Source organism: Centroberyx gerrardi, chromosome 22, assembly GCF_048128805.1.
Source record: "Centroberyx gerrardi isolate f3 chromosome 22, fCenGer3.hap1.cur.20231027, whole genome shotgun sequence".
Taxonomy (NCBI): Eukaryota; Metazoa; Chordata; class Actinopteri; order Beryciformes; family Berycidae; genus Centroberyx; species Centroberyx gerrardi.
This window is the reverse complement of record NC_136018.1, coordinates 22,642,097-22,714,185: the sequence shown is the minus strand read 5'-3', so window position 1 is coordinate 22,714,185 and position 72,089 is coordinate 22,642,097.

The window sequence follows — 72,089 nt, the reverse complement described above, 5'->3', positions numbered from 1 at the left end:
TTTACATTGCTGTATTCTATTATTAGTTTGCTGCTTCAATAACCGACTTTCCCCACAGGGATCACTGAAGATTTATTTAATCTGATGTTATCATACTCGACTCACCGATACACATACATACACACACATACACACACACACACACACGCACACACACACACACACACTGGCAGCTCCCCTAGGGGGAGGCACAGACGACAGCAGTCCATCTACCACTGTGTCCCATTAGTTTCTTCTCCCTGACAGTTACAGCTGCCTTTATGTTGGCCACCTCTGTTTAATTCCCCCTGTCAGCTCCAGGATCTGCTGGTCTTCAATACAGACACTGTGGGGGGTCTCTACTTGTTTGTGCTCTACAGAATAGAGCAACGGCTTAGCCTGGAAGGATCGTATAAGGCCTCATCAGCCACACAATGGGAGGCTAATTGTAGCCTTCTGGTGCGAGTAGACTGAAGTCAATGGGTGTAAACACACACATAGCCTGTCAGCAGAGTTACAACAGAGAGAATGAAATCAATGCAAAGGATTTAAGGAAGCTGGGAGAAAGCTATACTCTGGTACAACTGTTTGCCAAAGCCATCAGCCACTAACTACCACAGGTGGAGAGAGAACCAATATCCTACTAAACCAATATCCTACTCAAGTCAAACTTTTTTACTTAAAACTACAACATTCAACTTTTCTCCTTGAGGCAGGAAGTGTATTGTTAGCATAGGTTACTGTACCTTTTAAACCTGCAATAAGCTATTTCAGACCCTGTAACCAATCCTGAAATTAACGTGTGCTACGTGGAGATTTCTGTGAGACGTAAACAAATAGCCACACAGCAGCTGTGTTGTTGTTTTCACCTCTCTCCTAAAGCTTGTTGCCTTTATGCACGGTTTGTCCTTAAGACCTGCCGTCGCCCAGTGGCTTTGCTGTGTTTACAAAATGTGTTGCGGTTGCTGTCACCCTCTAGTGAAGAAAAAATCGCTTAGTGTAGCTTTAAGTAGAAGTTAAATTACTGTTGTGATGAAAGTAGCTAATTTAAAATGTACTTTAAGAAGCTACTCCATTGATGTTTCTTTTACTACTAGCTATCCAACTAGCTAGCAAGGCTAGCAAAGTACCTAGCAACAACCAGGCAAACCTAGTTGGATGGGTGTTAACTAAGCTACTGTCATGTATACATTTTGTTAACTAATTAGTAAAAAAGAAGTTGTTACTGCAGAAATGTAACTTTAACTATAAAATCTCATGTTGAATGAAATCTAAAAGACCACACCTATCACTTTCCAACAATACTGATTTAATTTTCCACATACAGTAGGCCTACGTAACTACATCCAAATAAACTCTATGCTAGCTTAGGGTGTTTTCACCTATAGTTATTTTTAAAAGGAACAGAACTCAGTCCTTTTTAAGTGAACCAAAATGTGAACCAGCTGCATATGAGTCATAGGACTGAGTCCACTTGAGAGGCTGAAACGGACCAACTGGGTGCATAATGGGTCTGACTGTGTAGCTCACATGAAATAGCTCTGTGACATTTTGCACTACAATTGCAAATTTATCATTCATCATCGCTCATTTAATGTAATATTTTATCGTTAAATTCCTTAAGACTGTTTTGTATTATGGTTGAATAATGTATATTAGAGTGTTCAAATCAAGCGGCCAAAAACTAAGTGAATTTTGAAGCCAATAAGGAAGTGGCTAAAAGCTGCAATTCCTCTAATGTCCGCTAGAGGCCGGCTCCAAAAAGACTCCAAACCGCCCAACTCCATTCATGTCAATGGGACCACAACTCAACTTCTCACTCAAAATATAAAGTCAGTACATTTTTTCAACAAGAGATTATGGTGTCAGTAGCTAATTTTACTTCTGCTAATATGTGTCTGTATGGCGATTTTCAAAATAATTGGGTCATAACGGAATATAACGGTTATACCCCTGTCCAGTGATTGACAGGTCGCTGATCACAGACCAATAGCAGGCGGAGCTGCAGCGCTGTGGGAAACCCCCGGCTTCGCTCTGGCTGCTCCGGCTCCAAAAAATGTCAACATGGTGGCACTCATAAACCCAAACTTTTGGTGGCCCTTCAGAAACCTATGGGTGACGTCACACTCACTACGTCAATCTTTTTTTACAGTCTATGGTCAAGATGTGTATACCTTTGCACGTTTCTCATAACAAACGCGTTTGATAATGGCCAATCAAAACCATTTCAGCCTAGGACAGACAAATCACATTAGATTCTGTACATTTATTATTATACGCGTCCTACGCACATGATAAGTAACATTTCTTAAATTAGAATGATGTGTTATCATACGTGTAGTACATAAAATGGAACGTGTATGATAAGAGAGCCGATCTTGTTGTATAGCAACATTTCTGACCAATCAGTGTACACACAATTCACTCCTGTTGTCATCATATATGGCTTCCCGCCACCGTATTCAAGAGAGTTGTTGTATAGATTTATTTCTGACCAATCAGGCTTCGACACGTCACCTACAATACTTCGCTACTACTAAACGTTAGACAATATCTACTTTTCATAACTATGTTGCCTATTAATCATAAGTAATCTAATATCATGAATCAGTTAAAATTATAAGTGAGGTAGCTATATTTATAAGTCGTGGGTCATATAGGAGAAGATTACTGTGGGCACATATAGCACATTTCATACACCAGCAATTCAAAGCGCTTTACATAAATAACAGAATATACAGATTAAAATCACATTTAAAAAGACAGTGCAAAAAGATTTTTAAAAAAAAAGAGTATAAAAATTAAAAAAATTAAGATTACAATTTTTTAAAATAAAATTATAAATATTCCAGTGCAGATAAGCGTTGCCCTAAATTTCTTTAGGGTGAACTCTAAACCCTAACCCTGGTGAAAAGAGAAAAGTTTTAAGTCCTGATTTAAAAGATTCTAAAGTGGAGGCTGACCTCCTTCAGGTGCTGGTCTGCACAGTAAGCAGACCAGCACCTGAAGACCTGAGGGGTCTGGCGGGTTCGTAACACTGAAGGAGATCATAAATGTATTTTGGTCCTAAACCATTTAGTGCTTTATAAACATGCAACAGAATTTTAAACTGAATTCATTGGCACACAGGAAGCCAATGCAGTGATCTCAGCACTGGAGTGATGTGGTCCATTTTCTTAGTCCTGGTTAGGACCCTGGCAGCAGCATTCTGGATGAGCTGCAGTTCTCTAATAGCTTTTTTAGAGAGACCTGTAAAGACACTGTTACAGTAGTCAAGCCTACTAAAAATAAATGCATGAATATGTTTTTCGAGGTCCTGCTTGGACACAAATTCTTTAATTCTTGCTATATTTTTGAGGTGATAGTAGGCAGATTTTGTAATTGTCTTGATGTGGCTATTAAAGTTTAGGTCAGAGTCCATGAGTACACCAAGATTTCTGACTTGGTTTTTAGTCTTCAGTGAGAGGGATTCAAGGTGAGCACTAAGTCTTTCCTCTTTGGCACCTAAAACAATTATTTCAGTTTTATCATTATTTATTTAGTTAGAAAATTGTGGCACATCCAATCATTGATTTGTTCAATGCACTTGTTTAGTGAATCGACTGGACTATGTAGATTTGAGTGTTGTCTGCGTAATTGATAGGATGATAGGAGATACTGTTGTTTTGCATAATTTGTGTGAGGTTAGGGTTAGTGGGAGCATATAAAGATTGAACAGAAGAGGCCCAAGAATCGACCCCTGGGGAACTCCACACGTTATTTTTGTTTGCTCAGATACAGAGTTACCAATAGACACAAAGTAGTCTCTGTCTTTTAAGTAAGATTTAAGCCAGTTTAGGACTGTACCAGACAAGCCTACCCAATAAAACTAGAACTGAGATTTTTCCGCAGTCAGTATTAAAACAAAAAAACAAACATTTAAAACCTTTACTAGAGCGGTCTCAGTGCTGTGGTATGCTGGTGGAGTATTATTAGAGGTCAGGAAACTGTTAAGTTGTAAGAAGACAACCTTTTCAATTATTTTACTTAAAAACGGTAGATCTCGATATTGGCCTGTAATTGCTAATTATTGAGGCATCAAGATTATTCTTTTTCAGAAGAAGCTTAGTAACTGCAGTTTTCAAGGCCTTAGGGAAATCACCTGATAAGAGAGAACTGTTGACTATCTGCAGTAAATCTGATGCAATACAATCAAAAACATTCTTCAAAAGGCTTGTCGGTAGAGTATCAAGGCAGCAGGTAGAAGACTTTAGATGCAGCGCAACTTCTTCTAGTGTTTTGTAATCAACTGGATTAAAATGTGTCATGTTAACTAGATTTGTTTTGTGTAAATACAAAGGTGACAGAAATTTTACTTGAGATGGAAGTGCTGACTTCTTGTCTAATCTTCAGTGTAAAATGGAGGATGATTACTTTACTGACTTTTTGATTTTACTCTAAAGTAAATAAACGACATAGCCGAAGGATTTCGGTTCATGAATTGCTGCAAAAGAGAGAGGAGCTGGGAGAATCAAATGCGCTTTTACGTGAGCTGTCTTCCTTTGAAATTAAGTTTTTCCGTATTGCGAGTATTTCCGCATGACCCAATGGCAATTTGATGATGTGTCATGGTCTGCCCCTGTATGCCATGATCTGCCCCTCTTAGCCCTAGCCCTTGTGTCTGCCATTGTCCTGGGGCCTCATTTATAAAACTGTGCGTAGGATTCACGTCAAAAGGTTGCGTACGGACGAAACACAGAAAGTGCTTACGCACAAAAATATTCTGATTTATAACACAGTGCGCACGCACGTCCTACGCAGGTTTCCCTTTATAAATCACAATCAACTCGAAATGTGGCGCACCTTTGTGAGCTTCATGTAACGCCCATAGTTGCCTATAGTCAGTGAAACACCCCTAATTAACATTCATTCATACTGACTGCATGAAGACGATCATGGCAAACGCTGACAGAAAGGCTAAAAAAAGAAATTTCACACAGTGTGAAATCGAAGTTCTTGTTGGGGAGGTTGAGACAAGAAAAAATATGTTGTTTGGTGGACAGTGTGGGCATTACAAATGCCAAAAAGGCGTTAGAGTGGCAGCATGTGGTGGACGCTGTGAATGCTGCTGCCTCAGAAGGTCGGACCGTCGCTGAAATAAAAAAGAAGTGGTCCAACATAAAAGTGGACGCCAAAAAGCGCATAGCCTTACACAGGCAGAGTGTTTGTGCCACGGGCGGGGGAAAGGGGACACCGGAGCTCGGAGGCGGAGGGGGACACAGATGTACAAGACGCACTGGATGACTCAGGTAAACTCCAATTTGTATTCCCTTGTTTGAAATGAGAGTAAACCAAATGCATTCAAGTTGTGTTTACACATTTATTCACAAAAACAATTTCTGTTTCTTTGAGTCGCTGCGTGTTCCAGCGGGGTTGGTGGTGCTGCAGCTGAGCAGCTGTGTGCGCCCAGCGTCTCCACTGCACCTCGTGCGTCTCAACCCTCCAGCAGCGGCCGTGTCCTCACAGATTCAGTCCTACAGATGCAAAGGGACACAATCGACTCCATCAACGAGGTTGCCAAGGAGTTAAAGGAAATAAAAAATGTGTTGTGTGACATGAGCTGTACAATGAAACAATTACTGAATAAATAGTGTTATTTGTTTCCATACCTCTTGTGTTTTTACAAGCGACACATCACATCCACACGCTGGTGCACGGCAGCAGCGTTTGGCTCAAATGCCTGGGGATAGGGGTCGGGCTCGGGGCCAACACGACCATCAGCGTCAGGGGGTAAAGCCACATTCCTTAGCTGTGCCACATTATGTAGCACAGCACACGCTCTCACAATTTGGCACACCTTTTCGGGCTTGTATGACAGTTTTCCTCCTGTGGCATCGATCCACAACAGCACGTGCCTGGCTGTGGCGCACATTGCAGTTCCTCTCCTCTGCGCTCTGTGGGTTGGGGAAAGGGGTGAGCAGGGGATATCCACTGTCGCCTGCAAGGTTAGTGAATGGGTTAGACACTGCAGTAGAATTTTTTTTTTTTAATTTAGGATTTCTACATTAATCATCTGTAGCTAGAAGCCAGCCATCACGCACAGCTCCGGCCTCAAGTCTGCGCCCAACACTGCTGTGTCTCAATATGAATGAGTCATGGGTTGACCCAGGCCCCCGAGCCACTACATTCGTCAGTAACATGTCCACATCACACATGATTTGGACATTCATCGAATGAAAATGCTTTTGATTAATGAAAGCAAATTCATTCTCACTCGGTGCCCTTATAGCAACATGAGTGCAGTCAATAGCACTGATTACATTTGGGAATCCAGACATTGCTGCAAATTGCGCTTTTTTATTTGCCTGTTCACCCACCGTGTAAGGAAACTTTATGTACAGATGCGACAAACCAATTATACCTCCTAACACGTCTGGCATAACACGGCTAAAGGTTGGCTGAGATATCCCTGACCTGTCAGCCAATTCCCTCTGAAAAGTGCCGGTTGCCAGAAATCCCAGTGCTGTCAGGACTTGAAGTGGGACTGGCACGGCATGGTTTCTGCAGGTGCTTCTCTGTAAAGCTGGGCCCAATACAGCACAGAGATCCAAGAGAACAGCTCGTGGAAGTCGGAACCGGCTCATAAGCCACTCATCATCATTGGCCAGTAGATCTTGCTGGTCTCTGAAGATTCGGTCCCTCCGAAGTCTTCCATTCGCCACATCTTCCAACAGTGCCAAATCAGCCATTGTGCGTCATTACGCATTGTGATTGCATGCCTTTTTATACCCACCTATTTGATTGTATCTGAAAAGCTACAGGTGTGGGAATTACCCTGATTGTAAATGACAAACAGTTCTGTGCAACGAACATGTGATAATAATAATAATAATAACAATAATAATAATAATAAACTTTATTTGTATAGCACCTTTCAAAACAGTTACAAAGTGCTTTACAATAAAAACAAAACACATTTAAAACACAGAGATAAAACGAACTAAAAGCCATAAAAAATAAACACATTATAAAACAATATATGATATATGATAACAATATATGAAACAATGCACTCCTATCTGCCCGACTGAGGCATCGAAAACGGCATCAGTGTAAACGTAATTTGTCCTACTGTTCACCTTATTATTTATGAGAATACATTTCATAACATGCAAGTATTGTTTCATAATTACAGAACATATTTGAGGGGTTCTTTTGCAATAACAGATATCTCCGTTTGTATTTATTATCCTAAATCATGTTTTTTTTTGTGCACTCCAGGGAGTATCAATCAAACAGGTGTTTGTTTATTCATTGTAAGAATGGCTTTTATCCGTTTTTGCAAATGAACTCTTCATATATGATATGTGAGAGGTAAGATTAGGTTAGATTTATTTTACACAATGGTATCAATTTCACACCGTTTCTTGCGTTTCATCCTTCTGCCATCGGAGTCGCAGTTTCTCATTTCTCCAGTTTATGTGCGTACGCATGGGTCAGAGTTTCCGTGGAGGACCGCACATTCTCCCGTCAAGTTTGTTTTTTATAAATCCCAAAGTTTGCTTAGAAAGTGGCATACGCCTTCTTTTGTGCGTACGCAACGTTTATAAATGAGGCCCTACTATTCCCCGTCGGCCATCTCCACCGACGGCCACTGCAGGACTCCGGCCCTGCATTCCAGTCTCTGGTCAGCTCCAGTGCCTCTAGTGATTCCAGTGACTCCGATGACACCGTCGACTCCAGTGACACCGACAATTCCTACTTCTCCAGTGTCCCCAGTGACTCCTGTAACACCGGTCCCGATCCTGTACTCCTGTCTCCGGCCTCCGGTCCCGCATTCCTGTCGCCGGACTCCGGTCCTGAACTCCAGACGCTGGAAGCTGATCCTGCTACCTGCCCCGACCTGCAGCCAAATCTTCTGGTGCTTGCTGCATTTCCTGACCTCCAGCCTCATCGCCGTCCTCCTGAGCGGTCCCGCCTACGTCGTCGACCTCCTGAGTGGCCCAGCCATCGTCGTCGACCTCCTGTGCGGTCCCGCCTACGTCGTCGACCTCCTGTGCGGTCCCGCCTACGTCGTCGACCTCCTGTGCGGTCCCGCCTACGTCGCCAGCCTCCTGTGTGGTCCAGCCTACGTCTCCGGCCTCCTGCGCGGTCCCACCTGCGTCGCCGTTCTCCAGGTCTCCCTCCAGAGCGGCTCCGCCACTCTGGTCATCCTCCTGCCCGTCCTCCAGACCAGCTCCGCGGGTCTGGTCGTCCGCCTGCCCGTCCTCCGGAGCTGCTTCTCCTACGTCGCCAGCTTCCAGGTCGATCTCCGGAGCTGCTCCGTCTTCGTTGCCAGTATCCAGGCCATCATCCAGACCTGCACTGCCCTTCTGTCCGGCCCCCAGGCCGTCTGCCTGAGGTTTCCTGCTCCGCCCTTGTCCTGCCCCGGGCCACTTGCCTCCAATTGCATTTGGGTCCTTACCACTGCCCCTTGACATGGTGTCCTTTCTCTCCTGCAAGACGACCTAGCTAAGCAAAATACAAGATTCAGGAAGCTAATCTCTGCCAAGGAACGGCTGTTATGGCATAATAAATTCCTTTATATTAATATTGTTTCCTTGTGTTTTATAGTTACCTGGCCACCGGGGACAGCTACAGAACTATATCCCTGAACTACAGGTTTGGAAGGTCCACTGTGGCAGGCATTGTGCCTGAGGTGTGTGGTGCACTTTGGTCCTGACTGCAGCCCCTGTACATGCCTGCGCCCACTGAACAGTTTCCCAACTGCATAGGAGCGGTGGATGGAAAACACGTGGCCATCCAGGCACCATTCAACTCAGGATCCACCTTCTCAACTATTAAGTTCTGATGGCCTTGGTTGATCACTGGTACTGCTTCAGTGTCATAGGTAGGCTACGGATTTATTTCCCATACCTTGATCTACATGTAATACACATAACTTCATCTATTAGCAATAGGCTACATCTTGAATGAACTGCTGTAACTGTGAAAATTGAGTTATGTACAGCGGCGTTGTTAGGCCTGGGCGTCCGAGGCTACAGCCCCGAATGTTTTGGACTAGCCCCAGATCTAGTCATCTGTCATTCCGATCATGCATTAAAGCCCTCAAAAATAATATGATATGTTGATCAAAAACGCAAGTACGTTTTGGGTCCTCTGGAGAGAGAGAGAGAGACTCTTTAACTAGCTAGTCCAGCTCAGTGGTTCTCAAACGTTTTTGTCACAAGGCACACCATTTCAGGAGTCGCGGCCCAAATATTTTCCGTCATTGACAGAATTTTTTTAACAGTGACGGAAAAATCTGAAGGCCGTGCGTCATTTTGACAAATTACACTGAGGGCGATCCACCCTAACGTTAAGTAATTCACATGCAACACTATCAATAACCACATGTAGACCACCTGTAGTAGACCCCCCTGTCCAGTTGGTGGTGAGTGTGCATATTAATTGGCTATTGTTTACTCATCTTGTCTTTGATCTCACTCTCCTTGGAGCACGTCTGTGACCACTACGGGTCACAGAGGGGTGCAGCAGCCGTGCCCCTGGTGTAGAAGGAGCGCATGCTGCGGGATTTCCTCCCGGTGAGCAAGTGCTTGCAGGATCGGGAAATCCCACGTTCAGAGAGTCTTGCCGACTTCTGATCACTTCCCTGGGAGAAATGTTCCCCGACTTCAAAACTCTGGCTGAAGTGGCGCTGGTAATTCCAGTCTCCAGTGTGGCAGCAGAGCGCGGGTTCAGCCTTCAGAACAAAATTAAAACGGCCATGACAAGCCGTCTGTCCGAGGCAAAGACGCAAAACCTAATGACAACCGCCTCTGCAGCAATCTCCCTTGATGCGTTTGATTACGCTCAAGCAAGCACCCAGTTTAAGTCCATGCGGAACAGGAGGAAGGTTTGAGTTCAGGCTAGGCTACAGCAGGTCAATTGAGTTCAATTTAATTTCTTGTAAATGGTTTGTTCATATTTTAATTGTAATTGTCTAATTCTGTAAAATTGCATCGTTCATATTTGCCTGTTTAAGACGGTCGGTGTCTCCGTTTGTTCATCTTTTCTCTCTTACTAGTGCAGTGCCCGTTCGCGCCGCTGCTGCACAGAGCGCTGTTCGCTTGTTTATTCAAAGTTTATTAATATTGAAAGTGTCGCGTGTCCAAATTGCACCAGATCCGACACTGCACGTCCTTGGTCCCCAGCAATACACCCGCCAAGTGTGAAGTAGATCGGACGAACGGTTCTCGAGATATGCGAAGGACAGACAGACAGAGATTCCTTGCTTTATAGTAGCCTATGATAAATATCTAAATCTAAGTTTGTTCTTATGTATATTAAATGTTATTGTGATCGATTGTTTTTGAAAATTAAATGCTATTAAATGGGCTATGTCTCATTATCATTAAAAAAATGAAAATTAAAATGACGGGTAGTAATAGCCTAGATTATGACGTAATTTTTACGACCCTGTCCGTCAAAATGACGGACGAGAAAGTCTAACGCAACCACTGCACCATTTATGACGTATTTCCAAGGCACACCTTTACATATGATTATAGCTATGTAAATCATCATTTTAAGACTAATTCCAAGGCACACCTGGCCAGCTCCCAAGGCACACCAGTGTGCGACGGCATACAGTTTGAGAACCACTGGTCTAGCTAGCCTGCACTCACTGTGATATTAATGTGGAACATGGGCTAAGCATAGAAAGAAAGTGGGATGACCTTACTTTGCCTTTGTAGAATCCAACTGATAAGTCTTCAAGCCATAATTAGTTTCCCCTGAAGCATATGTATGAAGCATGCATCTCTGCAACTGATTTGGCGATTGAAACATGTATTCCACTCAGATGGGTAGCTAGCTAGGTAGCTACCAGGCTACCATAGTTCACTTTCAATAGCAAGCAGAAGCTAGCTGTCAAGCTAGCTATAGTCATTTTACTCTGAAATAACTTGAAAATGGTGCAATTATTGGGTGAAAATCTAAAGATTTCTGGGCTGGGCTAAGCCCCCCATGTTTCAAGATCCTAACAACGCCTCTGGTTATGTATATAGCCCACTGTAAACAGTATTGAAATTAAGTGATTTACAGTAGGCCGAGTGGTGGTAGAATATCGTGGAGATATGCACGCTATTGATGTTTATCTTTCCCCTTGCAATTTGCTTATTCAGCACCACAGAGAGCGGCATGAAAACAGATTCACATCCAGCATATGACATATCTAACTTCTTTCACAGCATGCAAAACACAGCAATTACATGCGGAGGGTTGTCTTTATTACTCTATTTCTATATATTGATTGTTAGCCTTTTTTTGTAAGCCATCATTGCTGCCTAATCAAAAAAAAAGACAAACAGTCCAATCCCAACTGTTGCCACACTGCTACCATTTTCTGAAATGGCGCTAGTGATTTTAATGTAGTTAAGTGTTTCATTTCTATTGACATTAATTTTATATCACTGGAGAGAGAGAGAGAGAGAGAGAGATTCAGTTTTTGAAATAACTGTCCATTGTTGGAGAAGACACGTCATGTAGTTTGGCAGTGGAGCTTTCCATCATTAGTATATCTAAATAATATAATTTCTATGTAGATTTTAAAAATCAATTTGAGCATCAAACCACGATTTCAAAATGGTCTTTTTGCAAGCAGTCAAGGCACAAATCTAATATCTCATAATTTCATTACATTATTGTTTAAAATGTGTCACCCGTCAGCAGTGTTGGGCAGTAACGCGTTACAGTAGTAATATTACTTTCCCCAGTAACGAGTAGTGTAACTAATTACTAATAAAATTTCAGTAATAATATTACAGTTACCCCCCCCCAAAAAAATAACTTGTTACAACCTTACTTTTGTTGATTCATTTTTGTAATCGTCACAAAAGGACCTGCCGCAAAACGACGTGCACGTGACCAAGCAGCAAGCTAGCTTGGAAGATGGAAAAGCTTACATTCAGCGGCTGGAAATATTCCCATTACTTTGACTTTGTCGGGACGAAAGATGACAAGAACATCATTGTCAAATGTAAATTGTGTGCAAGTACTAAGACTCTTTCCACTGCGAAAAACACAACCTCAAACCTCCTGAAACGCCTACTACGACAGCACAACAACGTGAAGCTTGTGGAAATATACCCCACCAAAGATGAGCCCTCTGCGGCCGCGGAGGATGGCTGTAGCCCTACAATGGCTAAACAACCGAAACTGGATTTTAATCGTGGACAGCAGGTTACAAGCGACAAAGAACTTATGAAGCTTGTGGCTGGATATGTGTAAACTTGTTATGCAAACGTGTACATTTGTGTACTGATAGAAATGCTTTGGCACTTGTTGGCCTCTTTTTCGTCTTGCCAACATTTTGTTTGGGTCTACCTGTTTGAGCCCTGTTGCAGATTTTACTTTGGTCTTAACTGCTTTATTAAATAACAGAAGTTGTTTAAAAGATTGTGTCTCGTCATCAGTTTGAGCCAGGTGTGCTTTTCATCTAGCCTGTAACTTTTATGGATTCATAGGCTGCAGAAAAAAACTGCTAGTTTGAAGCCTTAGCTGCGATTACCCTGACATTCACACAGACGCACATGCAAAGTCTGAATTTTGAGGAGAAAGGACGCAATTACCAATTTTGTGGAATGTAACGGAAAAGTAATATAACGAGTAGTGTAACGAATTACTGTTGGCAGGGAGTAGTAAGTAAAGTAATAGTATTACTTTTGAAAAGAGTAATGAGTAATAAATTACATTTCTGGAGTAACGAGCTCAACACTGCCCGTCAGAAAGGGGGCAGGGCACATAGGCAAGCTAAGGTCTAATAGATGCTTAAGAAAATGTTTTACATAAGACCAGAACCCAAAAATCATAGGGCAATCTCAAAACATATGTAGGTAAGTTCCAGCTAAGCCTAAGTGCATTGTTGCATAGATTGGAGACTGATCATTTAGCCTGGAAACCGCAACATGGAGTAAAATAAAACTAAAATAAAACTGTGGTATGAATCTAAAATGAACTGATATGAAAAATTCCAGGAGATCCAAACATAATTCCATATCGCCTTCTAGTATGGCTGTGTATTATCAGTTCTCTATTCCATACAACTGTTACTAGTGGATGTCATGCACATGCTGAGAGAAGTTTAGAGTATAAGTATATGAGGATTTGGAGGGAGTCAATAAAAGTAATGAGAAGAGAATAGATTTTAATTGGTGAGTCCCAAGGAATGCCATAGGTTTTCAGAGATGCACGGAATCTTAGATCTTCGAAAATATTAAGTCTCTTGGTGATTATGTGCATTCTTAAGGTCAGAAAAGGAACAGAGACCACTATCATCCAAAATGTCACTCATGGTATATGTATTTTTACATTTGTACATGTATTTGAACATGGAAGCATGACATCAGCTGTCCAGTCTGTGAGAACACACACACAAAACACACTCATACACACTCTGTTATACAGAAACTTCTAAAGAAACAACCAAAGATTTGGGATCACCTGCTTACGAACATGGATAACCGCCCTCGACAGCCTCCTCCACCAGGTGAGCACATATTTGAAACTTAAGTGTAAATTTTGAGGTTAGCCAGGTAAAATACATGAGTCCTATTTATGTGAACAGAATTGAACTGGTAATCTAACCATATGTTTGGTCCTGTTTTGAAGAGAGGATTGACCTGGCTCAAGGAGACAATCCCGACATTGGAGTTCCTCATGGTCAGAACTTAATTCCTATGCACCAATGCGGTTTTAAATCTCCCCAGGATGCCTTTTTATAAATGCAAAACATGTTCAGCAGGGGAGAAGGTAGAGGCGATTACGCTCCAGCACCTGCCCGCCTCCCTGACCAGCTGCCCAACCAAGAGGATAATACTGATGACGACGACGATGTCCGTGCTGCAGCTGCTGATGTTCATGAGGAAGATGCGGGTCCTTGGCCTGCGATCTTGTCCCGCAGCCCAAGCCCCAGCTTCCTCCCTGTCTCTCATGATCTGTCCAGGAAGAGAAGCAGAGAGGACGACAGACGCTGCGGCCTGGAAGCTGCTGCTGCCACAAAGAGGCTGAGAGCGACCACAGGACACAGCGACACTGAGTCCGAGAGCGAGGCTGAGGGGTCCAGAAAGAGAAAGAGAGAGGAGGACACGGACTCCTGCAAGAGGTTCAGGTGGTGGACATTAGTGAGGCCTCCGACTCTGACTGCGAATCTGATGCTGATGACAGCTAAACTGACTTTGCCAGCCTGTTATGGACACTCTGAGATTTGATTGAGTAAAAAAAAATAAAGCCTTGTTTAAATTTCAAGGAGCTGTGAAGTTGTACTTTAAATAGAAATCAAAACTTTAACTTTAAACCTAGATTAATTTTGATCCTGTTGCTCCAAAACTTTAAACTCCAATTTCAACTTTGATGAGGATTACCTTTCAGAAATGGCAGCATTTTTGAGGTGGGTGGAGAAATTTGCCTTTCATCCTGAGCAGGGCACAGTGTATATAATCTAGACTGTTTACCATATCAAAACCAATTGAGCTGTTGAGAAAAATCAATAATCACTCGACCTAACCCTAACTCCACCATCAGTTACTTTCTCTCAACCTTCCCTTCATTGAGCGAGAAGCCGCACCCATATGGGTCTGTGTACTTTTTAGTCATTCTATTTTCTTTAACAAAACTAAAAAATGAAAAACGAATGGTAATTTGATTTTCAATTCAAAATCCAAAAATGGAAAAAGTAAATACGTTGTCGACAAGGCTTTTGAGTGACAATTGACAAGGTGCTGATAATGCTACATTCTTCAGGTGTAGACTGGTATGAATATTTGGAAAGGTTTTATATAGGACCATTTCAGAGGGTTCTTTCTTGCTAAACAAAATGCTTCTATATAGTACCTTTTTAAAGGTTCTATCAATATCCCAAACCTTTTATTGCCTTCTATGATGGATGGCCCCATATTTAATAATTATGCAGAATTACCATGATATCAAGTTAATTTAACTGTTCAAAAAATCAATGTATTATTTCCAGTAACCTATAATATTGAAAACTTCAATAACATACAGTAAGCCCTTTGCCACTACCAACCTATTGTAGATGGAGGAAAAAGAAAAGAGAGGTGGTTTCAAATTGACTGTTGATCACAAAGACTAGTTACACCATATAAAAATATTAAATCATCTGTTTGGGGTACTCCACACTAAACAGGAATATTCAAACAGACACTGCAGAGCCTGTGGCACATCCATTTCTCCAGTCCTGATGGCGACTCCATCCATCTTCATGGTTGCTTTCACAGCAAGGAAGGGATTCACTGCATTGCGGAAGATGATGGTTGGGGATGAGTTTCTTGGTTCCTATAGAAGGGAAACATATGTAAGGAATCTCCTGATATAAGTCAAGCTATAGGTGATTGACAATACAAAAAATGTCAATGACTATGTAAAGATTCAACATACCTCATCTAAAAGGAACTTGTAGCTCTCCCTGAATAAGGCAGGGACAATCAGTATCGCGGCAGTCCTTTTCAGGTCTGAAATATCAGGTGAAATAAATTATCTCTGCATAAAACCATTACGTTTTATGAATACAATTTATAGAAGAACTCCAACCACAAACATAGATGTGTGTGAGAGTGCAAGTGCATGTGTGCATGTAACATATCATCTTTGTTACCCTCAGTTCCCAGCAGGCTTGACAGGAGGCCCCTCTGACTCCCACGACGAGCCACCCTTATGATGTTGGGTGTCATCACATTGAGAGCAGATTTAGCTCAAAGTCCTGGCCAAAATGCAACCTCATTTCACCATGCATCTGCAACAAACAAGAAGTAACGTAGACTAACCATGTTTCGTACACAACGATGTTCCGTACAGATGACCTTCTCCCGCCGATCGCTGAATAAATACTTCCAGGTCATGAATAAAATATATATCTGTGTCATCTAAATTTCTCCCTCTTTCATCCCCGACCAAGACAGAGACCCCCCGCCATTTGTTCCTGTGAGATTTCAGTAAGTTTGCTAGGTGCGCCCACTGCGCTTGAAAATGGGGAGTGGGCAAGCTCCAGTCCAGACTGCAGCTTGGATGGGGAGACAACTAGAGCAGCGAAAATGTACATTTCGATTTAATTTATGCTTCTCACATTACTACAGTCTGTATGAAATGATTATTATGTTATCACAAGTTGTTAAATATATTACCTTTTGTTGAATAAATGCTTTGAAATGGGCATTTTTTAACGTCAATTCCGGGCGATGACTGCTTGGCGCCACTCTCAGACTGAGGCAAGTCTGTCAACACAGACGCTGTTTGCACGTCATCCTGCGCGCAGTGATGAGGTTAACGTCACAGCAGAGCAGTGTTAATTATAAAGGGTCAATTAAGTTACATCAATTGAATATTTTAACATTTTAAATTTTCATTCTTTAACAGATGAAACATTAACTTATAAATAACTGTGAATTGATTGTGATGTTATTTCATAGCCAACTTTTCATAAAAAGTAACGTTATTTAATGTTAAACAATGTTAGGATATTCACACAGATTTAATAAGATTTCATACATCAAATGATTGTTTATAATGATTTATTTATATTCACACAGTTTTAAGTTAATACATTTCATACAAAAGGATTGTTTATAATGATTTTAGTTAAGTTAACTTACATGAAGCTGACAAACATTGTGATTTTATATAACTTACATGATTAACATATAAAAAATTATTCACATAACATTAACTGATTAAACATTAACATGATTACTAATGTTAACATGTTAATTTCAAAGCAAAGTCCAGAAAGCAAAACAAGGGAAAGCAAGGGAAGAAAGAGATGTCAGGAAAGAAAAAGCAGTACACAAAGGAGATGCTAGAGAAGGCAGTTGAGGAAGTGAAGGCAGGAGCAAGTTTGAGGGCAACTTCAAAAAAGTACAATATACCTCACACCACTCTGCAGGACTACAAAAAAAAAAAGTATGCCCACAACCCTCATCCCAATTCGGCCCTGACACCTGCGGAGGAAGGTCTCCTTTATATTCTGGATGGCAGACCATGGCTTCCCGGTGACTAGATCCCTAGTCAAAGTGCTAGATCATCAAGGAGAGTGGCAGAACTGAGAGCACGATGGTAAATTTGGAGAAGAGGCCAAGTGACGTCTGGTGGTCCAAGTTCAAGGCCCGCCATCCAGAACTGACCTCTCAGACGGCGGATTCCCTGGACAGAGCCAGAGTCCACGGCGCTGCACCAGAGGCCATTGAAGGCTTCTTCAAGATATATGAGGCCCTCTATATAAAACACAGTTTGGAGGACAAGCCACATCTCATCTTCAACTGTGATGAAACTGGCTTTGGGGACAAGCCTAGGTCCAGGGAGAAAGTCCTGTGCCAGACTGGGAGGAAACACATATACCAGCAGCAGCAGACGACCAGAGAGCACATCACGGTGCACTGCTGTGTGAATGCAGCCAGGAAAAGCATTCCACCCTTCATCATTTACCCTGGCTGCCTCCCAAGCAATGCCTATAGGCTGGATGGGCCCCCCAGTGCCCTCTATGGCGTCCAGGAGAAGGGGTACATGGACACAGCGCTCTTCCTCAAATGGCTCCGGCACTTTATAAAACACGCTCCTGAGGAGAGACCACTTATTTTAATCATGGATCAACACGAGACACGTGTCAAAAGATGTAATCATGTACTGCAGGGAAAACCAAATTGAAATACTGTGCTTACCTGCCCACACCATACACATCCTTCAGCCCCTGGACATCGCTGTCTTCAACCCGCTGAAGACTGCCTTCTCCACCATGGCTTCCAGGACGGGTCTGGTGCGAGGGGATCTTGTGGTGGGGAAGAAGCAGTTTTCACCTCTCCTCAAACATGTCTACCCCACTGCTGTCACCGCCCAAAATATCAAGGCTGGGTTCCGCAAGGCAGGCATCTTTCCTCTGTCCAGGGAGGCTGTGGACACAACCCAGGTAATGTTAACAGGATTAGGTAGGCTAGGTGGTGAGAGCGCTCCCATCTGCACATGGAACTGATGCCACTCCATCCATCGCTCCCGCCACCCCCTCAGCCACACCATCCAGCACTCCAGCCCCGCCATCCAGCACTCCATCCATCGCTCCCGCCAGCCCCCTCAGCCACACCATCCAGCACTCCACCTACTCACACCAACACATCAGCCACTCCCTCCGCCACTCCAACACCTTGCCCCACCTGTAAGAAGGTGAGTCCAAAAAACTACCTGGTGGCAGCAGGTGTAATTCCTGAGAGTCTGGCCAACATCCTCATGAGTCCAGCCTTGGAGAGGAAGGAGAAGGTGAGACGTCGAATTCCGCTGCCAGCCCGCGTCATCACCAGCGACCAATACTTTGACCTGCTGGTGCAGAAAGAAGCTGAGGAGAACGAGAAAGAAGAAAAGAAGAGAAAGCGCAAAGAGGAGATGGCAAAGAAGAAGGAGGAAAAAAGACAAGTGCAGGAGGCAAAAAGACAAAGGAAACAGGCACCTCCTCCGGCTGAAGAAGATGGGGAACACTGCGCTGTCTGCAATAGAGTGGTCCCACCTGGCTCAGGAGATGATGCCATAGATGAATGGGTCCAGTGTGACCTCTGCCATTTATGGTTTCATGTAGAGTGCGCAGGGGTGGAGGAAGTGCCAGAGACTGACTGGCTTTGCCATAAGTACTGTCTGTCTGCATAAAAACACACACACACACACACACACACACACACACACACACAATGTAAATAGTTGTAAATAGTGAACACACACACACACACACACACACACATACTTGTTTTTGCTACATCATGAGGACTCCTGACTAGGAGGTTACACATGGGGACACTACTTTCTAAATAAAGGCATGGTTTTAACTCCCAATTTTGGGGGGGGATCCTGGGATCCCAAAAATCAACTTCAATATCAAAATTTCTCAAATTTAGAAAGCTTACTTTTTGTCAGGTTTTTCTATCCTGGTGGGGTCGCTCCTATTGTGTCTTATCACAAACCACCACCAGGTGACACTGTTACACATTTGTCTGTAGAGGATTTATTTATATTCACTTACAAGCCTGTATAAGGTAAGCAATGGAAGGTAAGTTTTTAGAATCAATAAAGAGCTTTAAAAGAGAGAATGGTGTCTGTATTATATTTGTATTTTTATTAATTAATTTATTAATTTTTATATTGCATTTGTATATTCACCATTAACTCTTGTATTTGTATACTGACTAATGATCGGTGCATATTGGACTCCACACTCAATAAAAATGTTTAAACTAAAGAGCTTTATTTCACCAGTTACGCGCATAGCTTCCAACAGGGTTTCACGATATCTTTCAGATATATATTAAATTCATATTCAATACTTACTATTTCAATTGCAAAACCAGTATCAGCGTTTCCAACAAACTGTTATATACTTATTACAACCTCTAATATGACTGCACTGTAAATGTATAATTTCCAGTGTGATGTAACTGTTTAAAATACAAAAATGCACCAAAAATCACAGTGCATATATACAGTATATTCCAAAGTAATGCAACACAACTCTATTGCTGTTATGCAAATAAAAACATTCAACTATCAAACAAAGAATAAAAGAAATGCCAAACATAACTTACAGAGAACAGGCAAGATTTATAACTCCAGCAAAAAATTGTACCTGTTTAATCTTCCATCTCACAGCAATAGTGCACAAATGTCAAAGCTTACCTTTGTCTCGCAGAGTCTCGCTTTGAAGCGTCAATGCGGTTTTTTACATAAAATTTCACTCCCTGCCATGTCTTCCCTTTAAGTGCTACTGGTGAAGTCTCAATGCACTTGAGATGCTGGGCTTTCCCAGGAACCTTCCCAGAGCTGATGTAGTCCATGAGCGTTTTCTCCACAGCCTGGATTTCTTCTTCGACCCACTTCTTTCTTTTGGTTTGTGATGACCCTGAATAAAATGAGACAGTAACTTAATGTTCTTCAAAAAGAGGAACATAAAGTTTGCGTGCGGTGTGACATGACCAGCCCATAATGAGGCTATAATGACAACGGTTCCTGACCGTAGCAGCAGTACACACAATACTAAAAGCAATAGTAGAACAACCTGTAGTAGCACTAGCTACCAACACTTTTGGTTTACCAACACTTACACAAGTATCAGTATTAACAGTAATAGCAGTAGTAGTTGCAGCAGTTGTAGTACTACTAATAAAGCAATTAGTCAATCTTATTGCTAGGCTGTAAGAGGTAGTTGCTTGGAGGTTTCTATGTTTTTGCCATGATGTACTAGGTGGTTGCTTTAGTATATCTATATGGTTGCCTGGATGCACTAAGGGGTTGCTAGGACACACTAGGTGGTTGCTAGGGTGCATTACATGGTTGCTAGTGTTTTCTAGGTGGTTGATGGGGTGCAGTATGTGGTTGCTAAGGTGCAGTATGTGGTTGCTAATGTGCAGTAGGTGGTTGCTAGGGTGCATTACATGGTTGTAGTGTTTTCTATGTGGTTGCTAGGGTGCACTGGGTAGTTGCTAAGGTGCCCTTGGTGGCTGCTAGGGTGCATTACATAGTTGCTAGTGTTTTCTAGGTGGTTGATGGGGTGCAGTATGTGGTTGCTAAGGTGCACTATGTGGTTGCTAATGTGCAATAGGTGGTTGCTAGGATGCATTACATGGTTGTAGTGTTTTCTATGTGGTTGCTAGGGTGCACTGGGTAGTTGCTAAGGTGCCCTTGGTGGCTGCTAGGGTGCATTACATGGTTGCTAGTGTTTTCTAGGTGGTTGATAGGGTGCAGTATGTGGTTGCGAAGGTGCAGTATGTGGTTGCTAATGTGCAGTAGGTGGTTGCTAGGGTGCATTACATGGTTGTAGTGACCCATTCATAAGCCACTAGAGAAAACTTTGAACAGCTTACCTTTTGTTGTGTGTGATTCGTCAGAGATCTCCCCGATCAGTGGCATCTTTTCATCCGACCTACCTATTAAAACACATGAGCAAAACTGAGAAGAAAGGACTTTCAATATATGCAATATATGCAATCAAATAGTCTCTACTTTCTGCTGGTGCCCACAGAATAAACTTTCCTGTGGTATTTTAAGGAAACTGTATTAGGGAAAGTGATTGGAAATAAAAATGATAGAAGCAAAGTAAAAGGCATGCAAATAATAAAGGGTAGCAATGGCACTGGACAGTGTGTGCTCTCCTTACAAGTGAAACATTTTATCAGAAATTTCCATAATCCTCACATTTTCTTTCCAATTACTAGAAATATTATTACCTTTGGCTGGATGTGGATCATTGTTTCGTCTAACTTCAGTAGTGGATTTCTTTTTCACCCCTGATTTGTCTGTAAACATAATAGCTCTGTTTTAGTAAATGAGTATTCAACACAGTGAAAGCAGTCATTAGTGTGCTTGCTTCAGCGAAGCAATTGATAAAAATGTTGAAAAAAGTGCATTTGTGAATCGAGCCACGTCAGGGGAGTCTCAACAAACCCACACACAAATGCAGTGAAGTTCACACATAACAAGCAGTTTGTAAATGCAGGTTCAACAGTCTGTATATAAATGTAACAACATCCAAATATATTTTTGATGAAAATTGCAAATACTTTTAAATACATATATTTGTGGATTTCTACTACATTTATTTAAAACAAGAAATATTTGTGTGTGCCTCAGAAATACATTTGTGAACCTTATTTTTTTATATGTGGATTTGTTTTACATTTATATACAACAATAACTATTTTTGTGTGCATTGAAAAATATTTATGTGAAGAGAGTCATTTATATATAAATCAAGAAATACATTTGTGAATCCTTCTGTGTGCATTCATTAATATTGAGACTGATCTGACTCTATAGTTTTCCTGCACCTTTTGAAGATGAATGGCAGTGTGAATGGCTCTTAGTAAGGTAGGCTACTATCTACTAAAGTATGCACTGTGTTCCAGGTGCACTGTCTGAAGGATTCAGCACCACATCGGAGGTAGTGCCACCATAGCAGATGCAAATGACAGAAATCCAACTACTGCAATTATTGTAATGGTATTTTTCAACACCAGTTAGACTTTTGTCAAGGTTACAAAAATTTGGCTGTTACTTTGTATTCACTTTGTCCTCTATGCAGGAAAAATAGTGATAGCAGTCAACTGACAGATGCCATGGCACTTCTTATGTTAGCATCTGAAGTTTTGCAAATAAACTTACAATTACACTGTCGGTTCTTCTGAGCTCAGGTACACTTGTGTCCTTGTCAACATCAGCTGGAGTGGGGTCAAGGACAACGGTACTTTCACTGTCACTGGAGCACTGGTGTACTTTCTGAAAAATAAACATCAAAAAATCAGTTTTTTTAACAGTGAAAATATCTAAAGTCCACTCGAAATGAAAACGCCTATTTTTTACTGCATGTCATAACATAGCCAATGTACGGACCAACTGCTGACAGGCAGTGGCCTGCAAACTGGAAAAAACAAGCACATCACAGGCATCACAAGCCCCTCTCCTTCAGCTCAAACTACCGCAGTGTTTTGGGCCTCTGCAATGTTGAAAGATGCCACAAAGGTGACTTTGATGGAAGTCTGCAGAAATTTTTACAAAGCTAAGACTGAAACTGCAACTGAAGCCATACTTGCTACTAATTAACAGAATGTTTACTAATGAGACACAGACAAAAGTACATAATGAAAGGGAAACAGTTCTCTCTCCTGTCACTCTAATGTACATTATAAAAAGGTGTAGTACAACTAACCGTTGTATTCTGGCTACAATGTAAAAACAAGGTCCTCTCCCTCTCGTCGTTTAACCTCTTTGTGTACGCCTTCTTGTAGCGGTTCTCACACACATCATGATGTGTTTTGAGTTTCTGGAGGCGACGCAAGTGACGACTTTGAGCCTGCAAAACACACAAAACTAAGTTTAAAAATGTTCACCATTGTGCAGCCAAATCCCTGATTTTTTATTAAATTATTAGATTATTTATTATTATTTTTTTGGCATTTATGCTTTATTAGATAGGACAGTTTAGAGAGACATAAAGGACAGAGAGAGGGAACGACATGCAGCAAAGGGCCTGGGCCGGAATTGAACCCGGGCCGCTGTGACAAGGACTTAGGCTTATCGTACATGATACACGCTCTACCAGGTGAGCCACTGGGGTGCCCCATTAGCCACTGAACAACTTCAGTAAACTAAAGATAGGGGTGTCATGGTGTAACATTTTCAAAGTTGATAAACTTGTCCTCAAACAGTTTAATGTGGTCATTTGCACAAAAAAAATTTTAAATAAAGGTGAAGCATGCGGGGGAGGCCTCAATGGTATACTGTCACACATTATTGTTTTGATTTCTATTGTAGGTACACAGTCGTGCATGTACACAACTGGTTTAACTGTTGATTTTAAGAACCCAAAGAAGATGACATATCCTACCTCTTTCTTCTGTTCAGGGTCAAAGCCATCTGTCACATCAGCGCCTGCAAATAAATTACAGAAGATGAAAATGTTAATTCGGTTCAAGATGAACTAACAATGCCAGCTTGATGCTGTTCAATCTTTGAACAGTGTGTTTCATTTACGTTTGGTTTCCTCCTAAAATCACTGCATATTATTGAGGGGAATGAAACTGCTTCATTTCAATATTGAGGGGGACACGTCCCCAGATGCCTTAGATTACACCCTAGGCTGCAATTATTATTAAGGTAGAAGGGAAAACAAACTGATATGGACCATTCAGATGGGGTGATATTAAGCGACCTCCCTTGGAGAAGCTAATCCCGTCCAAATGGAGTTTAAGAGATGCACCTAAGTTTTTTTTTTTGTTTTGGGGGTTTTTCCCCCCATGCAATTACGAGCTTTGCCAGTTATGATGGGCAACTTCATGCACATGCATGAACTTGGCCTGGAGGAAGGGCATTACAAGAGAGAAAAAGGAAGCAGTGAGGGTGGCTACGTTGAATATTTCTTTTTCTCCTTTGGTTGTGCACTTAAGACAAACCTGGCTTACTCTGGCTCATTTCTCTAAAGTTACATATTTTAGCTTTAAGAATTCTTTTTCAGTATAATATTCTACACTACTACAAACTACTTACTACAAATCTAATTATACAACCTCATTATACTATCATCTCATTACGTCTCCCCTTTCTCACCTGTACATTCAGAGCTGCCACCAGTGGATGCAAAACTTGGGCCATCCTCCTGTCAGCACAAGTGACACAGTCAGTCAAACTTCAAGGTCCAACATATCACATTACACTGTATTTCAAGCTGCAGTGGTAGAATTTGGCAATATATTGATGTAATTAACATTGTGACATGCATCAAGACATCATCTAGATATCATCTGGGATGCTGGTTATCATAATATTTTGACTGAAACTAAATGCCATTTTCTGGTCTTAAAGGCTGCATTACAGTAAAGAGATCGATTTTTTCTGAATTTATTAGACTATCCTCAATATTAGATTATCCACAATAACGATGATCATTTCTCAATATTTTCTGGTGTGTGAATTACTTATGAAAGCACCAATAGTCATCCCCAACATACAATCACATTTCTGATAGAGATACTGACTCAAAAAAAATTATGATGTATGATTTTAGCAATAGAGTGATATAGAAAATATTCTACCACATGGCGGTTTATCATAATGATTTGAATTACAATATCTGCTTACATAAGAAAAAATACTATATTTTAAAAGTCAAACTTGGGCTTATCACATTGAACTGTTTGGTCATACAGCTTATATTTATTACATTACACACATATATTATATTATACTTATATACTTGTATTTATTACATTGTATTTCATTCACATTCATAGCATACAGCTAAGCCTAAACAGTTTAGATTTTCACAAATAGACAGAAATTCATATAACTTATTATTATTTGAAGGGGAAATGTGAAGGATTGATGGTCGTGGTTCACTGTTCATTGTTCATATGATAATGCTGTCAGTTGACTGCCGTTCACACTCTCCCTCCCTCAACTAACCTGTCGATCAGCTCCTCTTTCTTTCCTTTCATGGGAAGTCCCTGGCACAATCCATCTTTTTAATTGAACTACACTGTGACAATCAATTGTATTTACAAATTTAGCTCTTGGGACCTCGTCTTGTGTTAACTGGATTTTTTAATAGATCGCTCTTCATGGTTTGGAGTACGATACGCCGATGGTAGAAGCGTGACGTCACCGATGACGTCGCCACCGTGGTCCGCTATTCATAGTTCTGTTGACGTCACACAACTGTTGCGGCGCCATCTTGAGGACCAATTTGAAACAACAAGATGCCCTCTATTTGCTGCGCAATTGGCTGCAATAATGCCAAAGGGAGATCGGGGCTGACTTTTTACAACATCCCAAAAAATCCTGACCGACAGAACAAGTGGCTAGCTGCCATTAAACGAGACAAGTGGACACCAACTGAACACTCCAGACTGTGCAGTGAGCACTTCATCACCGGTAAGTTAGCAGCAGTTGAGTGTCAACTGCCAATAATGTCGCCACTTGTAGCAAACTGGTTAGGGGGTAATTGTAGCAATCAGATTGCTACAATTACCCCCTAACCAGTTTGCTACAAGTGGCGACATTATTGGCAGTAGTTAAGAGGTTAAGCCATATAAAACATTATTAAATAATTGCATTGTATCAAAATACGTACTTATTGTGGAAATGATTATTGTTCAGCTTTGAGTAGTACTGAGTTTGGCGATGAAAGTCACGGCAGTAACATTAACGTAACGGTGTCCGGACCCGGGACACCGTTAATTCATACCCATGATGTAGGCTACGTTTTTCATTACAGCTAAATCTGGAGAGAAACACCTGCATGTAACAGACCGTGGTCAGCACCAGTGAGCACCATGGACAGCGCCTATCGGCGTGGTGCTGTCCATGGCCTGTTACATGCAGGTGTTTCTCTCCAGATTTAAATGTAATGAAAAACGTAGCCTACATCATGGTGGCCTATGAATGCATTTCTTACAGTTAAGTGTAGCCTAAATATTACAAGTTACAACATAACATGGCTTGCCTAAATTGATTACTTTAGATAACCTACTGTATAATCTTGACAGGATTGTAGTGATATTTTTGTGTGTTTCAGGCAAAAAAAGCGAAAATCCTCTACACCCCGACTTCGTGCCATGTCTCTTCTCTTACCTGTCAGCTGAACACCACCAAAAGAGGATCAACAGCTATAAGAAGTTTGAGGTTACACAAGGAATAAAGAGAAAGAGATGTGCTGCCCAAGAAAGTGCCAGGGCTATAGCATCTTTAGACCCCACAACTAGTGCTGATCCACAGCACTCCACTGCAGAGGAGGTGGGTGGACATTCTGAGCACAGCTACAGCAAAACAACACCTGCCATTGGAGGTGAACCATGTTCCAATGAAGGCTGTCAGATCGTGGTGAGGAGGTTGACACAGGAGTGCAGCAGACTTGAAGGAGAAGTGAAACATCTCAGGGACAGGGTGGACAAGTTATCCTTCAATAAGGACGCCTTCAAGGACAACGATGAGATGGTGCAGGGTCTCACTGGCCTTCCATCATATGCCAAGATGATGGTTGTGTTCACCTTCCTTGCAGGATTCCTAAAAGCAGGACCTGGACTCTCTCCTTTTCACAGCTTTTTAATTACCCTCATGAGAATGAGGCTGAATTTGCCACTTCACTTTTTTGCCCATGTATTTCACATATCTAAGCCTACTGTGTCCCGAATTTTTAATAGTACTTTGAGTGTTATGTATGACAGACTGTCGACTGTTGTAGTTTGGCCAACTAGAGAACAAATTCAGATCAGTTTACCAATGTGTTTTGTCAATAGTAGTTACCGAAATTGCACTTCCATCATAGATTGTTTTGAAATTTTCATTGAGAAGCCCAGCAACATGAGAGCCCGTGCCCAGACATATTCCCAGTATAAGCATCACAACACTGTGAAATATTTGATATCAATTACACCTCAAGGAGTTGTATCGTATGTGTCTTGGGGGTGGGGAGGACGAACAAGTGATAAGTATCTCACTGAAAACTGTGGGTACTTAGAAAAACTGTCACCTGGAGATTTGGTTCTTGCAGATCGTGGGTTCAACCTGGAGGATGCTGTTGGTCTGTACAGTGCACACCTGAAAATACCTGCCTTTACCAAAGGAAAACAGCAACTACATCCAACTGAGCTTGAAACGACAAGGGGGCTGGCTGCTGTGAGAATACATGCTGAACGTGTCATTGGACTGGTGAGAAACAAATATACCATCTTACAAAGCACCATACCCATCTCTCTCTGCCAGGCAGCAATCCCAGCACAGCCTACACCTCTTGACAAGATGGTAAAAGTTTGCTGCGCTCTGTGCAACATTTGTCCATCTGTTGTACCATCACAGTAATCTGTGTCATACTCGTTGGTTTAAGGGACTTTAGACACAAACCCACAGAATGTACTTGATTTGAATTTCTGCACTAATTGTAATAAAACACTGGGTTGAGAACACTACATTTTCTTCCAAGTTTGTTGCTCTTTGCCCATACTTTTTGAAAGACATGCCAGAAAAACGTTTTATTTCATCCAATAAATAGTTAATAACTTAGACATTTGTAACATGCATACCTCTAAAATGACAAATGATCATTTATTCTAATAACACATAAAACAATCATTACCTTAAGGTGTACTATTTATAAATAGAAATACAAAATAGGCTAAAGTAAAAACGCAGTGACATCACATTACTAAGCAGTTTGATGTCAGATAACAATATTTGTTTACTATTAACCAAGTCAAAAGTGGTGAAGTAAAAACATGAATAGTCTTTACAGCTAGACCCAACATACTGTAGTTAACTAGCTATATTGCTATATTAGCAATGGTGAAATGGCATCTAAGTTTCCTTTGACTGCTGTCGGCACTCCATGCACTTCCATGTCTTTGGTACCCTGGTCAGCCGAAGGCAAGACTTGTGGAATTGCTTCCGCCTACACTGTCCCGATGTGCAGAAAACTGCATCTTCAGAGTCACCAGGTTTACCACAGTAACATCCAGCTTCTTGTGGCTGCTCTGGCTGTGGTTCCAGCTGTGAGTGTGTGCCGTGGTGCTGTGTACCATTTCCCTAGCAGCTCTGGTAGTACACTGGTCTTAATGAATTCTGCCACTTTGAGGTAAGAGTCATTGAAGAAGACAGGATCATACTGGATACTGGAAAAGAATTAAGTTGGACTTATGATTGAACCCGCTCAGTTAAATTAAACCAAGTGGTACACTGTAACTAAAATGTAGCGCAGGATTCAACTGAGTATATTACATCTAAAAAACCTGATTAATATGAATCACTGTCATACATTTAGAGTGTTTTTAATGTGCAATAATACATTTACAATGTCAGATTGTGTTGACAAGCATTAATTTATAGCACAGTGACTAAGAGACAAGAGAAATCATTCTCAGTGGGGCTCCATTCATTCAGCAATCAGAAATTTAACTACACTCTCTACACTTTACAACAGTTGCTTCTCTCTGGGTACAAGTCTGTCCATCTTTAATCTCCACAGCGGCCAATACAGCATACATTAGAGCTGCTGCATGAGAACATACTTCTCCCAAGCCTGCCATACAGGTGCAATGAGCCATAAGTACTGTCCCATCCTCCTGTACAGTTATCCAGGGGTGTGTTGGGGACACACTGAGGCTCTGTGAGTGATTCACCTGTAAAACACCAAGAAGATAATGAGATTAGTGGACCCTACATGGGGCCTACTGTGGTGTATTAATTAGATACAGAATAAACAAATCAGTATTACCTACAAATCTTGAGAAAGTGATACTAAAACCCATTTTATACTCAGTAAATTACCTTATGATTTAATTGTCACATTACCGATACTGATAATGATAGCTAACGTTAGCTGTCAAAGAAAGTAACTCGGGTAACAAGGTAACGTTAATGCTAACATAAATAAAGCAGTGAATAAAACAAGCTAACGCTAATGTTAGCTAACCTAATTCGCTGTGAATGTTACTGGCTACTGTAAAAGATTATCATTCACTCACCCTTTCCGTAATCAGGAACATATTTTTCATTTCGAGATGGTAAACTTTGGGGTTGTTAACCCATCCTGCTTTGAAATAACGATAGGCCTCGGTGCTCTTGAAAGCCTTGAGAGACTGCCCGGAGTAAGGAGAGGGATTCTCCACAAGGTAAATGTAAATGTCAGCAAAAGACAAGGCAGGGAGATTTTTAGCGTGTCTAACTGGTGTGAACAACTCAGGAGGAAGTAGATAAGGGTCACAACCAATAGTGTTGATTTTTGTGAGGTATCGCTGCCTCTCTTGTTCCGTGAGATGTGCGATCTTGCTAGCCATTTTCACGGGGAAAACGACAGCGGCGCTGTGCTGCGTCCGGTCCTCAAGATGGCAGCAACAACAAAAACGTCACGTGACTGAAACCCATGAATTGCGAGCTTTATGTCTAAAATAAATGATAATTTTGTATCAATAATGAAATGATAATTTTGTATCAATAATGAAATGATAATTTTGTATCAATAATGAAATGATAATTTTGTAGCCTGGCTTCAGACCTGGTTTACTTGACATTTGAGCATGTGCAGGCCGCTAATTAGCTGCAACTCGGTTAACATCCTTGCTAGCTAAGTGTAAGCTAACATTAGCTAACCATCTTGGTGAAGTTCCAGCGCATTGCAACAAGCTCTTTTTATGTTGCGATACATGTGCAAACAGTATGCAAGTAAACTTAACAGCGCAATATTATAACTCAAAACTTACCATTTCCTTCAAGCTTCCACAGCTAGCTCCTAGGTTGCACGTGTGTGGAGCATCTCGCCAGTCTGTCGCCGTTCGACGGGAGCAGGTGTGCCGTGCGAATCAAAAAAGGAGCGCTGGATTTATGACACAGCACACACCGGAGTAACTCCGTAGATAGTTAAAGAACACAACGAGACACTGACGGGCCAGTCGTGTATTAAAACAAATTGCAAATTCACTCGGCCAGCGTGCACAATTTAGTAGCTAGTGAAGGGGGGAATAATAACTTAGTTAAGATCTGTGTAATCTAACATTACTGCAATCACGTATTGTCTAGCAAGAATTAACAAGGTGGCAGACCAGCCCAAGCCAGTTTCCTCTTGCGGTGAGAGACAGTGGGGGTGGGGGAGGGGCATGGTCAGGGTGGGGACTGTAAAAGTCAGGATCTGTGTTATTATTGAGACTGGGTGGAAGGACTACATACTCCGTAGATACGAAATTACTCAATTGAAATTTAGTTAAAAAAGGTTAAAATAAATGAATAAATAAATGAACTGTGAATCCTGTTCTTAGTATTAACAATTTCTTATTTTTTTATTTCTACACCTACAGTATATCATAGTTTTTAACCCTTACATATTGTTCATAAAAAACATCTACTATCATACAATATCATGTCCTATTTTACTTAATACATGAAAACATAACAGCCATAATGATTTAAATATATTTTATTGAAACTGAAAATGGCATTTTCATGTTAAATATAATAAATAGATAAATAAATAAATGATGATCAATAAATGATGGTGCAGTTTTTCCACTCTGGGATGCCATTCTGGCTTAGCAAAATGGCTTGAAACTACAATAACACTTTAAACACAAATAAAACAAATTAACATATTTACAACATTACAGAAAAAAAACACCATTGCGTAGTATTTTTCCCCTGAGACAGTGATCTCCGAGATCATTGATCTGTGAGTCCCGAAGATCATTTCTGTTTCATTTGATATCCCCTGTTCGCTAACTGCGAACTAATCTTTCTCGGGGGTATGTGTGTTTGTGTACATATATACGTATACAGTATACTGTATATAGATACATACATGCTTGTACTGTATATGTATGTGTCAGACTTTAGTGATTTGGGTATGTTGTTCCTCGTTCTCAGGGTTCGAGTCCATCGTGTCAGAGTAACCGCAATGATCCGGCTTGTTGTCGCTAATGTCTGAGGTCAACGTGCTTCTAGCTTCAGAGTTAAAGCCCATCAGGCCTCAGGCAGCTGCTCTGGACTGGTCCATATTGGCCTTACATTCTGGCTTAGCCCAATTACCTTCAGGAGGCCCCGGTCCGTCTCATTCGGATGCTGTTAGCATTTCTGCTTCTTTACACGTTGGCTCTTCTAGCTGCTCTGCTAACAGGACTACCAGTGCTAACACTTCTATCCAGTGATGATCAGTCCTCTGCTATGGCCTCTTGCTCTTCCTGGTGTGACGCTGTTAACTGGAGAGCTAATGCTAGCACATGCTTGCATCAACAATCATAGGGGCATTAGCCGTGTTTCTAGCAACTGATCATTGCCCCGCTCCTACTTCCCTTACGGTACGTCTTGATGCTGGATCAATAGTTTTCTTGGCCTTTGATCCAGCATCTCCTTATCACACTCTTTGCACTGTTCACCTCCGTTAGCTGCATGAAGGGGAGATGCATCTGACCCCATTCTCCCATAATGAGCGACCTCCATCGGCTCTGTTTGTCTCAGAGACACACTGGGCCCTGCTGAAGGAATCTCTATCACTCTGCCATCTCACAGCGCCATGCCCTCCTCATGATGGAATGCTCAGAACCAGATCTCACCACCTCTCTCTCCTCTCCTCTTCCTAGCCTAGGTGGGTCAGGCGATAAAGCCATTTTAATTCAGTGGGCCACTATTTCCAGCCCATCCTCCCCCTCTGTCCTTTCTGCTAACCCCCTATGAGCCTGGGCACCCTCTTAGATCTGTTGATAGTGGCCCTCTGGTCGTTCCCAGAGCCCGGCTGGTGACTAAGGGTTATTGGGCTTTTGCAGTCTGGGTCCCCACACTCTGGAATAACTTAACTTAAAACATTCTTTTTTTAAGAAGGCTTTTATCTCTGTGTGGACTTTATTTCTTTTATTTATTTACTTTTTTTTTTTAATGTATTTTACTATATTTTATTATTATTATTATTATCATTATTATTATTATTATTATTATCATAGGTTTTTATTCTTTTTGTGAAGCACTTTGTAACGTTGTTAAGAAAAGTGCTATATAAATAAAGTTTATAATTATTATTATTTATTATTATTCGGGCCTGGTTCATCTGGCAATTGCACCCCTGAGGCAGATTCCGGACCAGCCATCAGTGCTGATGCAGGTGGAAGGAGGTGCAGGTTGATGGTTTGGCTGATATGAAGGACCTCCTGGGTGATATAGGCCTATCCTCGGGTGTCTGAATACAAGTCTTAGTACAGGTCCAACAGGGCTTTACCCAGGTTGTGTTCCTTGGATGTGGTGTTGGCCCTCCTCCAAGAGTCCGGCCACGCCGCCACCACACTTAGAGTGTTTGTGGCGGCCATTAACACTGGCCATTACTACAGGCTTCTGCTGTTTTAAAGCCAGGAGCCACCCCTAGTGAAACGGTTCCTCTGGTTATAACACCATCCTCTCAGTCTCGTGTCAGTAGGCTACATGTCTGCTCACCTCCACCTCATCAGGATGATGAGGCTGAGAGACTGCACTTTCTGTGCCCAGTGCGTGCACTGGCGTGTTACGTGAGGGGCATGGAGTGTTGGAGGACTACTGATTAACTGTGTGTTATGGGCTGAGGGCATATGGTGCAGCTCTGTTAGCCCAGCGGTTAGCACACTGCCTTCACAATACCATTGTGTTGGGATATGACAGCCTGGTCTTGGTCTTGGTGCTTAGTTCAGTAGCAGACAGAGCACATCTGAGATGGAGTAGCGGGCTTGCTTCTCCTCTCCTCAGAGGGTGCCCGCACCTTTGTTATTAGAGGTGGTGCAGAGGGTGGCTCTATCTGCTTCACTGGTGGGTTTGTGCCTTTGGCTTTCCATATATGCACATGGAAGGGCAGGGAAGTCCCAGAACAGAGCCATACCACCAAATTTATCTAACTGCTATAAATAATAAGCAATAAAGTTTTTACTTTGACTAAGGTGGTCCTCACTGAACTACTGTTACTACTACTGTAGCCGAGGGCTGTTTCTTGAGCCTATACTTATTGTGGACTAGAAAATAACAACATGGACACTCAATGTGCTGAACCAAGATGGCATAAACTTTACTTTATCAACAGCAAGCCACTACACTTTCACCACTTCCCATGCCCTTCAAAATAAAAACTCTGAACATATACAGCACGTAATTGCTTATTTCAGCTAGAAGGAACTTAAATTCACTCACAGCATTTCACCATAAGAGAAACTCAATGAAATACACTACTGTTGCTGCTTACCGCTACAGCTACAGCTTCAGAGCTACAGCTACAGCTGCTACTGCTAGTAGTACTTAAAATCTTTCACCTATTGTAGTTATTATTTCAATTACTTCAACTACTACTGCTACTGCCACTGTTTTTCAGCTATTTCAACTAATTTAGACACTTGAGCTACCACAAATGTTACTACTACTTCAACATCCTCAAGTACTTGAAAGGCTAATTTAAATATTTCTACTACTATTACTGCTACTGGTACTTGTAGTTCTACAACTACTACTACAAGCCCTACTGCTACTACTAGCAATACTACTACTTTAAGTGATTAGCAATACCCTAGCTATGATCTAGTACACCCTAGCAATCACCTAGAAACATGCTAGCAACCACCTAACACACCCTAGCAACCATCAACAAACATCCTGTCAACCACCCAGTACACCCTAGCAACCACTTAGAAGCACCCTAGCAACCACCAAGTAACACCCTAGCAACCACCTACAAGCACCCTTGCAAGCACACCCTAGCAACCACCAAATACACCCTAGCAACTGTATATCAGGAGAACATATGTAGATGATATTCAGTTTTGTATCACAGCTAGTGAGTCCTAGTAATTAGTAAAGACGACCCTTGACGACCCTAGTGAAATATTTTGGAACCAAATTTATAGAGTTTTATGATGATATTGCCTGATGTTTTCTCCTTAAATGTAGGGACAGGTGGGTGAGGTTGTTTGGATGGATAGGGCTTCTGTGTTGTGCGCAAGAGATTTAAACCTCAGATCCCATGCATTAGGTCAGAAGAAGGTCAGCAAGGTCAGCAAGGAAATGTTCAAAGTAAGAGTTCAAAAAAGAAACCTGTATCCACCATATAGTTAGCTGTTATAATAATGTCGCAATCAATGATCAGCTAGTAAAACAAACCACCAAATAATGAGCCGTGCTAGCCACAAGGGGTGTGGCTCTATATCTGCATTTGTCTGTCATTGTCATCATTGTCATCGTTGTCTGCGAGTACCTACCCCCCAAGTGAACAGCGAACACTGTCTAGTTGTAATGTGATAAGTTAGCTAAACTAAAGCAGTGAGGAAGACCTCAAGACCTTATTGATCTCCGTATTAATTCATGTTACACCACTGACATGGCATAAGAGATCAAATATAGACTATTATTATTATTATTATTAATTATTATTATTAATAATAATAATAATGAACCTTTTAACACCTTTCTTAAACAGTATTTACAAAGTGTTTAATGGAAAGAAATAAAACAACCAATAAAGATGGAAAAGTTAAAGTGAGATAAAATATCATTAAAGAAGTATAAAAGAAACTAAAAACAAAGGCAAGAATTTACATAAATGCTAGTCTAACATTTAACATTTCACCAAGGTGATTCATGGGTTGAAAGAATATGACACCCTTATATGTGTAAATATATAAATATGTGATAAAACATCAAAACTTTTTATTTTTATTTATTTATTTTTGTTTACTTTAACTAAATGATGCTGAGTAACAAATAGAAATTGGAGGTAACTTTGAGAGGTTAAGATGAATGGTTTAAAAAAGGACTCAGATGTCATGAAAGCCAATACCTTATATCTGTACATTTAAAAGCAATATAAAATATGGTTATTATTAATTAAAAATAATAATAATAATATTATTTTTTTAAATAAATTTATTAATTAATTGATGTCTTCTATCTTTTGTCAAAAAAGACACAAAGTTTAAAATATATTCCCAAACTTGAATACTACTTTTGACCAATAGAGACCGCTAGAGAGTGAACAAACAGCAATGCACACTTCCGGAACACCAAACCTCTTGGGGACTGCAATAATCTGTGTGACCACTAGGGGCGAATAGATACACACACACACACACATTTTTGTCTTGAAAATGGTCCTCTTGGGGACTTCATAGAAAACTGCATGGGCCATGTTCAAATACTGTTTTGTAGCTACTGGTGGGGCTCTGCCCGTGGGGACCTCAATTTTTGTCCCCACGGTGACACGAGTCCCCATGGGTCAGTGTGCAGTCAGGTCAAAGTCCCCACCAGGATAGAAAACCAAGAACACACACACACACACACATAGAATTAACACATCCTACTGCTCATGAATTAATTTCTAGCTTTTGTCATTTTTAATCAGTTTAGTGTTAAATGTAAATAGTTGTAAATAGTGCGCACACACACCTATACGGGTACGGGTGGTTTATCAGGACTTTTTTCCCATACCTGTTCAAACCCTGGTATATTGGGACCCACCTTTCCCTTTGTCACAGAGAGAGATAAGGAATATTAAACTGGTCCTTATGATATCGGGAAAAAATCTCACTGTTCAGAATTAAATTCTAGTAAAAGAGTCTGGAGATTTGACCTGACATTCTAAAATATTGTGGGGACTGGGCGGGAGTGGGCGTTTCCTAACATAATGATGACTTATGAGAACCCCCCTTGTTTAGCTGGACATTACCCATACACACAAACAAACATAGCAAGACCCTTGGTTATGAGGACCACACTGGTTTAACTGGACATTACCCATACACACACAAACCTAGCAAGCCCTTAGTTGTGAGGACCACCCTGGTATAACTGGACATTAGCCATACACACACACAAACCTAGCAAGCCCTTAGTTATGAGGACCACTGGTATAACTGGGTATTACTTATACACACACACGAACCTAGCAAGCCCTTAGTTGTGAGGACGACCCTGGTATAACTGGAGATTAGCCATACACACACACAAACCTAGCAGGCAAATATGAGGACCACCATGATTTAACGGGACATTATCCATACACAAAAACACACACAAAGCTAGCTCTGACTTAATAAAGGGACCAGGGCACTTATTGTTGGGCACGGTTTAGTTCTACAAGATGATTTTGCTTATAAGTTCAAACTCTCTGGTTGACGTTGTTTGTAAACAGTGAAAACCCCTGGCAGAGAACAATTTCTGCTAAAGTGATTGGAGCTCTAATTCCTCTCACCAACGACCAAGGACAGGCTGAACACTGAAAGATGTTCCCATTGTCTGGCCTGCTTTGACAAAAACCTCCTCTTTTGAATAACGATATGCAAGGATATTGTGATGCACAGTAAAAGTAGTTCTGAAGATCTCTGGACCAGATGAGTGTCAAAGAGTGAAATAAGTTTTAAATTGCATGTATTCTGGATTCTAAGAAGTACATCTACTTACTCAATTCGTAAGTTTTGCCTCAAAAGTGGAATAAATGGGATATTAGAAATAGATTTACATTATGGGGTAAAATGGGCATTTCTCAAAGAATGGCCAACACGCTCAGCAGCTTGAACTTGAGCATTTCTCAGATTTTTCATTAACACTCTTTTTTATAACCAAGGTTGCTTTTACTCTAAAATTGTGTGACCACTTTTTTTGTTTAGAATGTGTATAAAACGGCATCAGCAACAGGGTACCGGAGGAAATGAAACCAAATGCTAGATCACAATGCCTTTCAATGAAAAATAAATTTATTATAATTTATAAAACTTTCAGTATTTATAAAATGTTTTATAAAAAATAAATAAAAGTGCAAAATAATACATACAACAAAGTGCAGAGAAAAAAAAAATAGGCAATACAATTACTTCAGATAACAAAAACCCTGCATTGAGCAAACAGTACAATATTACTCTCTGTCAACAAAAAAAAGACTTAGGCAGATATTGCCCTGTATGCAAACTGTAAACCAGTACTGTAAACTGGTCTCTATAAGATTTATTTCTTTTTGAACATCAGGCCCTGCAAACTGTAACCTGGTACTGTAACCAGTGCTGTAAACAGTACTGTATATTGGTACTGTAACGAGTACTGTAAACTGGTACTGCAAACTGGTCTCTATAAGACTCATTTCTTTTTGAACATCAGGCCCGTTCCTTACAAAATCTCTTATGTTTTGAACAGTTCTTTCTCTCAAAACAGGGTCCTCAGCAAGCTTACACTGCTCACACTCCAACTTTGTTGCAAGGTGTCCCTTTGAAATGTGTATTTTGAAGTGTTTCATGACAGCATCAACTTCATTTTTGCTCCACAGCCTTTTCACAGATCTTCTTGGGTTGACCTCTGCCGATCACAAGAACATATTTTCCTTGTTTAGATTGTGAAGACAACCATTATAAGTTTAGTTTAGATTCAATTTAGATTCAAAACTTTCTTGGAATAACTTTTAATGCACTCAAATGTAGCATGTATGGGTTATTGAGTATGTTATATACCAAAGTTACATATACTTAAGTTAAACTAAAATCAGTATAAAAACAGAAAGCATTATGATGACACCATGATGTACTAACTTGAACTGTACTAATAGTATTCTGTAAATATTCTTTCAATAACTCCTGTTAATTAACTAAAGGTTGTAACACAGTATACTTTTCAAAAATATAATTTGAAACATTCTAAATTGTACAAAAACTGAAAGCATCTGAAAAAAGAAGACTAAAACCAAATTCTTCAGAGTTCAATAGAAAGAGGCTCAAAAGTAGTGTTACTTAGTCAATACTACATAAGTGTATTTTCAATAAGTTTCCTTCCAATTTATGTATTTATATACAGGAAGTATATTTTTGGAGAACAAACTTTGGAATTACTTCTTAGATATTAAATTCGTAGTTGGGGGCATTAGTAATTAGGGAGGGGGACTACTACTGTTATCCCTGACTTGCCACAAGGTATGGTGGGTATGAGAAAGGAGTTTCAAAGTTGCAATAAAAAGTGCATTCATAGCTAATGTTTAGTAATCAAACTTTTACTTTGTTTTCATATATTCTATACAAATGTAACGTTCACCACTGTGCAGCATGACACAGGTTCCAAATTATTGGTTTAAGGGAGTAAAGTATTAGCTGACTGACAGTGATTTCAAGACTGCAAGATTATCACGATTTTCTCGGATAACCAGTTTCTCTGCAATTCTGATTCCCGCAAAATATATTTTGTTCTACTAGCGTACCAGAGAAGGTAGGCAGAACAGCAAACTACCGCAAACTGGTTGACTGGACTACTGCACACAGCCGACCTCCAGAATGGAGACAGCTGGCACACAGCCGTGGACGATTCAAAAGACACAGAAGAGCAGATAAGATCTAAACTGAAGAAACACCACCAACACAACCCAACCAGCGAGCCTTTGGGAAACCAGACGGAGAGGGGCTTTCCTGGAGAACATATTAGATGAAGTCTATTAAATCTAATTAAATCTGATTAAATCTAGTCCAATCCTTTCTTGGGTCACCGCCTCGACTGCACTGCTGCACTGTTGTAACTGTGACCCTGAAGGATAAGCAGCTTGAAAATAAAGGGATGAATGGATGGAGTCCTACCTTTGGAGCTGGTGACCTCACCCTGGGTTTCCAACTGATTTGTTTTTCCTAGAGAAAATAAGAAATGCTTTTATGAGAATAGCTTGTACAGACTCCAAACCATTTGTGGAGAACTTTATTTCCAAAGCCAAATGATATTATTTACAGTATATAGACAGAACATAAGCTGTATCTGAACTGGACCCTGTAAATAAATCAATGTGTGAATGTGAAAAGCTAGTCTTCAGTTAAGCCAATCCTTCTGTATGGTGCTATGTGTTTTTTCAACATGCTTACAATTATCAATAGGAACAAACTCTAAAAGATCACTCACTTAGCTAACAAACTAATTGGTCTTCCCAGTCCCAATTTATCCAACCGTATCCTCAAAATTACAACACATAACACATAACTGAGAGCACCCACTTCATCAGCACTTCACCCTCCTCCCCTCTGACCGAAGATAGAGGACACCCATGTGCAGGAGGGCACGCTTCAGTAAAACCTTTGTCCCCTCTGCTATACACGCACTCAACATGAACCCCACCCCCACCAAGATAAAAGGTTTCTCTACAGAATATGTGAGTAACATAACTGAACCACTACTACAACTTAAACAAAAAATAAATAAATAAATAAATAAAATAATAATAATCTGTGGCATTTCTATATACCTTTGGAACTCTTGGCCTCATCCTGGGTCAGTTCCATCTTTTTTCTTTTTCCTAAGGAAAAAAAAAAGCAAAACTTCAATTTAACAATCCAAATACTTTAGTGTCTGACCATCTGAAATCTGAACAGATAGAGACAATTAGGCTTTGCTCAGACTGCAGGCAAATCCTATTTGTTTCTCAAATCCTATCTTTAGGACTGACTGTCCACACTGTTATTTGCAAGTGAGCAGGTTGGATTTGTGTGTTCAGGCATCTTTGAGCTATCTGCATTGGTTGCTGTGGTAACGACGTTGGCGTACAGTAATTCACGGCACGTTTTTTAGATACGGAACCAAAACAAAAAGCTGCAAATGCAGAATGGAGACGCATTGTCTTTTCCTCCGCACGACAGGACGGTCTAGTCACGGTACAGAAGTCCTTATCGCAGCAGACAACATCCCCGACGGTAAAGGCTGCTGTTTATGTTCTCCATTTTCATTTCTGCTGCACTGGATGTGACGCCAACGGCATGTGTCGCGCTATAAGTGACGTACAGGACAGTTTGAAAAACGTTTTGAGCGGCTAGAGCGGTCAGACTTTGACGCATCTGTAGAAATCCGACTTGAATTGCATTTCAAACCACATACAAATGTGGCTTAAATCTGATTTGCAAAAATCGGTTTCCATGTGGTTTTTTGCTGACTCCAATCTGAAAAAAAAAAAAAAAAAAAAAAAAAACTTGAAATCTATTCCATAATTCAACTTGACAATCCAAGTTTCTGAGCATCAGAAATCTGAACTTTTCTTTTGAACAGCTATGCGAGTTGATCCAAGACTAGCAACGTTTTTGTGCTCCTAAGCTTTGATTGCATTCTAACCCCAATTTAACAACTAATGATACACTTGGGTGTATCATTAGTTGTTAAATTGGGGTTAGATTGGGGGTTGTGATGGGGTTGTGATGTCAATGGTGTCAAAACAATGCTACATGAGATGAACAACTTACCTTTAAATGTGTTAATGAATCTTCCTTCTAGGAAGGATTTGTCTCTGCCCAGAATGATATGGTCCATGGCATCCTGTTCAGGAGTCTTTCTCCTCCTTCTCTCTGTCATCTTTGCTGCAATAATTTCCAGAGAACATGCTGAGTATTAAGTACTAAACCAATCTTTATTTATAGTGATGATAGCATTAACAATTACGTTAAGTTTCAAAGTTGGATAAGGGGTGCATTAATAAAGGGAGCAGCAGGACGCCCAAGCCCATATATCATAAATGCATGTGGTTGTCCTCTGGACAACTGTTAGGTCAGCTATATTTCATGCCAAATTACATCTGTTATTCTGTCTTAACGTTTACCCCTTCAAAAGCACTTTTACCAACCGGCCGAGATTGCCATGCGTCACACAGCTAACTTTATCAACTAGTTGATGGGTCGTTTTTTTTTCCTGTTTATTAAATGATCAGGCTGGTGTTTTTTAATGCATTTCCTACCGTCAACAAATCCTATGAAAATAAGTCTCGTCCATGTAACATTAGCCGATGCCCAATAAAGCCATGTCCCGGTAGCCATAGAACTCCATTGTATAAAAAAACGATTAAAAACACGTCAAAGAGCCATGCCGTTGCTCTGGGCAGCATAACGTTATTTCATCATCGCGATGCAGTGGGCCGGCCGACTTTTTCCTCAAACAACTTAATAAGCCGACTGTAAACACGTTTTCCATCTCAGGAAAGTAGCTGGGGTTTCGGAATAATGGGCCGTCGGAACAATGGTTCCAACGGCAATGGTTCCGGTTGTAATGAAGAATTTGTTCCCATTTGAATTTGATTTGGTAATAACTACAACAGCATGGCTTTTCATGGTAACATTTGGCGATTTTAAAATGTCTTTGTGAGCTGTATTTAGAGGTTTTTAGCTTACAATTGGAGCCAATGACTTCCAGCTGCATACAGTGTATCTAACATTATTGCCGGTGTCCGGCACACAAACTCCGATTTTATGCTAAATGTATAAAATGTGTCACTTGATCAATTATTGCCATAGTTTAACTAAAAAAAAACCTCAAAGGTGTTCATATGCTGAAGCACTATTCTTTTTTCTCACCAGCTTGACATTTTTAAACCCCAAACTACATTATTATACATTTAATATATTGCTGGATCTGGATAAATGTCTTTGTCTGGGCATTTCCCTGTCATATAGGCATCTCTGGAAACCTTCAAATCTGCTATCATTAAAATTGAGCTTTGAATCCAACATAACGTTAAATATATCAAGCTGGTCCAAAAGTTACTAACTTTAGTAGTTTAGTTAATGGTGGCTTTGCAGACACACTGGTGTTAACTGAAGTTAATATGACCTTCACTAGATACATTTTGTTGTTAATACATCAATAACAGTATCACTTACCAGTTTGGTAACGTTAATTCTGTATTAGCGTGCATCTGCCGCCATTGCGCCATCCGCCATCTTCTTCTTTGCCTCGTCGTGGCCAGACCTTGACCGCAAACTCAGCAGCCAATCACTGATCAGAATCTCCCTGATTGACTTCAAATGCAGCCAATCACTGATCAGAATCTGCCTGATTGACTTCAACTGCAGCTAATCGGTGACCAGGGATGCCAGCCAATGCATGGCGCTCATTCAGTGTAAAACGACACAGAAATGTGTATGGAACTGCAGTACCGCGAAATGGCGACAGCGGGAGATACACTGTGAGCACACACTGGCATACACTAGAATTCTGGTATAATATTGGGACATACGGAGAAAAAGCAGGAGGAACTTAGTTGCGTATTGATAAGTGCTTCTACACTTCTCGACTAGTGAGGACTTCAATTTTGTCCTTACAAGACATTAAGTCCTCACAGACTCGGCACGTATACCAGTGAAGTGTCCTCATATTCCGGAGAAACCAACGCACACACACCAGCAGTATCCTGTTCATTAACGTTTTTTAAGTTTGCACATTGGTTGCTTTTAACCGTTTATAATTTCAATCATTAAATTTTCTTAGTCAATTAATGTAAATTGTTTGTCCTTCTTGTTCTACAGAAAGATAAGAGATGGTAACGTTATTCACTAACGTTACACATGGTTCATGCTTAACTCACATGCCATAATTAACATCACGATCATGCCTAACTCACGTGATGCTCTAGCTAATTAACACAGCAATTAACTTACGTTTTAACCAAAATAAAAAGGTACTCACCTTTCTTCTTTGTAAGTCTTCATTTAAATGATGTTTTCTTCAGTTAAAATAAATAAACAGTTCATAATTGATCAGTTTTAACGTCCATTTTAGCCGCTGAAATCAAGTTATGCGCTCTGTACGGAACACCGTTGGTCACCTGTACGGAACACCATTAACCCTTATGATCTTCCGTACACAGGCGGGGGAGTTACTTTTCCCCATTTTTCTCAAATATTATTGGTCCAAAAGACATCAATCAAAGTGTAGACTGTCCAATGGATATTCCCCCAGAGAATGAACACACAAACTTGCTTGTCTGGCTCTTAACAACAGAGGAGTGGTCGCTGACGTGCGCTGAAGGGCGAAAAGTGTACGGAACATGGTTAGTCTACGTTACAAGATAAAAAAAATATTATGGCTGCAAGGTTATTTCAATAGAACTGAAAATGGACTAAAGCTAAGCATGATAAAATATTTTGGTAAACTGTGATGAAAACAAAAAGTATACTTACAAACCAAATTAATTGGAAATTAGAATGTCCGGCCCCAAACTTAACTAAAAGAGCTACACCGGTAAGCAGCTAACCTCTGAGTGCTATCTATTGGATATTACATGTTTGAGACATTAGATAGGCTACTGTAAGCAGACATTCTTTCACGAAGCTAACAAGTTGGAAATTAATGCTAGGTTAGGGTAACTGACGTTTGCTAATGTTAGCTTAGCTAAACTAGGTTAGCTAATGGTCAGTTTACAATAAGCCAAGGTATATGTAACATTACCGACACCTGTCGGTTAAAACACCATGATGAAAACAGCATATAGCATTTATCCACATTTCCCTTTATAAAAGTTTCAGATGTTGTACCCACCTTTACTTTGTTGGAAACTAGTCAGCTGTCAACTGTCATCCTGTTGATATTTGAAATTGAACTGTCCTCGTGAACATTCCGTGAAGAGTGAATTTGTACTGGGGATTAAAGCTACACTAAAGCTGCGTTTGGAATGGTTCACTCATTCCCTCACTCACTATTCCCCATGTAGTGTTTATCATATGGTGAACTATATGGGCAACGACCGAACGAAATTTCGGACACTACAGTAAATATCATTGCGTCAAAAAAATGCACTAGATATTGCACTAGACGCACCGGGACGTGCCCAGCATCACGTAAACAAACCAAGCATCATGACAGCAGGTTGAAATGGACTCAGGTCGTATTGATTTTGACAAGTTTTGAACATTAAATTACAAATAAATTGTTGAAATTCTAATCATTTGCAAGTGTGGTTTTGTCAACTTTGGTGCTGTCTGCTAATGGCAGCAAGCTGTTTTGGTTTGGTAAACAAGCTTGTGAGCTAATGACTAGCACAAGCTTTCATATCACCTCCTGTATTGGTGGATAAAGTAGTTAGCTGACCTGTAACGATGATTCCTGCAGTTTTGCTGCTGTTGGTTCAAAACGGAGGCAACTCGAATGAGGTGTCTAATACGTCTTTTGTTGATTTGCCAACGCTGTCAACCGGTAAATAGACCAGTTTCTATTAGCTAACATGTTAGCTAGCTGCTGCTTCTTCTTCGGTAAGACATGATCACATTGCATTGTGGTATACAGGAGAAATTGTAGGGTACACTGTCTGTTCACTACAATTTGTAGTGCATTCCCAGCTAGAACATAACGTTCCCATAACATTACATAACGTTCCCTACAAGTTCCGAGAATGTTACAGGAGAAACGTTCTGACTGCAATGTTCACAGAACGTTTTGAGGATGTTTATAACGTTTCTGCAACGTTACATGTTAACAAAGGTGGAACGTTCTCACTGCAACATTCCGAGAATGTTTTGGGAACGTTGTCTAGGGCATAGGTAACAGAAGGTTTTTTACAGAACGTTTCTGCAACGTTACACGTTAACAAAGGTGGAACGTTCTCACTGCAACATTCCGAGAATGTTTTGGGAACGTTGTCTACGGCATAGGTTACAGAATGTTTTTAAGAGAATGTTTCTGCAACGTTACATATTACCAAAGGTGGAACGTTCTCACTGCAACATTCCGAGAATGTTTTGGGAACGTTCTCTAAGGCATAGGTTACAGAATGATTTTTACAGAATGTTTCTGCAACGTTACACGTTAACAAAGGTGGAACGTTCTCACTGCAACATTCCGGGAATGTTTTGGGAACGTTGTCCAGGGCACAGGTTACAGAATGTTTTTAAGATAACGTTTCTGCAACGTTACATATTACCAAAGGTGGAACGTTCTCACTGCAACATTCCGAGAATGTTTTGGGAACGTTGTCTACGGCATAGGTTACAGAATGTTTTTAAGAGAATGTTTCTGCAACGTTACACGTTAACAAAGGTGGAACGTTCTCACTGCAACATTCCGGGAATGTTTTGGGAACGTTGTCCAGGGCACAGGTTACAGAATGTTTTTAAGATAACGTTTCTGCAACGTTACATATTACCAAAGGTGGAACGTTCTCACTGCAACATTCCGAGAATGTTTTGGGAACGTTGTCTAAGGCATAGGTTACAGAATGTTTTTTACAGAATGTTTCTGCAATGTTACATGTTGACTAAGGTGGAACGTTCTGACTGCAACATTCTGAGAATGTTTTGTGAACGTTGTCTAGGGCATAGGTAACAGAAGGTTTTTTACAGAACGTTTCTGCAACGTTACACGTTAACAAAGGTGGAACGTTCTCACTGCAACATTCCGGGAATGTTTTGGGAACGTTGTTCCCATAACCTAAACATTTGTTTTGAAGGTGTCACCATGGCACTGTCACAGTGAGTGTTCCCCTCAGTTCATCTATAGCGCTTTAGCAGTAAAGCACTACATTATTGTCTAATACCATGCAGCTACTGTGTGGCCATATAGTAGATTTTGGGGCATTGCAATTGCAATTGCAATCAGAGGCATTTTGCATTTTAAAATATGTTTTTGTTTTTGACCTAAAATAATATGTGTTTGCACCTTGTAATTCCATTGTAATTGTGTATTTCGTTTTGTCTCCCATAAGTGCAATAACAAAAAAAGATAATAGGCATAGCAATATTATATAGCCTACGCAATAAGGGCGTACAATAGTTTTTTTATGTTCATCTCACTTTTGTATTTACAAAACTGTTTTGAATATGAATTCGAATGCAATCTAGTATCCCTACATATGTTATCATCTTTCAAAAAAGATAAGCTGATAGGCTTCCACTTTCGTTTCCATTCTCACTAGATTAATGGGTGTGTTAGGTAAGACTATTTTATGATTTGTTTAGCCTTCAGAGGTCTACCTGCTATTTAATTTGCAACATGACTTGCATTCAGTTGTTAGAGTTGACTTAAACAGATTCCAAAATTATTTTTAGATAGGCGTTTTTCTAACGTGCTGTTGGCTTTGAGTGTGTAAATTCTGAGCTGTAAATCCTGAGTTGAGATTCAGGTGATATTGGCTCTGCGTATACTTGTGCTGTTTACTTGTTGCAATCATTTCTTGTTGTGGTAGCACGGGGGTGGGCCTTAGTAGGTATCTGTGCCCTGGGGCCCTTTGTCTCATAATCCGCCTATGGTTGTAGTAGGCCTACTATTAGTTATAGCAGTAATAGTTGTAGTGGTAGTAGTAGTAAAGTTGAAGTTGAAAAATAACAATGACCCTAAACAGGGTGACTCGCTGAGGGAACTATGAGTCTTGTCTTTTTATGTTGTTTTTGCCCGCCACTATATGTGCTGCTGTGTTATAGGCTACTTTACGTATTGTTACTGCCTGGTAGCCTGGGGTTAGGGTTAGGGTTAGGGTCATGGTCAGTGTTGTGTGATGATGTGTGGAAGGTGTATTGTTGGTTCTCCTTGTGATGCACAGTTACTGTCTGCTATTGTTGTGTGATGATGTGTGTAAAGTGTATTGTTGGTTCTCCTTGTGATGTACAGGTTTGTGGAAAATAATTCCTTATTATATTTATATTTATATATATATATTTATTATATAGTTATATATATTTATAATTTGTCTTTACTTTGTTATTATGTTAGTCTTCAATGTACCAATTCAAAGAGTAATGTCTTGTATGTGCACATGTACTTGGCAAATATATGATTCTGATTCTTTTTTGTCTAAACCCAATGCATTCATTGCAAGTTCATCCTTAATTTTGATTGTTGAAATTGAGCTTCTGTTGTATGTGGGGCGATGGGGGTGGGAGGTTGGGTGTCGGGCCACATTACGTGCAATAAAAAAAGGTTTTCATTGGCTCATTGGCTCCTGATATCAACTTCATTGGCTCCCGATACGTCAATCAAAAAGGACAGTTTAATCCCTCATCATTGGAAGGACACGTCAGAGTGGAGTGGAGAGTGGAGAGGAGTCCCTTCTAGAATAAGGTAAGGGTAATATCATGCACTGTATATATAATATAAATGTCATCTGTGTGAGAAATTACAGTTAGATATGCTTTTAGAAAAAAAAAACCATGATTATCACCTAACACAATCTTATTGCCACCGTGTCTTCTGCATCAGTGAATGGTATTAAATTAACGTTAGCCCACATTAGCTAACCATATGTAAGTTTGATTTTAGCAATCTAGCTGGTTAGCTAACACACGTCAGTGCAGATGAAATTTGGATAGACTGCCAAGCTACAGTGACATTATACACCTGCTATTGTTTTATGACAATGAATAAATGTAAAACTGCTAGCTAGGTAATGTAAGCTTGTTAGCTAAGTTGGCCTAAGCTAACGTTAGCTTGTTAGCTAAGTGGTAGCAATAGTAAAGCTAAGGATTAGTTATAGGCCTATGCAATTATTTTGACCGTCAGTGGTAGCTAATTTATGTAGACACAAGTACAAGGCTGTGTATATAATATATACTGTATGTATGTAGCTAAAGTTATATTAATGTATATAGCTAACGCTAACATTTATTTGAATTTTTAAATTTCCCGCTCTGAAATTCCGCTCTAAACCCACTGCGCATGCTCTAACGTTTCACACCGCCTTCTACAAAACGGAGGTCGGATAGGCAAACATCAATGGCTGCACATCTCTCGCTGTCGCTCTGCTTGCTAATGTATGTGCCCTGCTCCACGAACTCTGTTGTAATTGTTCAGCCCTACTTGGTATCAACCAATTTTAGACTTGTTATTGCCTTCCATTATGCTCAAAGTTGTAAGGATTTGTGCTTGTATAATGGGATCGCGCGAAATATAACAGCGCTTTGATGTACTATGATATGCTTTCATATACATATAAATATTTTGGTGACTGTGGGCTAGAAATGAAATTTAAAACGTGTAATAGCCAGGCTGAAGCTATGCGTTATGAGAAACGGAGCTCAGTTAGGCTTGTTGCAAAGCTAGCATGAAAGAAAGGGCACTGTAGCCTGTGTGAAGTGCAATCAAGTGCTCCCAGCTCCCAAACTCAGTCCCCTTTTTTGCAAGAGCTAGGTTTCTCAGATTATGCTGCCCAACAGACCTATTACTACCTCCCGTTTTATCCGAATTATAACAGTGTGACTCATCTTAGTAAGTGTAATTGCTGAAAAAATAGCTTGTACATCATTTGTAGTGTACATGCAGCTGTTTTGTCTCTTTAAACAGTAAAAGGAAGGGTAGCCTACGTTTTTGAGTGGGCCCAGATGCTTTTGATTCTGGGGTCAGTGGCCCCTTGCCTTGGGTAGAGTTTTAGTTTTTGGTCTTGGATGGATGTTACTCAATGAAGAACTGTATGACAGAAATCTGAGTAGGCTAGGCATTCTTATTAATATTGTAAATAGAAACGTTTACCTTCATAGTGTGTAGATAACCCTCAAAGAAAGTTTGTAATCATTATTGAGCTTTGTTGCTGTGCAACAGAGTCCTTATCGACTAACCACTCTTTAGTGCATGTATATGTGTGTATGTATGTATGCGTATATGTGTGTGTATGTGTGTGTGTGTATATATGTATGGATGTATGTGTATGTATATGTAAGCTATGTATTCTTGTATGTGTTCCATGTATGCAAATAGATATTTATATGTATATTTTACTCTTTTTATTTAGTTACTTATTTTTCTCTCTTGTAAAGCACTTTGTAACTATGGTTTTGAAAGGTGCTATATAAGGGTGATTATTTAATTTGGGTAACTTTCATGTCCCTGGGATGTATTTTTAAGAAAAAAAAAAGTTTTTTCCTGTTATTTATGTTATCATTGCTTAGTATGCTTAATTACTCCTCTATACTTCATTATTCTCTTGGAATCATTTATTTTTATCTGCTTTTTTACTGTTTTATGTTGGAATTTCACCATTTTCACCTTGTCCCCAACACTGAGTTTTGATGTTTGGTCTTGTAATTCTCTAGAAATAAATAAAATAATGTTGGGCCAGGCCATGTGGTCAAACAAAGGAAAGGCCTACATGTAAGATTGAAAGCCTAAAACACCGGCCTAACAAGGGAATCAGAAACCTGAACTCTAGCCCACCCGCTGGGCTAGGACCTTAAACAAAGGAAAGCAGCGCTAAAATTCCAACAGGCCCTGAAGTTCACACCTAGGTGCGAACTGGCTGAAACCCAACCTCTGGTCTCTCATTGGACGAGACTCGGGAGAACCCCGGGATGTCCCCATGACGTCACCAAGAGTATAAATTCCAGAGATACCTTTCCTCATGGCCCCTTATTGCGACCCCGTTGCTGAACAAGGTGGTACCTGAAACGTTCGAACTGTTCTTTTGTTTAGCCGAGGCGCAGTCTTCAACTCGCGGGACGAGACCAGACTGTTTAGTGTTAGCCATAACACTGTTGGATCCAGAAGGATTAGATTAGCTGTTTGTGCATCCGGCATTCTAACTCCTTACACGCACTGCCGTGTGTAGCAGACCTGCAGAAGTGGACTGGAAGAGAATACAGCTGAGGACACTCCTTCCCTCCAAGAAGACAACGTAAGGATACGTTTCTTCCACCAAGTCGACTCCTGGCTGACACCTTCGCTGCCTACGAGGAAAGCCAGCTGGCCGTTGTTCCGTGCACGGAGAGATAACGGTCCCGCAGATATCCTGGGAAACCCCCTGGAATCGATAAGACGGACTCAAACACACACCAATCACTCGAGAGTGAATCCCAAGTAAGAGGTTTTGGTTCTGGGCAGAGACTAGAATAGGTGTGTTAAATAAGCTTACTGATCAGAAGCTGTATTTGTGCGTATTGGGAAGCGCATCGGACCGCCGCGTCCATATTATGCTGTATGAATAATACCTCAATCATTATGCTTGCTGCTTAATTTGATTGTGTTAATGTGAAGCTGATTTGTGTTCAATTGCATGCCGCTGAGCTTGCATCCATGTTAGTAGCCACCGTATAAAGCCAATATACTGCCTTTTACCAGTTCAAAGACCAGTAACCCGGCGTACTATTTCCAAGTCGTACCCCGAGTTCCTGTGTGGTAAAAGGCTATTGTTGTGTCTCTAGACGGCGAGTAGAACCTCTAGGTTTACCCTGAGTGTTTCCCCCTTTCTCTCTCTCTCTCTCTCTCTCCCTTACTAACCCACACACACACACACACACACACACACACACACACATCTCATTACACATTCATTGCTACTTTAGAATTAGATGGTGTTGGTTTAGCTGCCTAACTCCAACTCCATCTTGGTTCCAAAACCCCCTTTGTTCAAACTGCGCGGTCACAGCCGCCATCTTGAACTCTCGCGAGACCTCCCACTCACGTGGTCACGTCCGCCATCTTGCTCTCTCTCTCTCTCTCTCTCTCTCTCTCTCTCTCTCACACACACACACACGCACGCATCCATACGTGCCATATGCTGTTTGTGCCTTTATGCTTGTTAGTTAGACTGATAGTTATAGTTGTATAATAAGTTGTTGATTAACTGCAGTGTTATTGATTATTGATTGATATTGCTAAAGTTAAATAAACTCCATTATACTTTTAAAGAGAAGTTGTCTGTGATTCCTTGTGCATATGTGTTGCAATAACTGCTGGTTGTGAGGGCCTGTGTACGAATTCACCCTTCACTGTTCACTCATAAATGTACAGTGGTACTCAACCACTGTCATTTGGGGGTGAACAGCCATTCTGAGACTGTATTGAAGGTTCGGTTATTGGTCCCTGATTCCAGGGTGGTGCCCCGTTTATATTGACTCCCGTCAATAATTTTATGAATATTAATAATTTCACAATTATTAATTATTAATTGCTAATAACCAAACCTGCCCCTATCAAAGCCCAACAATAATCATATACTTTTTAGTATGTATTACTATAAATACAGTTGAATCAATGATTTCCTCTCACATATTTAACTTAAGTACAATTTGTGACTTTTTTTAATACTAAATATGTATGTCCCTTAATATCGCTGTCATTACCGCCACATCAAACAATTTGCAGGACAATAAAGTTTGGTCAAAGTTTGTTGATTTGGTAACCATGGAAATCTGACACTGGGGCACATGGCTGTCAAGGAGGAAGAATGACATTTTGATCATCAGAAATGTAGGAAATTTTCCCATTTATACTTACTAGTAAGAGAGTATTTTTATTGCATGTCATTACCAAACAAGCTGTAGTTTGATAATGTTTTTGAATTGTAGTGTAATTTCTTCATATTTTTATGTAAATTGAGTACATTGCTAGATAGCTCTGAAGGTGACGTTAGTAAGTTCGACCAGTAGCTAGCGGTTAGCTGAAAATTCAGAAATGTCATTACCACCACGCGTCATTACCACCACTTAATGAGGTGTGGTGGTAAATACAAATTGTGGTGGTAATGACAAAATATATCAGTTGATAGCTTTTTCTTTGTTCATAAAATTACTATATAGATGTATGTTTTAGTTTATTGTACAAATGTATATTTCCTGTTATTTTACCATGAATTTAAAACATTTTTTCTGAATATTTGTGTCTCATTTATAACTGAAATTAATGAGTTTCTGTGTTTGTTTAGTGTCTTTGCCATGGCACCCAAATCAACAGCCCAAAGGTCAAAATCTTACAGAGAGAGAATTAAAGAGGATCCAGAACAATACCAAAGATACTTACAAAAAGAAAAAGAGCGATATAAAAATAGAAAAGAGACGGGTAAACTGAAATGCATATCACAGCTATCCAAACGCGAACAAAGACTTAAAAAGCGTCAATGGAGAATCAATCAAACAAACAAAAGAGCAAAAGAAAAGCAAATAAAAAATATGGAGAACTACCTATCAGTGAATACCCCACCAGTGTCACCAACACAACAGCCTGAGCAACAAAATGCTGTCCCTGTGCCTATTCCCATACATGAAGGTCCCACTCAGCCTACATCGCAACAAACCCCACAACAAAGAGGACGGAAAAAAGTTACCAGAAACAGAAGTAAAGTGTACAGAGATCTGTGTGAAGCCAACCATAAGTTGGATAATGCTTTACGAAAGGTGGAGAAATATAAAAAACGATATGAAAGACTGTCAAAGAAGCTCAAACCACAAGAATCACCACGATCAAAATCAAAACAACAAATGAAATCAAAGCCTAGTGATCTCAGGAAGACACTATTGTTCCACAATACTCTAGTGTCGGAGCTGCGAGACAGATATCAGCAAACCAACACTAAAGAGAAGCAAGTAATTTCAAAGATTCTGGTGTGGAGAATTCTGAAAAAGTACAGGTTGGTGAATCTGGCTCAAAAAGAACTTGGATTCTCTTCTAAGATGATGCGGAAAAACAGAGAAAGACCTGGACTTCAGTATTTGCGGAAGAAACATGCAAATGCATTACCTCTCTCTACCAAAACAAAAGTCAAAGAATTTCTGGAACGTGATGACAACTCGAGGGCAACAACAGGGAAGAGAGACACATTGACGAGGAAGAAGGTTAAAATGCAAAAGCGCTTTTTGAATGAATCATTGTACAGTCTTTGCCGGAAATTCAAGAAAGAACATCCACAGCTCAACATTTCCTATACTCAGTTCTGCAAAAACTGCCCATTTTGGATAGTGAGGCCAACAGTCCGTGATAGGGACACATGCTTGTGTAAAATACATGCAAACATTCAGCTGATGGCTGACAAACTGCTCTATCACAAAGTGATAAAAACTAGCAACATTAAGAGTTTGATAGAGTCTTTATGTTGCCAGAACCCGACCAAAGAGTGCATGTACAGGGAGTGCCCCCACTGTCGAGCAAAAGAGCTTGAAACCGGTACATTTGATCCTGGTGAGCAGACACACTGGATGGAATGGAAAAGTAAAGCTGAGGAACGAGAGAAGAAAAAAAAAGATGGAACAAGAGAGAAGTTCACTGCTCATTTAACAGTGAAGGACCGTGTCTATGGTACCCTTCAAACATTGTTGGAAGACTTCACAACAAATCTGAAAGACAAGTTTGGAAGACATGTCTTCAATATCCAACATCAGTATTCAGTGCTGAGAAGTATGAAGCAAGATGTTGGAGAAAATGACATCATCCTTCATATAGATTTTGCAGAAAATTATCTATGCAAATATGCCTCTGAAATTCAGGCAGTACATTTTGGAGACTCCCATAAACAAGTGTCCCTGCACACTGCAGTTGCCTACACAGTTAATGGGATCATCTCGCTCTGCTCCATTTCATCTTCAATGCAACATGATCCTCCTGCCATATGGGCACATCTTAGCCCTGTGCTTACATACTTGAGAGAGGTTACTCCATCTGCAAGTACCCTTCATGTTGTAAGTGATGGCCCAACAACCCAAGAATGTTACACCAGGTAGAAGAAGAATACACCAGGTAATTTGCTATTACATTTTATTATTTTTATAAATATAACATTTTATTTCATTGGTACTATTGAGCATTACATCATGAATTAAATTATTATCTTTTTTTGTTCCAAGATCTTCACTGACAAGCCAGGCAACATCAAATGGAGGATACTGAGCTGCTTCTGTTCAGCTCCAGAGGACTGTGAGTGCTATGACCCACAGACTGTATACTTTAATCAAGATGAACATACAGCTGATGAAGGACAAACAACCATGAACTGTAAAACGGACCAAAGCCAAGGCACATCTCTTCAAGTGGGAGAAATCACTGAAGGCCTGATAGGACACTGGTGTGTGGTGCTGTATGATGGAGATGCTTATCCTGGCATTATCCAAGATGTGGATTCAGAGAGTTCTGCTCTGGTCAAAACAATGAGTCGGATTGGAGCAAATCGTTTCTTCTGGCCAATGAGAGACGACATACTGTGGTATAGAGCGGCAGATGTGCTGGGCCTTGTCCCAGAGCCCCAACCAGTTACTAAAAGACATATGATGCTTGATGCCTCTGTCTGGAAACAAGTATGCTCCCTCATGGAGCAGAAGATTTAGGCCTGTTAAAAGAACAAGCCATGTACTGTTAACTCAGTTTTTACAGTAATGAGACTAGGTACTTCAACTATGGGTTAATCTATGGGTGAATGTGTACTTGAACCTCAGAAAAGAAGAACATTGAAAACAAAACAGAAAATGAAATTACAGTTGAAATTACATCCTATCCTCAGAGAAAATATTGTTTGAAACCACAAAGGGGGTCAGAGTGTTGATTGACCACCTTAGCTGTTGCTATCCTGTTGTTTACATTTGGAAATTTGGCAAGCAAGTTAGCCTAGCCTGGCCAGTTACAGATTGGTTTATAATGAAATGAGAATTGTTTTAAGGTTTAAGAATATTTTCTTAAGAAATATGAGTTTAATGCTGTTTTACATTTGTAATTTTCTCTAGATGTCATTACCAAAACATTTTGTCATTACCACAACCGTTCGTCATTACCAACACATGACATATTTTTAGATAAATTTGTAACAAACTGTTTAAATCAGACATTTTCATATATGTTTTTTTAAATATTACAAGCCCTTCCTTAACATTTTATTAAAAAAACATGAGTCATTGACCTGTTGTTGGAGTAATTTTATCTTTCTTGACAGGATCTAGGAATATATTGAAAAGGTTGCACATCTAAAGATTTAAAACATGTTTAAATCAAATTAAAATATTTCTAACCACTTAGACATCAGAAGTAAGGTATGAAGTTACATAAAATGCCTTAAAAGCACTAACTTTTTACTTTTTAAAAGTTTTAAACAATTATTTGATGATGTGGTGGTAATGACCATTTCCTCTGACATCCTAGGAAAAATTTTAAATATTTTAAATTCCTTAAAGTGATGTTTACAACAATGTTCAGATGATGATTCCTGACAAAATGACAATAAAGCTTAGGCAGATAATTGAAGGTTTTATGAGATTTTATTTTTGAGAAATTGAAGTACCCAAAAGTGCCTGAAATCAAATAATCGCCCATAAATAAAGATTTACTTACTAGTGTTACATAGATCAGTGGTTATACAAATGCAGAATAAAGGACAGTAGACTATGTCTTCTTTTCTTTATCAAAATTCTCCAAAAAGTGCATTTTCTGTTATTTTCAGTTATTGCTCAGCAGTTTACAGTCAGTTATTAAAATGATAATTCATTTACTTCTCTCTTCTCTTATCTCTTTTTGCAGTGCAAGACGGTAATGGACTCGGACATGGTATGACTATTTTACTAGCCATTTTTTGGAGGGGGTGGGCATTTGCATGCTTTTGCATGTTTCGCATGTTTTGATTGTGTACCTCTGTGTAGACAGCTGTGTCATTAGATTCCAATAATTAGTTTCCAATTAGGTTGGCATTCTAACTTGGTATTGACGTGTTTTATTAATGGTGTGTGTGTTATTGTAGACTTGTAGATGTCGGGTAAGTCTTACACTGCCCATGTAGAAAAAGAAAAAAGTGCAGGTCCTGAAACACTTTCATCTGAGTCTTTGCAACCAAGCAGTGATGATTATCAATGTCATGCACTGCTGTCCCCTCAGCAAGAGCATACACCTGTAGTAGATGGAGATCCTGTGCATACTGCATACTGTGATGAGTATGCAGATGATGATAATTTTACCTCTTTAAAGTAAAAAAAATGCACTGTAGGCAGGGCTGTACGTTAAGTTTTTTTGCACATAGCACTGGTGCTACAGAGGTTGATAGTTTTGTAGCACAGGCCACAAAATTGTAGCACGCGTATAAAATGTCTGTTACCATCTCTAAAAACAACCACAAGTAGTGCAGTTCATCACTTAAACAGGTATGTGACTGGCAAAGGACATTCATGTTGCATACAGGGCACACAAAATCCAAACCTTAACAAGAAATGTTTTCAGACAAGCATTTTCTTTATTTGCCCATAATGGTAAATTGTGTGCTCTCTCCATATAATCTTGAGTTGCGCTGTTTTTTTCAGATCGCTGTGTTTTTTTCAGATCGACTATCTGAGCCTCCTGGGAGGTAAAACTCCTGGGGACTCAGTCAGACGGATCATGTGCAAACTTGGCACCAATGCCCTTTGGGCCAACTACAGTCTTAAAGGTCGTAAGGGGAAAAAGAAGTTCCAGGACCTGGATGTATATGAAGTCATAATCCGTAAGTGTTTTTACAGTGTTTCTAGTGTTCTAGTTGTAGTTCAGAGTTCTAGTGATTTATCAAGATCTTTTCTCAGAATTATGAGAAAAGATTTCACTTATCAAAAAGGCAGATTTTTTTTTTTTTTTTTTTGAGGCGAGTGCAATACCCTTCCGTACATAAAAGTATTAAGTCTTGAACTTTACCTTCTTTAATACAGAGACCGGCAGAAAAGCTCAGGCATTTGGGACAAATTTGAAGATAAGTTCCTGTTTCAGGCACATGACCTGCAACTAGGTCAATAGTAGTTGACTGACAAGCAACAGTGTAAATTGCATATTGTATCTTTAGCTTATGGCACAGGTCATGATATGTTTGAACATTCATCCATAGTAGTTTTTTAGCCTTTAACCCAAAAATGCCCACAATTGTTCTTTTTATTTTCCTTTTGTACAATTGTTCTCTGTGGTCATTTATGCACAAATCTGAAATCAGTTGAAGCGTTTGTCTAAAAAGTGTTTTTTTTTTTTAAACAAACATTCATAAAACTTACCAGCAGGTTTAGCGCGACGTTAGGGGCAGATACCGTCACGGTAGGGTGTTTCCTCATTCATAAACGTGAAATATTGGGACGTTATTCTTCCACCCCTTTTGATCATTTACATATTGGGAAAGCGATTCATAAAAGCACACCGTGCTGCAAAAAATATCACCTGTTCTAGTCAGACGGTATATTGTAGAAATTAATGTTAACTAATGAAATGAAATTAATGAAACTAATGAAATTTGTTTCATTAGTCATTAATTAATCATTTTCATTAGAAACTAATGAAAATTAATGTAAATTATTTAAAAATCAATAGATAAAGTCACATTGTGTCCTAGGGGATTAATTATCATTGGAAACGTGAAAATGTTTCATAAATATGACTCGCACACTGGCTCTGATTGCATTTGTAAACGCCAGTTTCCATCTGATTTGATTCAGTTTATCATGATAAAAAGAGAAGATGACAATACACACGTCCCATAAACTTTTTAGCAGGTGCTGGAGTGTAGCAGAGCTTAAGTATTTAAGAAAGAGAACGCTGCACATTGCTGCCAATTCTGCCATATATTTACAACGTTTTGATAGGTCTTCATCAGGTGACGATCACCACCGATCAATTTATAATTTCAGTAAGTGACATCATAAACATTTGGTTTATCATGGCCAACATTGCAGTTAAAGCAGTAGGAGTGACTGAGAAGGAAGAGGTTTATCTGCCGTTCTAACGTGTCTCTGCTGCCCATTGACACACAGGCATTGCATATGTAAATCTTAATTAACATGTTGGTTTTGATTGGTTGTCACCTGGGCTACAGCTGAGGATAGCACAGCAGTAACGTGGCTCCGTCATGGTATTCACGGGTGTGGTAAATTTAACAGAGAAAATTACCGTGGTGCAGATTTTGCGTCCCGCTATTCTGTTATCGCAGAATTTTATGAATTAGCCCCAATATGTTTAGTACATGGGCACAAGGGGTAACTTTTTGAATGACTGCTGTTAATATTCCACCTGTTATATCGGGAGTGGGAGGCAATGCAAAAAGTGATGTTTTCTCCTCAAACAATTATTTTAATTCAATTCAGCTTAAGGTGTGTTTGTGCTGCTAATCATCATTGTGATTTTTTTCAGTAGCTCCAGCCAGTAAAGAATGACTGCTGTTAAAATTTTTAGCAAGATATCTGAAAAACATAAGAGATAGATAATTGTTGAATTACAACAATCAGTAATGGAATTGCTGAGATTCTGAGCAATATGTTTGGGGGGAGAAGAGAAGTTATCAAAATGAAGTTACTCCTTGTGCCAATGCACTAATGTATATAACAATATTTATGATACAATAAATATGCTGATGTAATTATTATTTATTTTATTATTTTTTAAGTAGTATTTTGTCATAGACAAAGACACATAAGGACTGTGTGGTTTATGAATTGCGTTTTATGTTTTTAATTTCTTTCTTTTTTCTATGCCTGCTGTCAGACGCATCCAAAGGTCACAGAGCATGTGTTTGACAGCATCATTGGGGAAACACTAAAGTATTCACCCCATAGAAGGACTCTGGTGAGTGTAAAGGATTCATGAAAGAGCTTCTGTGATGTTATCATGTCATCAGAATTTTAAATAAATATTATTATGATTATGCAGGTGGATAACCGAAATCCAGTGGTGCTCTCTACCTCTGCCTGTCCAGGGGACTCTCCTTGATGGAGCATCCATGGCCGAGCAACTGCTACCACTACACATGCGCGCACACACACACACACACACACACACACACCACCTTGCACACATACATTCTGCCACACAGCCATATCCCACCCCATTCCATCCTGCCACCACACATCCCACCCCATCTCTACACAAAAACACACTCACTCACACATCCCACCCCACCCCCACATACCAAAAAATATATCTTAATAAAAGAAATGTTTTTTTTAAATGATTTGTTTTGTTGAATGAATTTGTTGAAACAAATGAACTTTGTTTTACTGGTGTCAGTTGTAGTCTAGCATAGGTCTGATTAATCTAGGAGATATTTTAAGTTATTAACATTTCATGTACATATTTTGTATTCAAACAAATGTTCTAAGAACCTTTTGGGAATGTTAAGTAAGGTTAACATTAATGGAACGCTATTGAAACCAGGTACAAAGGAGGTTAGGAAAGCATTCAAAGAACATTCATAGAACTAAAGAGAATGTTTTTGGAACAATTGAAAAACTTACTGTAAAAAACATTTTGTCAGAATGTTATAAGAATGTTGTGTTACATTATGTTTTAAGAACGTTTTCAAATAACGTCATAACTAGGGAAATAACATTCTGGGAACATTTAAAAAACGTTTTAATTGTGTCAGAACGTTAGTGGAATGTTGTATTACATTATGTTTTAAGAACGTTTTCAAATAACAACTAGCAAAAGAACATTGTGGGAACATTTAAAAAACGTTTAATTTTTGGTCAGAACATTAAAGGAATGTTTTAAAAACGTTTTCAAATGTTCTAACAATAGAAAACATTCTGGGAACATTTAAAAAACTTGCCGCAAAAAACGTTTTAATAATGTTGTATCAGAACGTTATAGTAATGTTTTCTTTTAATGTTTTAAGAACATTTTTCAAATAACGTTCTCCTAACTAGGGAAAGAACATTCTGGGAACACTTAAAAAACTTGCTGCAAAAAACGTTTTAACAATGTTCTATCAGAACGTTATAGGAATGTTTTCTTTTAATGTTTTAAGAACATTTTTCAAATAATGTTCTCCTAACTAGGGAAAGAACATTCTGGGAACACTTAAAAAACTTGCCGCTAAAAACGTTATCTGAACATTCCAAGGTAACGTTTTCATAACCTAATGGGAATGTTAGGGGAACATTCTTGGAACCTAAAATTGCCAGCTGGGACGGTAGGGATAGCATATAAACAAACCCCGGGGGTTTTATTGTCATTACTACAGCCGTGTATAACGCAGGCCACCATCGCTATTTTGTAATACATCCTAACGCAACAGAAACGGTAATAGACAATAGAGATAACGCTAACGCCGGCTAGCTTCCTATTCGCGCTGCTGTCACCTAGGCTGTCACTAGTTGACAGCTGCAGCGCTATGTCAACAATATGGCCGCGGCAACCGTGATGACGCTGATCGAATACTATCTATTTTATAGTGGACTATTTAGTGAATCAAATTAACCGTTGAGAATTCGGACACTAGTAGAAAATGGCGGATACACTATATAGTGTACTATTTCTGTAATAGGGAACGGTTTCGAACAGAGCTTAAGCGATTTTTTCTGACCACTAGAGGGTGACAGCAACCGCAACACATTTTGTAAACACACACAGCAAAGGACAAACCATGCATAAAGGCTAATGGCTAAAATAAACGTACCCATGGAGAAATATTGCCAGTTATCAGTCTTGCTTTGCCATATTCTTCTCCCGCTGAAGGTCACATGTCCCACAATGACAAGTGAAGAGGTAGGTAGCAAGTTTACAAGTTGAAAACGTTTACTCGCTCGCTTTATCGAATCGCCTTTTCTTGGGCTGACTTTGACAACAAGCTTTAGAAAAGAGGTGAAAACAACAACACAGCTGGCCCGCATGTGCTGCATTCATGTCATCTCAGATTTACCGTAAATACGACCTGCCAACTGGGAAGAACTATATAAGAACTATATATATATATATATGTATATATACACACACACACACACACACACACACACACACACGCACAAGGGTGGAAGTAACTAATTACATTTACTTAAGTTACTGTAATTGAGTAGCTTTTTTGAGTACTACTTACTCAAGTATTGTACTTTACATTTTAAATGACATACATTTCAGAGTACAGTTTTTGTGGCTCTCCATAAGCATCAGAAACTGGACCAACATAAATTTGCCAAATTTTGAGCCATTCACAGTGAACCATAAGTCTGCAAAGAAGAGAAGAGTAATCTGGCTTTACTTTATTTTGTATTTTTCTCAATTAAAATAATTTAGTTTGAACTATCATCCTTTTAGAGTTGCATGGGAAAGATCACATGTAACACTGTTCTCTTTTCTAAAAAAGTAATCTCAGTCACTTTTACTCTTGAGTACATTTTGAATGAAATACTTTTAACTTTTACTTAAGTACATTTTTATACCAGTACTTTCACTTCTACTTCTAAGTAAAATATCAGCAAAGTAACAATACTTGAATTTAAGCACCTTTTTAAAAATAAATAAATGAATACAAAAAAAATACAGGTTCTGTTTTAAAGAAATTGTATAGAACCTTTTTAGGCAGATGGTTCTTTAGTAGAGGATAAAGAACCTTAAGGTTCTATATAGAACCCTAATTAACCCTTTTTAGTAAAGCATGAGTTAATATTTACCAAGCAAAATAAGTTTATCAGTTTAACTTGGGTTAAAGTCATATTTTTCTTACCCAACAGGCAAAATGCTCCTGCTTCGTTTGAGTGAGAGCTCAAAAGAAACAGCAGAGTGCGGGAACAACAAATCAAGGATCAGCAGGGGATGGCTGATCATTCTTATTGGTTGACTCTGTTTTATCTGATTTGCTTAGTCTTTCTCATCAAAGCACAACAAGATCTCACACAAATACGTGAAATAAACACGATCTCTAAAATGGCAATTTACGTGCTGTGGACACGTATTATGGGAAAATAACGTTTATCCACCACGAACTGAATTACGTTCCACCGCAACGAATTGAACTATGTCCCAAAGGTTGGTTAACGGTTACGTTTAGGCAAATAAAAAACTTTGGTTAAGTTTAGACAAGTAAAACAAGTTTGGTTAAGGTTAGGGTAAAGGTTATGGTTAAATTTAGGCATGTAAAACAACTTGGTTAAGGTTTGGGTTAATAGGGTTAGGTTTGTGTTATGGTTAGGCAAACGCATACGCCTATCCACCACCCTGACCTACACACCATTAGTGGCCACCACGCTGCTTCAATGTGACACTACTTCCTGTTTATAGTCATGTCTCCTTAGCGTAACCGTTTCGTGCTGGGAACACAGAAATTTTACACTTTACGTTCCACCAACACGTAATTTGCTGTTAAAATGTCGTTCATTTCACGTTATTCTGTGAGATCAGGTTTAGGGTTAGGGTGCGTGGCGCTGTGCACAGAACTGCACCGGCAGGCTCGACACGCAGCATGCTGTCCCAAAATATTATGGCCCATATCATAGGAGAAATGCCCATTCTACGACTGTCGCCATATATCTGGGAAATGAGACGCACAAAACAATTCTGGGAGGTCACCGTGCAAAGGCATTTTACGGAATGAGAGCCTATGGGTGCAACACTTTAGGATCCAGAACAACATTTGATCTACTGTGCAGGATTATCGGGCCGTTCTTTTGGCCGGTTGGGCCACCGGTTCCACCAGCGGAACACATCGCGGCAGACTGGACAAGCTGCCAGCTGTGCAGAATACAAGGTTAAGGTAACTCTACGTCATTATTAATTCACAAAATACGTTTCCAATAACCTCTTTATCGACAGACAAACAAATCCACCTCAAGCGAACGTAAAAACTTTTTTACGATATTTGGAGAGTTTTCTCGAAATTTTTGTTTCCATTCAGCTTATTCCCATTCGAAACTTCAAATTTCGCATTAAGTGGCAGTGTCTCTCTTTCTCTCTCTCCGTTTCCCACCTGTGACCAGGTGCTACTCATTCCCTAATCAGCCACTCCCTATATAAGACTGGTTTTTCACTTTGCCTTTGTCAGATCGTTCTAGTGGTTTCCCTAGTCCGTTCCAGACATTTTTCTGTCTGCCTGTTAATTGTTATCCCTTTTGATCCTGCCAGTTTTTCAGGAGTATTTCCTTTTCTGGTTTTGACCTCCTGCCTGTTTTATACTACGAGACTGCCTGCTGATTAAATCACCTTTTGAGCTGTATCCCTGCCTCCACCTCTGTGTCTGCGTTTGAGTCCTCTCAGATCCCTGACACATCCTTCTCGTTCCCCACTGAGTCACTGTGAGCGACAGTTAAGGTCTGAATCTAACCTGGTCATTAAGAGAAAAGTATTTTTCTGAATGCTGAAAATGTTCATAACCTCAGAGTTTTGTTTAAAAGAATAATTCACCCAGAAATGAAAATTCTGTCATTATCTACTCGCCCTTATGCCAGTTGAAACACAGGTGAAGTTTGTTAGTCCATATAACACACAGGGAGGTTGCCAGCACAACTCCGTAGCAGCCTTCTCCAAAACAACTGAAGTCCGTGGGGACCAATTCTTTAGCGTTCCAAAAACAGCAAAAATTACCATAAAATGACTCCATGAGTGCAGCATACTCCAAGTCTTCCGAAGTAGGGGTGGGCGGATCGATCCCAAAATATCGATACTACAGATACTACGTCTGGTTTTTGAAGATCGATTCTAGCGTCAATAGGATCGATACCAGTTTCAGTTTCTCTCTTCTACGTTGTACCCATTTCAAAGAGTAGAACTGTCTGTGCAAACAACGTTCCGTTGTCGTGAACACATCTTAGTGCATGCATGCACTCTTTGCTTCTCCACTGCTGTTGTCGTGTCGTGTGCACTCAAACAACAAACATACGCGCCACGGCGCGCACCCTGAGAACCATTGCTCTAACTGAAGGAAAGAAGAATGGTTGAGGGTAGTTTGTGCTTTTGTTTAGTTATTTGCACTTTGCTTATTTATAAAAGTTGTGAAAGTTTTAAAGCATTCATTGTTCTCCACAAATAATTGTGTGCACTTTGTTTATTCAAAAAACTTTTTTTCATGTTTGCACATTCAATTTACAATAATAAAAAAAATATTTTTGTTATTTGCCTTTAAAAAGTGTCCTGTGTTTTAACATGCATGTGATTAAGTAATTAACAGTGGAAAGCAAAAAAAACTGGCTTCATTCATTTATGTAGAACTTTTTTACAAAGTGCTACATAAATGAATGAAGCCAATTTTTTTTTTTGTTGCCCTGCTTGCTACATACATGCTTCAGTTGGGAATCAAACCCGGGTCTCACAGGTGGCAGGTAGAAATTCTACCACTCACCTTACAATGATTGCTAACCTTTGGCAAATAATTTAGTGGTCATGAAAATGTATTCAGATTTAGCCTATTGATGATGCATTCACCTCATAAATCATGACACACTGCTCTCCCCTACATGAAAGTACATAAGCCGCTTTTAATAATAAAAAAGTATCGGTATCGGTATCTGCGATTCTGGCCCTGTATTACTTGGTATCGGATCGAAACCAAATTTTGCGGTATCGCCCACCCCTATTCCGAAGCCAAACGATCACACAGTGAGGGGAAAAGACCTATATTTTTATTAGTATTATTATTATTATTATTGTTCACAGACCAGAGGGTTATTCCAGAAAGCAGGATTGGCAAATTATCCAGATCTTTTAACTCAGAATTCATGGAAATTTGTGGTTTTCTGTTTCAAAAACCAAGATGAGAGTAAATCTACAGCAGTTCCTATGGCTTGTTTTGCCGTTGTCATTATTTTCCCTTTGATTTGGGGATGGAGGTTTGGGTAGTCCCTATTTTCGGTTTGATCTTGTTAGTTTAGCTTTGGATCATGTTTTGGTTAGTTTAGGGGGGAAAACTGGCTTTGACAGCCCATGGCGTGGCTGGCCCAGTGTCTTCCCCATCCTTTTGTTGTCTCCTTTGTTTCTTATGTTGTCTTCTTGGTCTTTATGCTTAAAATAAACATGAACTTTTTTCTTAAATCCTATGGTGGCGTCTCTTTTATGTTATGGTCTCTCAACGAGTCTGTTAAGGGTTGAGATCGTAACACCTGCTCTGTGGCAGGTTTACTTGAGTTAAACCCGGCTGAGCCTGCAGCATTTATCACAGAGTTCAGTTCATTCAACTTGTCTCGAAAATGGCTTGCCCTGTCATGGAAGTTCTCGTCGACATAGAAGCTCAAATAATTTGCAAGGCTTTAGGTCGAGAGAGGGTGATTAGACCACAACAAGATATTTTATCACACCCACCTGAATATCTTCACGAGCGTTACCGTTTTTCAAGAGGTTCAATAATTTAGCTCAACAGCCTTCTTCAGCCTCACATTTCCAATATCACTCATCGTGGATTCGCCCTCACCTCTGTATAAACATCATGCATTGCCCTTCATTTCTTCGCTACTGGAACCTTTCTCTTTAACATTGGAGACACAGAACAGATTGGGAAAGCAACCGTGTGTAGGGCAGTCAGAAAAGTGTGCCTTGCACTGAAACATTTTTTTGCACTTTTGTCGTGCATAAATCTGTGTACCTAATTAAAGAGAAATTCCACAGAATTGCAGGTTGGTCAGTTTTAACTACAAATCTATTTTAAGGATTTAGACATGAGAAACCAACACCATGAATAATATCTTTTTCAGGATTTCCAAGCTGCAAAGACTGCACCCACATTCCTATTACAGCTCCTTCAGTCAATGAAGGAGAGTATGTTAAAGGTCCCATATTATGCTCTTTTTAGCAGTTTAAAACATTTCCCAGTTGTCTTTAAAACAAGGTTTTGAATTCTGTTGGGAAAAAAATCACAAATTCAGCCTCTGTGGAGCCTCTCCATCCTCTCAGTTTATCCCCTCATTAACTATGCGCTGTTCTGAGTGGGCGGGGATGCTATGATAATGAGGCCCTGCACTGATTGGCCGCCTGATCGGCTGGGTGAGGGGGGGGTTCCGAATCGGAAAACCCCAAAACCAAGATGGCAGGCGCTTCAGAAGAACAGTCCGCGGCAGTACATGTAAGACCGTACATGTTCGAACCGGAATCTGACCCCGAACAAGAGGAGGCAGCTGCCGACGTGTTGCAGACACGGTTACAGCAGGATGTCTCTGACTGGTAGGTTGAAATTTGAGTGTGTTGTTCGTACTTTCTTGCCTTGCGTGTGTATGTGGTTGCGTCGGCTATGTTAGCGGCTAGCCATAGAGCACAAATTTGTATCCCGTAAAAATTATATCTAACGTTACCTGCTGGAGTGTCCTCACTTTGTCAGTGTGTGTTTTTTGTCACTGTACAAGGAATTCGTATGGTTTATTTGATTGTTAGCCTGACGTTCACCGATGCCGGTGTTTAGAGCTAGACTCTAGCTTTTTGCTGGTTACTTTGATAGTTACTGTAATGTTATTCCATGAAATATCTTACAATTGTTGCTGTACTGGCCTGCGATAAAAAAACAAATCCACACAGAAATTATGTAATGTTAGTTATTAAGTTCAGAAAAAATAATCTTCAGGGGATACAAATATGTCCCATGCTATCTACCGTCTTGGCCATATGCCTGTTGTAACTCATGCCAGTGTTATTCAGCCATAGCTCAACAGTTTGATATCTAACATACTTTATATGTACAACTATATTCAAACATTGCATCTCATGGAAGCCTACTGGTCACCCCCCCCTGTACATAACAATGCACATCTGACCAGCTTTGGATTTGACACCTTTATTGTTTATGTTCTACATTAGTTTGTACAGTACTCCTATCTAAATTGTCTATGTTCTTTTTCAACAGGTGCTTATGTGGGAATTGTGCAGCAATGCCCATATATAAAGCAGACTATGGGCCCTTACGGCTTAGAGGTATAGAGCAGTAAGTATCTCTTCTGCATTCAATGCATGATTTGATTTTCCAAATAGTGATATTGCCAACATATGACTTTTGATAATACTGTACATGACAATAAATGTGAGTAAAATAAATGTTTGTGTTCTTATACGTTATTACACTACGTAGAAAAAGTAACTTTAGCACACTGTAAAGTCTTGTAGTGACAGGTGCGTAGGACAAAACCCAGAGGCAGTTACTGAAAAAGAAATGGCCTATAATCCCACACACTGTCTACAATTACATGGTGCTTTATTACGATTGTATATCTTTTTTCATTATACATCCATGTAAATTAAATGGGAAGCCAATAAGTAACCACAACACTGACTGTTGATACAAAATAAAGTTACTTTATTGGAAAAGGTATAAACAAAGGCACATATAAATAACACTGCATGTATGGACAACAGTTGCAGGACCACAATGGGGTGCTGTAATGTTATATAGTCCACAATTTAGAGTGTACACGGGAGTGTTCCACTTCAGCAGTTAGTGCAGTGTCATGTCAAAACAAACAGGAGAAGACACCAAGTATTCAAATGAAACTAATTCAAAGTATGTGTACCCTCTTCTCAGTCGTTACAGGTACCTAGCGTATAGATGCTTTGTGAGCTGGTGCTGGGGCTTTCTAGGTCGCAGGGTCAGAGTAGTCATCCCAGCTTGTGTGGTGCTACGCATACGCCGTGAGTTCCCTGATGCTGACGGCAGTTACGTAGGGTTCAGACTGCCTCTTGACTGAACCGCGATACGTAACTGGCAATGACGTCCTCCTTGGCTGGCCTGTCAAACTGGGTGCACAGGTCTTCCGGGATGGGGATCTTCAAAACCTCGCTCACGTAAGGTGCAGGATCCTGGAAGACCTGATTGAAGATGAGGTCCATCAACTCATCAACGTAATCTAGAGTAACACAAACAAATATCACTACATCATCCATTACAAAAGAATGTACATCACATTCTAGTGTGTACTGACACTGGCAAATATCAAAATGTGCAATTGTGTTTTATAGATTATTTTGTAATATATTTTATACTTAATATAACATTTGTATATTTATGTAAATTTTTTATGTGCAAAGTTTTGTGTGTGCAATAAAAATGTGTGTTGGTAAACATACTGAAGGTTGCCTCTGCTTTCACTGGCTTGGCTGTGCACTCTCCCTTCTTGGACTTTGGAAAGTGAACCTTGAAGAGCGGTTCACCGTCAGCTGTCTTTTGGGGACGGTTAGCATTTTCATTGAAATGCAGGGCAGACAGGTAGAGTCTTTGGAAAAAAAAGAAAAGTAAATTACTGATAATTACAATTCCTTAGAAAACACATACACAAAGACTGAGACAGCCTTGTGTCTTATTTACCTGCACAGCATTCCAAGAAATGGGAAAACAACATTTTTGGGAGCAAAGCGAAGGATAACGCTGTGGAAAGCTTCGAGCGATGAGGTCTGATGGTGGGGGCTCAACTTTGCCACATCTTTCAAGACTCTGTTGCTGGTTAACACCTTCTCCAGCTTATAGAAAGCAGGGGTTCCTGAAAGAAGAGAATCAAGTGTGTCAATACATATGGAAGTGTTAGGCCAGTGGTTACAAATTATCGTCATCCTATCAACAATTAAGAAACGAATCCAGGCATAATTCATGGTCTACTCCGGTTCAAATTTACAAGTCTATAAGTGACTTGAGTGTACAGATGGAGAACACACCTGTCAACCATTGGCTCTTGTCCCTTGACACGCGTTGTGGATGCAGACACTTGGGGAACATGGGGTCATCATGGGTGTGGATGTCTTGCACATGGTTGAGGATTGAAGTCCACTTTGCCACTCTCTCAGGCCCAGCAGTAGAGGAAGCTGCAGTCCAGTAGACGGTGATTTTTTATAGTGCGCATCCACTTCTTCAATCGCTCACAGTCCTTGTTTTTGCAGATCTTCTCCAGTTGCTTGGACAGTCCCAGTAATGCAGAAACAATACTTTACTGATAACGAATTCCGTTTTCTCCAAAAATTATTCTATGTTTATACATCAAATACAACCACAAGGCTTACTAGAATTGTAAGACTTACTTGTTCCCCAATGCAAACTTACAAATCATGCCAAGTTCAACAACAAGCAAATGCAACTAAAATACACTGTTACATAGTGAATTAATATTGGAAATGTTTATTCTAATGGAGAACAGTAGTTGGTGCTCCAAGCCTTGACAAGAGTTGAATGTGCAGTTGCCTATGAAAAAAATTAGCAGAAATGTGGCCATGATGAAAAAAAAAAACTAAATTTGTTCACCTATGTCTGTGTTCCATATTGTTTGCACAGACTGAAAATAAAAAATACCTTTCTCCATGTGCCAGACATCATAAAACTGGGTGATGTTGGCCTCCCTCAGGAATTTCTGAATCTGCGGGTGACGATCTGTCACTATGCAATCCAGGGTCACACCACGTTCCTCCACCACGGCTCTTTTTTAGGCCCTCTTTCTCCATATGGTAACTTCCGCCAACTTCATTGCTCTGGTTAAGAAGACAAGTAAGAGGGGGAAAGGGGGTGTGACATAATATGTAAATGTTATTATGTTATTGGTAACATAAGACGCTAAGTTTCAACGTTTGAACCGTATCCATACATTCTCACTAACCTGCACTAGCTGGATATCGATGACGGTGTTGCTCTTCGGGTCCATCAGCGTGTAACTACCGCACTTGGCAGAGTGTCCTGAGAATATAAATTTAGAGAATGGAATTTCAACAAAATAAATGACTATTGTTCAGCCAGAGGGGCCATTTTTATGGTCATGTCTAACAATAATGCAAAGTTGTGATAAGTAAAGTACCTGGTGAGTCAGCCCTCACATCACCACCAACAATGACGCTCTGCTCTTGACTGAGCCGCTGCAACATGGCATCCTGCTCCGTCTTCCATTTATGCACGACGGCTGGCTCAAGGTACATCCTGGCATGTCTTCGGAAGGTGTCATACTGGAATACCATCAAGTGCATTGCCCTGAAGATCTGACATCAAAGACAAAGATATTTGTATCAGTTATCCAGCTTCACACCTTACCTTTTTTATATAATGGTATAATGGCCTTTTTGGATTATTTTTCTATCATACTTCTGTAGTGGAACAGTAGCAACATGAACATGCCATAAACAATTATTAGCTGCTTTCCAAATACCTTTTCCAGTTTAAAAAAAGATGCCCCAGTGAAGTAGATGGCAGCAGAAAGTTGGAGGTTCCCAGCTGGGGTGCTGCCAACAACAGGCTGACTCTTCCGTTGTCTTCCAAACTCACAATGGGGGCACAGCTAGTCAACTGCAAGGAATGTACCACGCCTTCTTGTGGTGACATCACACACCCTCTGGCACACCGGGCAAACCTCAAACAGCTCCAGGAGGCAGGTCTCATACACAATGTACTTCGGGATTTTTTGGATGGGACTGGAGGCTTCTCTATTTTCGGAAAATAAGGAAAATCATGAGCTGTCATATTGAATGACGACAGATAAGCAAAACAAAAAGACATGATCTATTAAATGTGTAGAGGTAATATAGAATAACTCACGACATATCTGTTGACTCCGTTAACACAGTCACAGACTCCTCAGGGTTGTATGTCGAGTCATGTGGTCCTGGAGCCACCATAGATGAGCTGCCCTCCCCAGGATCGTCCTCATCCTCTTCCTCCTCCATTAGCTTGAGACGAGGCCTCTTGGATGGTCTCTTGATCGGCGTGGAAGTCATGCAAGGTTGTGCAGTGACAAATTGGACAGTGGACGTGCCAACTCCAAAATCTATGGTGGACACTGTTGTCTGGGTACCTTGTATGCACAGAAGCAGATATTGACATAAGATTGTGCAATATGAGGTAACGAAAAATGATCTGACTTTTAATGTATGAGCTGCAATTAATCATTACTTTCAATATATGACATCATCTGCCAGACCACAAACCTGTACTTCTGACGTGAGGCTGCAGAGTTTTCAATGACAGCTGTGTGCCAACCATTGCTGTCGCTGGGGGGGTCCGTCTGGCAGCCAACATGTTGTACCATTTGGACTGTCTGAGATGTGCTGGCCTAATAGCAGGGAATGGAAATGTTTAATGCAACCAAATATCTCAAATACTTTTTAGAATATTTCATCATGAGTAACGCTGGCTCTGGACAAGATAAAAAGTAACACCTAACAATATACTGCAATCCAATACTAAATTACCACAGACTCAGTAATTACTTTGTAGTTGACTCTAAATGTCTCCAACACAGTCTGCAAAAAATAGGACACTATAACCTCCAGAAAGTATTTATTGTTGTTCCGAAGTTCAGGTTTTCTAGTTATTTTTGCCACAACCCCAACTGATTACAAGACTGTAGTTACCAGACTAGATGCAAAGGCAGAACTTGAAATGTTAGATACATCTCATCATTAATTAATTTGGCGTTAGAAGTGAAATTTCCGTGGTGTACATCGTGGTACAGCTCTGACTGTATTCACAGGCCCGCATCAACTCCGGGCCTGGAGCTAAATCGCTACCCGACAGCTGCTAGCGGCACTATAGCCCCTACCCATTATCATAGTAGCCATTTCCTATCAGCATCGGGTTAACGAGATGAGGTGCTTCTTTTGGCCGAACGACGGTTGAGATACACCAGACTCTGGCTGCACATATTTTTGCCCCATTTGCTAACTTTTGACTGTGACAAACAAGCTTCCTCATATTCACAGGCCCGCACCAAAATCCGTCTCATCGGGAATGGAGCTAAGTCGTTAGCCGATGCTAATCGTACTGAAGTACCATAAACTACCATATCCATTTCTCTTCCTCTCCACACAAGGCAACTGATTTAGCAACAAAGCTCCATAGACAATCCAATCAAACAAGAAAACAATGTCGCAAACAAGCTTATGGCACATAACTTTACACACGTTAGCAAAGCGCGACATGCTATCAAGCCAAGCTGACTGTACCTTACTTGGAATAAACTAAATATTATCCCAAAGTGGCGACACTTACCGATTGCACGTTTGCTGTTGTTGGGTCACGTACAGTTGGTATCGATCCATCCTTAAGGAGGAGTTTCGAAGCAAACCCAGCTTTGTACTGACCCTCGTTTGTGAAGCAGTCCGAGGTGAAGTGGTTAGCACAAACAAACAAATTAGCAGCAACTGCGGCCGGAACGTTGTCGAAAATAAAAATCAACCACTGTTTCTTTTTATCCTCCGATGCTGGGAGGGAATGTAGAGATTTGTGTTCATTTTTGCAGCCAACAACAGAACAGTTGGCGTGTTTCGCTCTAACCTTCGACATCTTCCAGTCTGCAGTAGCGAAGTGAAACAATGGCGGCCGACAGCTACAGAGGAGCAGAGGGGAATGAGAGTGATTATCCACCTTGTAGGTCAGAATATGCAAATTGCTCCCTTTGGGACGTCACAAGGGGAGCCAAATCAAAACGGCTTGTAGAAGCACATGTTTTCCCAGGAAGCAGGCTAGGGCAACAATGCAAAGGCATTCACTTTCCACATTCTCAGGGTTGTTAGGCCGAAGGATGACTAAAGTATATATGTATGGGCAAGGAAAAACGTGTTTTTCACAATATGGGACCTTTAATAGGAAATCTTTCCATAGCATAAATGTGCAGGTAATGGGAGAATATTTTCTTCCACTTCAAAGCTTCATTTCACAATATTTTGCAACTCATTACTCTTTTCCACTGCTCAGGGTCACCCCAGACATGGCATGTGACATCACTGTGGCATGTGTGGTAACCCACAACATTGCCACAATAAGGCGAGAGAGATGACCTCACCTTGTGGACAATGACCCAGAGGAAGATCATCCACTTTCTTGACCACAGAGATGGTCAAGTTCTCAGACACAATCTGCAATAACCATTTCAGTAATAACGGCTCAACACCACCACATACATCAAATAAAGACTATTTGATTTGCATTGTGCGTCATTGTTGCTTCTTTATTTCCTGCAAATAAAAGACATGCTTTAATTTTATTTTTCATAATTTCACAACAATGAAGAAATATCATGCACCCACCTTAACTGGTGCTCTAGTATTTCAAGCTTCATAAGAAGCTTCAT